This window comes from Diadema antillarum, unplaced genomic scaffold (genome assembly GCF_040938485.1).
Source record: "Diadema antillarum isolate AM-2024a unplaced genomic scaffold, OU_Dant_1.0 scf00000143, whole genome shotgun sequence".
NCBI classification, from domain to species: Eukaryota; Metazoa; Echinodermata; class Echinoidea; order Diadematoida; family Diadematidae; genus Diadema; species Diadema antillarum.
In genome coordinates, this window is record NW_027271032.1 from 1,221,718 (window position 1) to 1,293,806 (window position 72,089).

The 72,089-nt window shown below is 38.0% G+C and overlaps 1 protein-coding gene across 1 annotated transcript; it reads right to left on the reverse strand.

Annotated features, from left to right (window-relative positions):
• Positions 1-1,487: 1,487 nt before the first annotated feature.
• LOC139721478 (alanine aminotransferase 1-like) lies at positions 1,488-46,261 on the reverse strand. The gene is made up of 13 exons (XM_071632795.1): positions 45,968-46,261; positions 42,792-42,881; positions 41,872-41,980; positions 27,183-27,316; positions 25,805-25,918; positions 22,717-22,846; positions 20,734-20,813; positions 16,750-16,883; positions 11,307-11,415; positions 10,013-10,078; positions 6,891-7,046; positions 5,773-5,885; positions 1,488-3,671 (listed from the first exon to the last, which is right to left on the reverse strand). Exons 1-13 carry the CDS (start codon positions 46,226-46,228, stop codon positions 3,566-3,568), a joined length of 1,602 nt encoding a protein of 533 aa, XP_071488896.1. The 5' UTR covers positions 46,229-46,261; the 3' UTR covers positions 1,488-3,565.
• Positions 46,262-72,089: the final 25,828 nt, after the last annotated feature.

Here is a 72,089-nt window from a genome sequence, read left to right on the forward strand (position 1 = left end):
GCAAAAGAGGGATCCTCCTTCACAATGACAAGCATCAAGTACACATTCATAAAACTATATAGCTACCATGCAACATAAGCGACAGTTGGGAGTTCTCAAAATGAATAAAAGCAAAAATGAAATACAATCTTGTTCTTCAGTATTTCTTCAATGTCCAAAGCTCAAGTTGGAGTTAAAATGAAAATCTGAAAAGACTGGCCCTAAAAGACTACTCTCCCATGCTTTCAGAATGACTTACAACTTTTAGCAGGGGTCAAGGAGGAAGAATGGATCCTATACAATTCTCTGACACAGAAGAAATAATCTTTTGCAAAACCAGAAATAATACACCTCTATGTACATAACATCAGAATCAAAAGAACAAAAAAAAATAACAGGAAGACCTGTGAAAACTCGACAGAAATTCAAACTTAAAAAAAAAAAAGTATGATATTCATGACGAGGGGAAAGCAGTATCTCAGTCAAAAGACTTTGTATTCTCCAAAGCACCATTTTCCCCCTACCTTTAAACCACTTCACTCATGTGAGTGTCAAGTTCAAGCATATTAATACTCAGTAGAATCAGTAAATCTCTGTAAGCAATCTTTACATCTACACTGACCATCTGTTGCACACTGAGAAAGTTTCCATGAGTAGATTACTTTTTTCTTTCTTTTTTTTAAAACATGTATTTGCATAAAATGAATGAGTGGTATGGCAGTGGATTAACTTACCCACCAATAAACATTAGATCCATATCTTCATATCAACCCTACTTCAGTGCTTTCTTGTAAGTCTGTAACATATTTAAGTCTTTCACTGCAGTCATATCATTTAAGTACGTGGTGTACGATGAAACATCCAGTACCCATTAATTTCCAATTCATACACTCACCCTACACATGGTGAATTCATTGAGCTCTGCTCACCATGAGGGGTTACTCAATTCACAGTCTTGGGAGATACACAGCAATATTCCAATACTCCTCATGCATTTCTCTTCACCTGGATGCCATTTGCTTGCTATAGATCGCTAATTGACTAAGAATATCTTCACATAGGTGGCCATATACAGCATCACACACAATCAGTAGCCTTTAGAATATAATCTTCAGAAGACAAATGACACCTGCACACTTAGGCTAGTATATAATTTTACAGGAGAAAATTTTCACACATTTCATGTTTTTACATTTTATAGCAGTGTATATAGACCGATTCGGGTTCGTTGAGGGCAGCAGACATTTCATGGCACTGGGCGCAGCCATAGTGGGTGTCTGAGCCGACACCCCCTGCTCTCCCCCACCCCTGGGCAACATGCTTATCACGCACTTGTAACAAAGGTTCGCGCACTAAGCAAGCATTCGCGCACTCAGTACGACACGCCCATTGGCTAAAGCAGTTTTTCATTCTGCGCGCGTGCTAATGTAGGGAGAGGGGTGGGGAATGGGAAGGGGGGGTCGGCTAAGACACCCACTATGGCTGCGCCCATGCCAAAGATACACATAGCGCGTCACAGAATCGGTCTATAGGAAGTTGGCAGCCTTCCGTTTTCATACATTCCTCCGTTTGTACGTTTCTTATGACAGCATATTGGAAGCTGGCTGCATTCTGTACTCACAGTGTTCTGCTTCACATTTCACAACAATTTATCGACTGAGCACATTACATACTGGTACTCCCTTCTTGCTGGCATGTATTTCTAGGCAAGAAGATAACTTCGACCTGATGATCTACACGTACATACAACTCCTATATGCAAATTCTCTTTGGCATGTGGTTGTTCTCCAAAGATTTGCTTTACACCATGTATGGGAGGAGGAGAGATCAGGATCTAACCTCTTCTTAAAGATATTCAGTACCATCTACTTTACATATGCAGTGCATTGGCCTGAGTATATCTTTACAAAGAAATCTCGGTCGTCAACATGTTATAATTGCACATGAGAAAAAAAAATAACAAACAAAAATTATACTGACCGACAGAATACTTCAAAATCTCAATACTGTTTTCTGATTTCATATTTTTTTTCTATGGTACTGCTTCTGATTCTGTATCAATCAAAAGGCCCTGTTGCTTCCATTGCAACATTTCGTATGCAGTACCAGCATACTGTAGCTTTATACCATAACTGTTGTTGTCTACTGCCAGCAAGTGCATCGATACTCATTGAAAGTGATTACTGGTATATCGCCATACGCCACCACTAAAAGACCAATGGGGCAAAATTTGGTGCGAGAATTCATGACATTTGTACACCATTGTATGCACACCCCTAGCACAAATAGTGATATAATTGTCAGTGTTTACTTGGCAGCATGACAGCACACAATCATCTCAAACCATGTTTGTTGCAAACCGAATGTTCATAGACAATAAATTCTTATTTTCATGTGTCAATTTCCAAACAAAGATATCACAGAGAGGTTGTTCTGTCACTTCTCACCCTGTGATACCTACCATGACTAATCCTTGACTGAAATGTTTCACTTATTTTGTTTGCTTGTTTCATTTTATTTCTGTCTTAACAGCTTCACAGAAAGACTGTGGCAGGATAACAAAACACATTTCCCAGCTAAACCAAGTAATATCTATCCAAAAAACCAATCCAAAATTACCAAATCAATGCATCAAACTGAAAACAGAATCAGGTGCTGTACCAACACAGCTATACACAAGCCATGCTCTTGTTGTTCTTATTACCACGGCAGCTATTGATCGTTCCCGAAGATTAGACATAAAGATAAAATGGGCAAAATCTGATAACATCAAGAATTATTGACAAAAATATTAGGTTGCTATAAACACATGCACAACGTTTGTCACTGAGCTCTCTTAGCTGAGCTTTGACTGGTATAAAGATATTCTCAGGAAACTTGAAAGTTAGGTTGTGCAATTTTGATGCTGCCAGCGGAAACGGGAATTGTACACACTATACACCCTTCACCAGAACACTCGAAAACAAAAACTTGGAGGGCTCAGTGAAAGCATGAAAATGAGTAAAAATTTGAAAGTAAGACAATCCTAAAACAACACTTTTCTAGAATCTCTAAATGGGACTGATATGTTACCTTCCTCCGTTGTAGTGCACAAATATACCCAATATTATAAAATCACTCCATTCATTACAGAGAACAGAGGAAGAAAAGGGTTTTTTTCCCTATTCTTAGCTGAAAAGCAAAGACATAACCATGTCCAGTACTTCTCTTGATATGTCCAACCTAACAAAGCTACAGATGATTAATATTTACTGAACTGTTTGTGGAACACAAAGGCATCTCAAAGATATGAGTTAAGTGTTTCTATTTTATCTCCTGACAGTGAAATACTGTACTTAACTCTGTTTGTAGAATCAGTCATACATTTGTGTCATTCAACTCTCTGGTTTTGTTTTGTTTTGTTTTTCAAACTAAAACAAAGATACAAAGGTAAGAAATCTCCTCATGGGGGGAATAATTTCTTTTTGAAGTTGCATTCACTGATAATTGATATGGGTGCAACCATCGCATAATTTCAGTTTTGCATGGCCTCTGCAGCTCCGGTCAGGAAGTACCTGCACAGACATTCACCAGTTCCTTATGTCCTTCATGCTGTGGCGTCATCCCGATACGTCTCCATGAACTTTGTGTGGAAAGTTTTGAACCGTTCCATTACCTCCTGGATCTTCTCAACTGAGGGAAGAATCGTCATCCTGGAAAACCAAACACACACAAAAAAAAAACAGAACTCAAGAATGATACAGATCCAGAAGGGAACTTGAGAGTCATTGAAAGTGGCGGAAACTATAATGAGGTCATGTTGCTGAGTACCAGATTACGACAGCCTATAAATCATAAGTGAAAATTAGTCATACTCAATCAATGAGTTCATAATTTTTTCTTAAAAAATCATAAGTATCAGTGTACACTACAGTAAAATTAATGGATACACAAATACAAAATATTTTTGAACTTGCATGTCATCCTAAAAATTTGTCAAAACATAGCATCAGTTTGAATTCTTACACTTGGTGTTTAATTGTATTGATATTTTGCAGCATTGTGGTTACCCTATGATAAAAGAAGAAAATACGGGGAACGTCTTAAATACGATATAATTCTGTTCCAGTTTGACACTTACTTCATATATTTTGGAGTGGCGGCATCAAGCATGGGTTCAAAGGGAGACTGTTGTGACTCTATCTCTTAAACCTCCTTGGTATTACCACTTGGCTCTTGCAATCATACTACAGCACCTGAACAAACATCCTCACAAACTCAATGTAGCATGAAAACTGTGTGAGATTCCCCTCTGCTTTTATCTCCTTTCAAACACATTACTCCAATGAAACCACGTCTGAAGCTGCACTCAATCTACAAAATTGCTTTACAATACAACAGCTCGGGAAGTGACGACGACATTCCACTAATTTGATCAACAATGCATGGGCACACAAGCTTTTATCTACCTTCACGCACCCTTACTCTGATGAAACCAGGTCTGAAGTTGCATTCTGACTACAAACTTGCCTTACAATACGTACAACAGCTTTGAACAAGAAGACCACATTAATTTGATTAACAATACATGTGTATATGAGCAAATATTTTCTCATCCATCAGTTTTATGGTATTCTAATGTTAAACAGCAAACTGTATGTGATTTGAACTTCTTGGGACTGCAGAAAGTGCTTTGACTCACATGATATGTGACTTTTGCAAGAGTTTTTGTTTGGATTGACATGATTTCAAATTTTGACCATTTTTAATACTAAACTTGGATTTTGTCCATACATTGGTATAAATTTCCTACTGAATTATTATTGATAGAACATTGATGGAAATACATTGCACAAACCCACAGCAAAACAAAGAGTTTTGTGTACTGCTCCATGCAGTGTACTGCAAGTTTGTGTCAGTATATTAACAAGGAGATGTGGTAACCTCAACTACAGTGTAACTAAATCATCATGTACTTCAAGTAACTGGGAGTGATTTTTCTTTGACTTGTCCAACATTCAACTCTGCATTTTTTTTTTCCATGGGGTTTTTGAGGAAGGTGATTTATAGGTCATGCGACTTTGACTCATACGGAGTTTACTGTACTACATATATTGCATACATGTACATGTATGCATTACTTGCGTATTTCTGTACAATTTCCTTACGTATTTGTTTTACCATACCACAGTTTAGAATAAAAATACTTGATTTGCATTCAATGATTTGCACACAGTTTTAGTCAATCAAGGATGGGTTAATCTGTATTAGCTGTTTAAGAACTCACTGTTTTAACCCTCCAGGAATACATAGATATGAAAATGGCTGTGGTAAATATCTGTGTGACTGGAAGAACTGTGTAATATCACTTCTTTTTTTTTTTCTTAAGCCAAAAAGACCTGGTAGCATAAGAAGATATGGGTAGCCTGATTAAATCGATCTCCATTCACTGCCCACTGGAGTACAGTAGAAAACCACAAATAGCGGCATCAGCGAATATGTGCATCAAGGGAACACTCATCAGTAACTGTCAACTCCAGTTGAGATTGCTGGAAAGCTTCGTTGTGTGTGAGCTTCCATAGAGATCAGTGATAAAGCTTTAAGCAATTTGTTATGGGAATTCTCGAATACTAGTAATATATCCGAGCTAGGCCAGCCTACCCATTCCATGGTATCTTCACGCCCCAAGGTCTTTATGTGAGCTGTTATCTTCCCGATCATTTACCCCACCTTGTTATGTTGTCGTCTTCTTGAAATTAATTTTGCTGTACGTCCTCTGTACATGAAAGACGAATGAGTGAATGTGAAAATTACCTGAAGTGGTATGTTCCATCCCTCTGACCAAATCCACTTCCAGGAACCACACAGACTCCAGCCTCTTCCAAGAACTGCTCAGCATAGAATGCATCAGGCTTTTTGCCTACTTCCTGTATCAAAACAGATTGATATCAATCAATCAATGCCACAAATACCAAGACAATAACATGTACTTTAATAGAGTTTATTTTTCTAAGTGTCACTAATCCATCTCATGCTAAGCTAAAAACACTCTGCACTGTTTTACTTCACCTCACAAAGTATTTTTTAGCAGGAAATGTATTACATTATGGCAATTATTACTGTGTGTAGCAGGAAGTCGTACACTTTGATAATTAAAAGACATCAGTTTTTATCTCAAAGAGAGGATTTGGAACAAAGTCATGCAGATATTCATAGGAGTAGGGAACTTGCAAACAAGGAGTGACAGCCAGCACAGGCATAATAAAAACAAAACAACAACATACCGCATCACTACTACCCATGTAAATTACAGTCATGTGATCAATGAAGTCTTTTTGACAAGCCCACTATTACAATGTAAAATTAGGTTACTCATTGACATGAAGTATATGGCCTTTACCTGGTACAGTGCACTCCTGGTATAGCGAACACAGTATAATGAAGTTCTCATTACAACAGAGAGAAAATTCACATCCTAAAATTATTGGCCATACATCTGGGTATACTTTATTTTTCGGCTTTAATAAAATTTCGTTTTAACAAAAGGAAACAGCCCATCCGGAGGACACTGTTATTATGGGAGTTGCCTGTACTCACATTCAATTTGTTTCTGTGTACTGTTTGCTCTATCTCAAGCATAACCCCTTCAAACCATGCAAGTGAAGGTATGTCTGCTTGAAGATTGCATCATCAACTTTTTGACAATTTCACACAAATCTTTAATACTATGAGGCTTCCGATGGAGTAACAATGAAGCCCTGAGTATAGTTACACTGATGGAAAAGGACTTCAGACAAACAAGTGACATTAAGAGGTGGATAAAAAAAATAGTACAGCACGTCTTTGCTTCCTTTCATTATATGTTTGATGATTTTCCTACATATCATACTGTACATGCCTATTATGACTGACAAGTGCAACCCCTTCCTCACCTTTGCTGCACTGATGGCTTTTTGGGGCAGGGTGACTTGTGGGAAGGAGTACATGGCACCCATGACTGGATTACATGTCACTCCTTCCATGGAGTTAAAACCATCTGCCACTACCTTGGCCTTCTTTGCTAGAGTGTCCAGCACGTTTCTCTTCTCCTGCAGGGAAACAAGACAAATTTGTATTTCTGAGTATTCATTAAAGTCCTGTTTTAATTTCATAAGCCCTGTTTTAACAGACCTTACCACGACAATGTCAAGACAGTTCAGAGAACAACATTCTCATAAAATTCCAGTAAAACCACAGGAGATAGCAAGGGGTATCATTTTAACAGACACACACACAAAAAACCTTACCCGCACAGGTTTCTACGAAGGGGGTGTGTCCATAGATGCGACTACTATGCCCGAAGGTCAGCGCCGCGTGTTTGTAAACAAAATATGGTTACAATCCAGGCATGTGATGGACGCGCCGTATGTCAATCATTCTCTGTCTGCAATCTTGCGCATGCGCGTTGAGTGTATCAAAGGAATGTTACCGCAGTTGCGTTTTGAGTTGCCAGGACAGTGTTGCAATAATGTGAGGGGAGTGTCGCAGCAATTACCTGTCTGGCTAGGGTAGAATTTGGCAAAAGATACCGCGGCAACATCGGAGCAACATTTTGCAGGAACTGTTTTAACAGGCAGGGTGAAAAAAACAGATTACCCTGACATTACCAGGCTATTTCCGCAGTAACTCTAGTTTGAAAAGTTCTGATAAAACAGGGCTTTACATGTCAGATAACAATCTAGGTTGTTTTGGATGACGGGGCTAGACTGCAGACAGCCAGTTTGCTCTCTACCAACACTGCTTATAGGTACTATCCCATTCTGTCTGAAAACAAACATTCATTGGAATCTTTCATTCATTTTTCAGCTGGTTTCCTGACATACCATAATTCATGTATCTACATGTTGACAGATAGCACTGGGCTTTCCAAACTTTTAACATGCTTAATATTTCTGATAGTCAGCTTTGAATTGAAACTGATGGTTCTCATGTTACTCTAGCATTTTGTGTGCCTTTTGTTTTGTTGCTTATCTATTTATTTATTTTTTGGTGCCATTTTCACTTTTAAGGCTTCTGGGCTTGCCTAGCTGGGGCATTCACTTCCCTCCCTTTGCCTGCATGATGAGATGAAGCATGACACTCCAAGAGAATAGTATGCCACAACTAGAAAAGCACTCTGAGAGCGCAGACCTCCGCCAAGCATGCAAATCATTTTCACCACTGATCTTGTTCTTCCGTAGAGATATCAGTGATTTCCACCCATACGTACTGCATTGTGTAATGAAAGTTGCCAGATTTCCCTATATAGAAGCCTTTGTTACGTCATAAACACTCAGCTGCACGGCGCGCCTCACCCCAGCAGAAACTAGAGCACGCACTTTAGTGCGCGCAGGCAAACCTCAAATGCGCGCAGGCAAACCTCAAATACGCGCATCCTGAACTCCCAAGTTCATTGACCCTACCTGCCAAAATGTCAAAAATCCTTCATAAATTCCCCCGAAATTCTCGGATCACTACCAAAAGTTAATCCTTTGGTACTTTTGTCATTCTCAACCTTTCCTGCAAGTTTCATCCCAATCCGTTAACTACTTTTTGAGTTATTTTGCACACGGACAAACTAACAAACCAACGGTAACGAAAACATAACCTCCTCCCTTGGCGGAGGTAATAATAGCAGTCTAAATATGATTTCAAAATGAGTGATGTGGACCATCCAGGAAGTATGACTGTTGTGAGAAGGCGGATGGTGGAGCTTGGCAGTTTGTCGGACACAGACTGGGGTGTTGATGGACATACACTTCAGACGTTTTTCAGTGGTTTCGCTGTTTACACATACGTTTCTCAGACGTATGATGTTCCATAAGCTATGCTCAAAGGAGACAACTTAAACAGGCACTTCTAAGACATACATGGTACTCATGCTATGCTACCTTTTCAGTGGTTTCACTGTTCACACATACGTTACTCAGACATATGATGTTCCATAAGCTATGCTCAAAGGAGACAACTTAAATACGCACTTCTCAGACATACATTGTACATGGTACTCATGCTATGCTACCTACCGTCCTACCATCCCCAGTCCGGGCGAGTTTTTTTTTTTTTTCTTCTTCTTCTTTTTTTTTTTCCTTCTTTTTTTCCCCGTTTTTTCGTTTTCGGCGCCCCCAAGGAGTGTCGCCCAGGGCACGTGACCCCTTGCCCCCCCCCCCCCCCCCCCCCCCAGATACGCCACTGGGTGACAAGACCTTGTATCTCAAATTTTGGTGAAAATGACTTTTTTGCATTAATGGTCAGATAAGCAGTTAAGTGATGTCCTGTCCAAATCCTAACTATCTTACCCCAAAAAAGAAGCCACCATGGCATGCCAAAGATAGGGCTCTCCCATTTGATATAGTGCTTTGACTGCCATGTTTTTTGGCTCTCCTGAACATTTGACATTTTGTAGATCTTACGAGGTCTTGTCGCCCCAGCGACGATACATGCATGCCACATAACACATGATGATAAGAATGGCTTGAACTGGTGGTGTTTCAAATATCATTCATCCTCCTCTCATATATGCTATAACCAGCTCAATAACAGGGGAGTTCTATGTAGATATTTACATATTTCTTTTAGATTGCATTTACGTAAAAATGAAGGAAGCATACTATATGTAGAGTGTTCTGAAAAGCATACCAAATCCCTCTTCATTTTAAATGTAAAAATAACATTGAAAATGTCTAGCAGGAATGTATGCTGACAAGTGACTGTCCAATCCCCAAAGGCAATGATAAAACAAGGCTTTTATCAGTCCATTCGTGGATGAAGTGTTCAAAAGATTCCCATGACTTGTATAAACTACTATTTTCTCCTATAACTACAAAAGACAATTATGCATGCTTGTAAGTCTTAACATTTCTGTCTTTAATAATAAAGGGAAATCATTTTTTTTTTTTGTGGTGATCTTGGATGAAAAAAAAAAATGGATATGGACAATTCTCAGCAAGAGATGGAACTACATTGAAATACAAACACAATATTGTGCTCTATTCCTACAGCAACAGTACATGAATAGTTAGACCTGTAAACTGACCTTCAAGAACTGCTCATATGATGCTTCTCCATCTTGTGGCGGGTTTACGACTACGTCCATGACAGCCTGGCCATAATGAGGATTAGAAGAGTGAAGAGTGATGAGAAATGAGAGTGAGGGGAGTGAAATTTAACAAAGTGCTCTTATGCAACCTCATGAAAGCAGACCACTTGCACTGAAGGAATCCCAGAGTCAACAATTCCTACATTAAGTCTCAATTTTTGTTTTCCTTCTTGTATGAAAGATGAATAACTGTTAGATTGTACACGTGCTTACTAATGGCTGCACACTGACCCATTTTTTTTTTTTTTTACTGGTCCGATCTGTCTGTCGGACCGGTAGGTACCCAGTTTTTCCATGTTTTACTGGTCCATTCCTAAAAAAGTTACTGGTCCGACAGTAATTTTTACTGGTCAGGGACCGTTGGACCAGTGCCAGTGTGCAGCATTGGCTTACCATTATAGTCACAGTTCATGCACAATGTTGCACATTCTACTGCTCAAAGAGTCTGACCTATCATAGAATGACAGTATGTGACCTGTCACTTTCCCTTCATGAACCAGAAAACACTAATGCTGAGAAACTGCAAATAAATGTATACTTTATTTACTGAAAAAAATTACTAAATCTGAATTTTCACCCATTTCCTGTCCAAATTAAAAGTGTACAATCAAAAATTAAAAATCTGAAGTGCTTTTTTTGTGTGTGTGTGTGAGGTGTGCACTTAAATTTGATGCACTAATTATCTGTACTTGTGCACTCGACTTCATCTGAAATTCAAAGCCTTTTTTTCACAAATCTGATTCTTGGAAACTAGGTTCTACACCATCTCAGCAGCAATTTTTTGGAAATAAAGTGGGACAACTCATAGTATTATTGGAAAGCTTGGAGTCTGGAAAATTCAGAGATGGCAAAGCCAGAACACAATGTTTAGAGAATGTATCAGACTTGGGAGGTGAAGGGTCACAGAAATGAAAGCTCTAAATAGTGGTGATGTTCAAACTTTATCCAAAGCTATCATGATTCCTGATCCTGAATGTCGCATCTGTTTGACCTACACTTATCATTCATCAGAAAACAGTCATACGACATACTGCATGTTAAAGAAGAAAACAAGAAAGAAATATATATATATTCAAAAACCTTTATACAACTAATCACTAAGCATGGATACAATACATATGATACATACTCATATCATATCATTTTATTTACGCATGTATGATATAACTTTGGCTGTTTAGCAGCAGCGGACTGCAGGACTACAAAGATATTCATCAGTAAAAACTCTTACTTGGCCACTGACAGTAGGACAGAGCTTTGCTGAGCAAGCCTTGAACATTTGAGCCTGAGCCTCAGGGTCAATGTTGAGCAATTCACAGTATCCTCCTCTCAGCCCACACCTGCAGACAGACGTGAAAATATGTTAAGAAAGGTCGATGCTGACATGTCATTTTGACACTTTTGAACAACAATCACACACATCGCATACGCTTTGGGACAGGAAATGCCTAATAGAAAGATGGAGGTCTTCCATTAAACTACTTTACAAAACTTAATTTTTGTGATACTTTCATTTTCACAAACTTTGTAAAATTACTTTTGAAACAAGAAAATATAAATGCAACAATTATAAAAATGCACAAACACAACAATGCATGAAAACATCATAACAAATCCAAAAATCAAGCCATGCCAACGCAAAATTGAGTGTAACTAAACTACTGTACGTTAGCACACTGCGTGGGCAATGACATAACAATATCTGAGGCTTAACAACATGCTAGTAGAGTACTTCAAATGATCACTACTTTGAACACAGAACACACCACTTGTTAATGTCCAGGGAATCAAAGTGAAAACATTCACTGCTCGTATCCTTGCTTGTTACTCATTCTTACTTATTTCATAAAAAGTGAAGTTATGAGTTCTAGACCCTTGATATCTCAAATTAACAACAAGCAAAAATGTCTAACAAGTAGCAAATCGTGAAAAGGTAGAATCTGCAAGCAAAATTTTGGCTTGTGCAGTAATCAAATTCTGTAAAGGGAATTTCCAGGAACTTGCAACATGTACACCTCTAAAAGATCTGGCTTCATTGTGGGAAAAATATTCTCTGTAAATCAAATGACGGTTATGACATGACAATACCACTAATGATGATTAAAACGTTGATGATAATCATTATTATTGAATCACATCAATAATGATAACACATGGACCCTTATAGTTATTGTAAAATATATTTGTTTGTTGATGTTGTACATACATTTTTTGTTTAAGAAGTTGCACTGTTCCAGATGTTTAAAGTAGCTTGCCATTTTCATAACTAGTAAACTGTAACTGTAACTGGAGAAGTCTGAACATGCTAGATTATTTACCAGTAATATATAGCATAAGAAGCAACAGAACATGATCTACATGTGCATTAGTATAGGCAGCATTGCCATGAATTTAGAATACATGCCTATCCACAATTTTAACCCATTGAAGACAAGTCCTGAGAATACTCGGGCAGGTGTCTATGGGAAATGCTTGTTATAGCAAAATCAGTCCCTCCTCAATGGGTTAATGCTTGTCGGAAATGTGGTTTGCCAAGGTGCTGTAGACTGAGTATTAACAAAGAACCCAGATTTACATCTAGACTTGGGCAGTAGAGCATTGAAAAACATAAAAGATCTGGTGGGCTCTGTATTGTCTCACACAGAGAACATGTGACAAAGTAGTCATAGGATTTGACGTCACGCAGGCAGAGGTTCCAGTCATGCGCTACTGTACGTTTGTTGCATGTGAGTACTCTCACAGATATTCATAACAAGATCCCCTGGGGGCATCAAGCTTGCCTGCGCTTCAAGATAATAGATTCATCTACAATGCAACCTTATGTTGCCCCTTGATGGTATGTTATTCAATTAAAGTGCAGTCACAGTTGTGAAGAGGCAGTTAGACTTAAAGTACAAATCCACATCATGGTCAAGTTGGCTTCATGAACAGAGTTTATTCAAACAGAATAGCAAGAGCTTCATGAAAATATGACCTTACATCTAAAAAAAAAAGTTTATGAGTGAAAAATTGAGCAAAGAAAATGGGATTTAAACAAAAAGTTGAAGAATTACATAGATCCCCATGTTTTCCAATTTGCATATCTTCAGTATAAAAAATATGAACATCTGAACTTCTAAAACTTTCTTGTTTTAAATCTATCTTTTTATTTCTAAACACCTTTCACTCTATTTGTCTATTTATGAAACTTTACCTTATCATGATGTGGAATTGTACTGTAAATGTAACTACCTCTTCATGTGCCCACAAATAATCACAAAGCATCTTTTTCTACCTTTTAATAGGTTTCTACACACAGTAAAATCTACATGTACTACAGGAGAAAAATAATAAAAAAGAAATCATTCAGCCCTCACTAGCTATACCACAGGCCCCTAACATGAACCTAAGCATACTTTTTGAATAAAGCTGCACAGCCTTCTGAATATTTGAGAGTCTCAGTTTTACCAGTATCATAATTCTGAACAAGCACAAGGAACATAGAAGAAAAAATGAACGGTTCCACTCAGATTATCTCTGTTTTTTTTTTTATGGAGGACTCCTGGAAAATCAAGTCTGGTCTCATGGTTGATGTGTCAGAAATGAAATAAAATGGTATGACAAAAGACAACTAGAAATGTCGCTACAGCGACTGGTTATACCCCCGCCAAACAACATTTCATAAGCTTTGGTCAAAACAACATTTCATAAGCTTTGGTCAAAAAACTGAGGAAGTAGTTAAATCCGCAAGATCTTTCCTTGATCTTCTGCCATTAATATGCCGTTACCATGGCAACGTACTTTCGGGTACTGTCGAAAAATGCGTCTTGCACATCTACAACCAAAGGCACACATCTGTACCAAGTTTCATGGAAATTGGGCAAAAACTGAGGAAGTAGTTTGCAACACAACATTTTCCATCATTTTAGCTCATAATATGTGAGCTGTTACCATGGCAACATACTTTTTGTCACTGTCAAGAAATGTGTCATGCTGACCTATATCCTAAGACAAACATTCAATATGAATTCCATGAGAATTGGAAGAACACTGATGAAGCAGTTTTGCCATGAAGCATTTTGCCCTATATTTTACCAATAACATGCCGTTACCATGGCAACGCACTTTTTGCCACTGCGGAAATATGTGTCTTGCACATTAACATATTCAGATGAACATCTGTACCTAATTTCATAAAAATTGATCAAAAACTGTGGGAGGAGTTCGCGACGCAAGATTTGTACCCATTTTTGCCCATAATATGCCGTTACCATGGCAACGTACTTTTGGGTACTGTCAAAAAATACGTCTTGCACATCTACAACCCAAGGCACACATCTGTGCCAAGTTTTATGGGAATCGGTTGAAAACTGAGGAAGTAGTTCGCGACGCAAGATTTGCAACGGACCGACCGACCGCTCGACCGCCCGACCGACCGTCCGCTGATTCCTATATACCCCCTTCAAACTTCGTTTGGCGGGGGTATAACAACAGATCCAAGGCTAAGGAAGGGAAGAGAGAATTATTATAAAGTGCCTACTAGAGAGAAATGAGGGTGAACAGCAGCAAACAAAAGAAGAGATACACCAAGTCAATAAATGGAGGTGGAAGTTCAGTTACTGGAGCAGGGGAGTATGAAAGTACAAAGGGCTGTAATACAGATAAGCTTATCACAGCATGTGCATGTCCAAGGTTACATGCATTATTGGGAACTTCACAAATTTTACATGTTTATGTACACCCCCACCCATATTCTACTGCCACAAAACACAAATTAAGTTTCGAAAGAGATACTGACGTGGGTGAAATAAATTTCTCATTTCCTGTAATCATTTGTATATCATTTCATAATACACTCAGTGTACCAGTAATCCTTTTCATCCTAATAGAGATTCCAAGCAAATCCCCAACATTACAGCTCCCCTCACACATCACTGACTATACCTTATTTGACATGTTTTTTGTTTGTTTGTTTGTTTGTTTATTTTTTTATGGGAAAATGCACTAGGTGTTACAGAAAACATTTCCCACTTTTGATCCTCTATAGTTCAAAAACTATATATCAGATAACATTGACATTGATATGAGCAATAGCTGAAGAGTGTAAAATTTTGTTGGAGGTAATTTGAAAATGATAGCATAAATCAGTTTCATTAAATTCAAGACTTATTTTTAAAGTTAGGTTTCAGATTTTGCTCAGTTTTCAACCCTCTGTACAAAATTTTAATTTTGCACAGGGGTCAATTGGTGTGTATGGGAGTGTGTGGTTAACACCCTGACAATGGTCCTGAACAATGGCCAGGATTGGAATGCTCTATTACATATTCATGAGAAATTCCACTATCACAGCTAGTCTTTATTCATCCTGAAATGTAGTGGTAGTGTATGCAAGCGCATGAAAACATGTGGTTATGATTTTTCATGTGCATGTATTTTTCCCTTTACCATGAATTCAGACTAGCAGTGCCCAGGGCAATCCATTATGAATTATTAATAAAGCATTCATGTGCCTTGGAGCAAGAGTCCAGAAGCCTAGTCAGCAGAGCTCTGAAAAGGTGGTTAGTCTTTATTCAAGGCAGCGAAGGGAATATCCAAGGGTTATGATGTCTACAGCGCTTAGTCTAATATTCAAGACGGCGAAGGGAATATCCAAAGCTTATGATACAGTGTATATCCCTTTATCTAAAAACAACAACAACAAAAAAAGCAATTTCTCGTGAATTTTAGCGTCTTTTTCAATTATTTATCATTTTCCGGTGAAAACGCTACGTTGAAAACACTATTACCACTCCAATGTCGCTTTATTCCATCCAACAATGAAAGATTATGCAAAAACAATGTACCGGTACACTACAATACATTATAATTAATAATGTTGTAAATGAACAGAGTGATTTTTGTTTAACACTGATGTATTTGTTTAGAGGGTGGTATAAAAACAGTATAGATAATCCCTTTTATTAGGAACTTTAGATATGATAACGGTACATTGTTCTAGATAAAGACTAAGCGCACCGCGTGACAGCTGTGGACATCATAACCCTTTGGATATTCCCTTCTACTCGTGGTATCCATGTCTATTGTGCAGGGTCATTGTAAGCACACACTCACATATACACATCATTGGTTCTTGTGTAAAGTTAAATTTTGTACAGAGGGTTCAAATTCAACCAAAATCTGGAAATTGACTTCAGAATTAATCATGGATTTTAACAAAACTGATTCATGCTCTCATATTCAAATCACCTCCAACCAAATTGTACACTATTCAGCGATTACTCATATCAATGACAGTGTTATCTGATGAATACTTTTCAAACCATTTAGGATCAAAAGTGGGAATCTTTATTTTGTAACACCTAGTATTTGCAAAATTTTGTAATCAATCTTTTTAATGTAAAATGTCCAAGTGTACACAAAGACATAGAAAACACTGAATTTTATCTAACTTATGAATGGTATATACTGCAACCACTGACAAGTACCAGTATTTCATTCTGGATATGTACATGACAGAAGGGTCAGTTATCAAGTGAGTCATGGAGCAGCTCTAAACACACAAGAACTATGTGAAGGATGTAAGGCACAAAATCAATGAAGAAAATCCAAAGATTTTTTTTTTCTCTTTTTTTTTTGGGGGGGGGGGGGGGGGGGGGAGGGGGGTTGGGAGGATTAAAAAAATGTCTGACACTCACTCTCCCATGTAGCCTTTGGAGGTGGACATGAAGGATGCCAGCTCTTGGCCAGCAAAATCAGGCCCAAGATCATGAAGGACTCTTTTGAAGGAGTAGAATTTGCTGCCAGCTGCATACACATTGTCTTGGTACACCTATGGAAATAAAAACAAACAAACAATTACAACAGTTATGCACGTAAATATCAGGCATAAAGAGATAAGAATTTTGTACAATGAGAAATCTAACAAGACACACACACTTTTTTTTTTTTTTTTTGATTACCTATTTTTCAGTGGGACTGACAGTATGGCATAAGATTGCTTGCTGAAGGACAAGGCAATCAGAGAAGGGAGGATTACCCATTTTCACAAAACTGCAGACACAAAGGGAGACTTCAAACCACAGGATGAGACAATCAGTGACACTTGAAACCTTACAGCTATCGATGTTCAGAACAAAGCGGTTAAAACTTGCTCATTGGAAAGTGCACAGCATGTTAGGAGCATATGATTTTTGACAGAGAAGCTAATTGATATACCGGTACCATTTGGATTTTTTTTTTTAAATCTTATTGGAAACTCTTAGATGACATGGTGACTGATCAGGTTGTACAATAACCAACAAGAGTGACAGAGACTAGTTAGAGCACGAGTTACAATATATTGTACTAACAAACACATCAAACAACATCTGTGAGCAAAATTTTATTTCTGAGGCTACACGTGATCATACTGTGGTGTACATTGTAGATGGTTGTATGGAAGCTTTATCAGCCTAAAATGCAGCTGAAAAAGGTTAAACTTTGTTTACATGAACATGAACATAGTTGTTGTGAATCACAGCATGACAAGCAGTCAACGGAATTCATTGAAACAGACATTCTTGGACATACTTTCGAACATGCATGCTCTTGTTGTCACAATAAGAATGAAAGGGAAGGATATATGTCGGGTTAACAATGAAGATGCATCATTGTCACATAAAGCTGAATGTAGTGGCCTGTCTGCAGACATGAAATGCTATCATTCCTGTAGAAAATCATAACTTTAGGTATACATTGAAGAAAAAATGTGATGCGCTGAACATTGCAAAGAGGAGTACTGTATTTAACCCTTTACAATTTTGGAAGACTTCAAGGGCCTTTACAGGAATACAAGTAATTCATCTGCTGAAAGTTCCGGATTAAAGGAGTTTATGTTCAAGATTTTACTCAAACGGCAAATGAAGTGAACCAAATATTTGCTTCTTTTGGTGTCAAATCAATGCCTGGTTAAAATATTCAGAGGGGAGGAGATATTGGTGTGGTCACCCATATCAAAGGGACATCTTCAGCTTTGATGATATACAAATGACTTATGTCTTGGAACTCGTGGAAAAGATTGATATTAAGAAGGCTTCTGGAATTGATGGAATAAATTCAAGAGTGTTGAAAGTCACAGCATCAGTCATTTGATCAGATTCTTTAATCTCTCTCTTGTAAATTGTAATTCCAAAGAGTGGAAGGAGGCAAAAGTTACCCAAATTCATTTAAAGGGCAAAGACAAACATGAGCTGTTAACGATTACAGCTCTATCTCTGCAATATCCACAGTCATGTAGATTCTCGAAAGAGTAATCCACAATCAGCTGCAACTTTTTTTTACTAGCAACCTTCTTTTTAAAGAACAATCTGGATTCAGAGAAAGAAATCACTTGACCGACACAGTGCTTACATACTTCAGTGTTTTTTTTGTAAGAGTACATGTATATGCACCACGGTAGGCTATTAAACAGGAGTGGTATATTTGAACCTACAGCAGGCTTTTGAACTCTGTAAACCATGAGCTCCTACTCAAACAAATTTGCACAGAATGCAGTTAACCCTAACTTACCTGGGCTATCTAGCGAGCTTGAATTCCGGGGGGGGGGGGGGGGGGGGGGGGGGGGGGGGGGGGGGGGGGGGGGGGGGGGGGGGGGAAGGGTTGGGCATAATGGCCCACCCTTCAGATCTTGGCCGTTGATTGCGCGATCGCTGCAAAATTTTCTATGAACATAAAGCCGAATGTAATCTACAAGAATGTTAAGTTAAATTTTCCAAAAATTTGCATTTTCTATTTTAAATCAATTAATTATGCAAATATATGCAAAAAACCTCATTTTCATCTGTAATTGGCTTATAAAAGCTTATGGAATGCTGATTCCTAACATTTGTGCATTAAAAAAAATCAGTATCAAAATCAATTTCTTATGTTTTTTATTGTTTTATCAATTTTTTTATGTATTTCCTCGTTTTTTCGAACTTTTGTTTTTGTTGTTTTTTTTCAGCAGAATTTGTCATGCATATTTTTTGAAGCATAATTATGCTAAAATAAATTGATTTCAGCCATTAAAATTAAAAATATGAATCTTTATAAGAATTGATTGAAAAAAGACAATTTGTATTGACTTTGTACACAAAATCACGTTTTTGAGCAATTTTGGGGTTGACGAAAATTTTTTGAAGGGGCGTGGCTTCCGAACGGTATGCCCGGGCGCGACAAATTTGGTCTCAAAAGTTGCGCGAGACTTGAAAGTAAAAAGTCAGCGAGCGGCGCGGTCAAAAAAATAATTTTCCTGGTATCGCATCCCAATTTGCTATGCATTTTCACAACACTGCTACACAAACTAACTTTTGCGTAGCAGTTTTCATGGATAAAAGTGTACAGGATAACATTTCAAATATTGTTCATCAGCTGAAATTGCTAATCAAATTTGAGTTGGAAAATTATTCCCTGCAATGTATGCTCGCGTGTTCCCCAAGGTTTAATACTTGGGCCACTTTCATTCTCAGTTGTGTTCAAGACCTGCCCAAAGCAGTAAACAAGTGTAAAGTAATGTTACATGCAGATGACATGGCCCTGTTTTACAGTGGACACAGTGCATGTGAGATTGAATCAGTTTTGAATACTGAATTAAATGATGAAAACAGGTGGTTAGGATACCCTCATTTGATGCTGAATGTCAAGAAAATTCAATTCATGCTAGTTGGAACACTAAGAAGATTGCTAGGCACCGATCAGTAACTTGAAATGGACAATTAATGAACTCAACAGAGTGACTGAATACAAATACATGTATTTGTACTAATACGTGGTAGGATGGATGAAAAAAAAATGCCACACAACTGGCATTACTACAACATCTTAGGACACCTTAATCCACAGCGATACCAAAACTCTGGTAAATTCACTCATTCTACCACACTTTGACTAGAAGAGAGGTGACGTTTGAGCACTTGTAAATCAGTTATTAAGACACTTCATGGCAGCGTACCTGCACACATGCAAAAACTCATCATACTAGGTAATATACACTCATATGGTACATGAAAGGCAACTAACAATGGTCTATAATCCCACCAGCTTACACTCAAGCAAGAAAATATTTTTCTCACACTATGCAGCCTGTCTTTGGAATGACCTCCCTGCACCTCCTCCCTTCAAACATTAATATTTAATAATAGAGCATGCATATCTCTAAAAATGGGTTAACTTGGTATCCCTTAATTGTGTTAGGGTTTCACTCTTTTTTCCTTTTAATAACAATCTTTCTTTTTTTTCATAACTTACTTTGCAATATTTCAACACAATATTGCCATAGTTTGTATATTGCTGGGTACAACTAAATGTCCTTGATTTCTTACTTACTGGTACATGTAGTTCTTTTTAATTAATTTTGGCATGAATTGTTACTTTGTAAATGGGTTGGAGGGCCCCAAAGAAAAAGTGTACGCTATACAAACAACTAATGGGGTTACTCGAGGTAGAGAATACTAAGTCAATCAATCAATCAATAAATGTTCACAAATTTTACTGATGAAATTAGGCACAGTGTGCTCTGAGCAGCAGTAGACTGAATCTCTTGCCCCCTCTCTTTCTTTCGTAAAAAAAAAAAAAAAAAAAATCAATATTCTTTCTGTCATAAAATTTATTAAGTATTTACAACTGTTGTGCAATGTGTAAGACACATTATAATGATTTCTTACCTCGTCAGCTAAGATGAACAGCTTTTCCCTGTATGCAAACTTGATGATGTCTTCAATATTTTGTCGGCTCAGCACTTGTCCTATGATGGGAAGAGAACATTGAGATTAAGAGGATAGAGAGGATTCTATCAATATTAAATTGTGCTGTTTTCAACAGGTGCATTAAACAAGATTCAGACACATGCCCGTTTTTCTCCTTTTGTTAAAACCTTTTCTTTAAGGATCCCTGTAAATAAACATGAATACACAGGACAGGTGGAGGTTTTCACATCTAACTAGAGTAAGAACCTAATTCACCAAAACTGCAGAACGAAGATGGCAACAAGCTGGGGCAAACACATATCACGAAATGTCAAACAAAAGAATTAGATGTGGGGTGCAATGGATGAACACATCTGAACAGGAAAGGAAAGAAGGTGATGAGAGATATCAAGGACAGATCAACAAGAATGGGTAACAACCCAAAGACCAATACAAACTAAAAATAAAAGATAAAACAAAAAGTTGACCAAAGGAGACTCTAATGTCAATTTAGCTGTCTTACACTAATCTAAATTATGAAATGTTCATGAATTGTATTACTAAATTGTTAATGACACTGAACTGGTGACGCAAGATGATACTTCAAACAATTTATTTAACCAAGTAGTTCCTGCCCCTCTCATCTAAAATGTGCAGTTGATATAAACTGCCCACAGGTTGCAACATACTTGTTTGTTTGTTTGTCTGTTTGTTTCTGGTCAAAATGATATGGTAGCATTGCAAAGAAATACTCTGATATGAAAATATTCATAAGTACTTTGACAGCATTTGATATTTGTACATGTATATCATGATACAAACACAGATTTATAGAAGTTAAACTTTTGTGGTTAGAGCTGATGCTTTTTGATAAATCACATATAATAATCATATCTAAAGAAGAACTCAACTTCTTAATTTTCAAGGAGAAATGAGAATATGTATAGTTTTGATGAACAGATGAAATGAGACCTTGCCATCTGCATTGAGGATATGCACACTAGGGGCTTCTTTAATCAAGATCTCTCTCTCTGAAATTTGAGTACGAGTGAATGAACTCCTTGAGAGTATGAGACAACACACAGATGATGCAAGCTTACAGTCGGATTATATTTCAGCTTAGTCACAAACAACACAGGGGTGTTTGGCCGGGTCACATCTCTGCTACACAGAGGCCTAAACTTCCAATGCAAACAAATGCAGAGTTTGATGACAAGTGACTGATACTGTCTGTGCTGCCATATGTTAACATGCATGTCTGCACGTATGCATACTGCATCCTTGAACGTGTGCCCACAAATTCTCCCTGTAAGTGTGATCTAACATAGCATCACCATCAAAGGGAGCTGTCACTATAACTCTGCATAGCTTGCACCAAACAATGCAGAGTGTGCAGACTGTACGTGAAAAGGAAATACAATCAGACGACATTACCAAAAAGCCACTTATTCAAATTCACATGACTTTCCTTTTACAATAGCATTTAGAACACTAGAAAGTATGATTATGAAGACAACCTATATTTTCTATTGTTGTTTTTTTAAAGCATAGCAACAATCATATCCAAGAGATCTTATCTCAATCTTCATTGATGTGAAAAGAAAACAAAAGGTATCTGAATTCATTTGTGACAGAATACCCCCTACTCTTGTAATGGACATTCTAAGATACTGTAAAACATGATATCTTCGCAGCATGAAATTTTCGCGGATGGGAGCCGACGGCCTTTTTCGTGGCATGAAATTTTTGCAAGTTGCCTCTAACATTCAATGCATACAGTGTAGACAAGAACTTTTGCGTGCATTCTAATTTCACGAATCTTGGCTCTCGCGAAATTAAAATGCACGCAAAAATTCCTCGTTTTACAGTAACTCAAAGGAAACCAGACACCTTAACTCCTGCTCTGGGATTCTCATGGGATTAGAAACATTCAATCTACAGGTAATCAAAGTGACGTGGTACCTGTTGGATTGCCTGGGTTGATCACAACTATGGCTCTGGGTGTGCAGTGTTTTCTCGCTTCGTCAATTGACCTTTGCAGCTCAGTGATGTCTAAGCTCCATCCATTCTCTTCATCAAGGTAGTAATTGACCTGGGAAAAAAAAAAATCAAATATCATATATGTATTTAACTATAATTAGCCATATGATAAAAATGATGAAATTGACTGCTCATGTGTACTTTGGGTATAGTTTTGTTTGTGTTGTCATGTCTTCAATTTGTCATGTTTTTCATATTCCTGGAGCAAGTTCTCCTGATCAGCTAAAAACTAAACCAAAAACTCTATTCTATTTACCACATAAAGTACTATATACGCTGAATATTTTGCGAGGCTTTTATTCTCGCGAATTTCGCGAGTCAGGTGCTATTTGCAAAATTAAAGACACACGAAAATATTGACTCTGATCCCGATGTGAACTTGACGTACATAGTACATTTCTCTGTTCAGTACAGGACTCCACGATTGCGAATTTAACCACTTGCGAAATTGTAGGGTATTCCCGATTCCCAAAATTTAGACTCGCGAAATATATGGCGTATACAGTATATGATGCATTAGCAGGCCATTTCCACACATTGTACCATGCATACACATTTGTATACATTCTCAAGTGTCAATTACAGGAACAGGCTACGAACCCTTTATACTGTCAAACATGCCTCAGAGACCACCTGTCTATAGAGGCCACCTGCCATATGGCCACTTTAAAACCCCCTCCAAGAGGAAAGCCATGCTAGTGCCCACCTGTCTGAAGTGGCCACTTTCTTTACCTCCCTTGGGTGACCACTATAGACAAGTTTGACTGTACCACTTAAACATCCAATAAACGTTTAAAATAAATTTCATATTCAAACAAGGTTTGAGTAATATGAAACTGTATGACTGCTGTTTCCGATCCCAACACTTTTTGGCTGTATGATCTGCAAGACATGAAAGTGTCTGAACTGTCAAAGGTCTTTTACTCATTAGTCACTGACTAGTCATTTTCTAGAATGAAGAACACACTTGTCTTGTAATGCTGCCTCATCGCCTCTACCTCATGACTTGCCTAAACCTCATTATCCCAAGAGAGTGTGGGTGCGTGGCATCTCTCATCAACCAGACGTGGTGCAGATATCACATTCAACACCAAGGTACATGACTAGGATTGCGGAGGCACAGTTGCAGGTGGTTAATACTCACATGCTATTCTGCTGTATCAATTAGTCATAAAACTTAGAATTTCATAGCCTCGTCAGTTTTCAGCAAACAGTGTAAACTACATGCAGGTAATTGTAATGAAATGACTAACTACTACTACTGTAGTTCGTCTTTTTCTTTTCACAAAGGTGATTATGTGTTCTATGATGCTGTTCATGCTCATCAGAGACCTAAAATCACCGTTCATGGTGCATTAGACTTGCATTCTGGCTATTTTCAGTAATTCTTACTCGCTTGAAGTTTGAGAGTGGAAATTCATTTTGATCATCGCAACATGCAAATGACATTCTAAGATTTGAATATGAATTTCACAACATATTATTCAACATTATATTTCTATAACCATGTAGAAATGTTCAAGCCAAAGATGATCATGAATGATCAAGATCAAGAATGACTGACCCACTTTATGGAAAAAATCTATTTCAGAAGCACAAATCATACAAACAAACTATCAAGAATACTCATGTAGACTTTTTAAAAAGTGAACAAAACTGAACTTGAATGTAAAAATATGAAATGAAAAATCCACTTAACAACAAAGTATCCCAACAGCTAAAGCGACTTTGCAACAGTTTATATTAAAGATTTAGACAGATCGAAAACAAAACATCACTGCTAAAAATCTCAAATCATAATTTCAAGATAACTCCATCAGTAATATATTAGTATGCACACCACACATTTACAATTAGCTGGAGCAGAAACGACAGCCCTCTTTTTTTTTTCTTTCATAGACTAGAGTAGTCCCATGTGCCACAAATATCAAAGTTGACATTGTACTTGAATAGTGTGCTCTGCATAATGCAGTCAGTCATGTCGTGAAAAGTCATATGCAGTATGATTTACAGTCCATTTTCAAAATAAAATATTAGACTTTAGTAGATTTTGAGGAAAGAATTAAAATCATCCCATCAAATGTGCTGATATACAGAAATAGCCTACTACTGGAATCAAGAATACAGTGTATATACATGAGAGTTTAGGACATAGAAATACAACTAAAATTAGGTTTTTTGCGGATACAAGGCAACACACACTTGAACTTGTATATTATATACATGTACAAATTGTACCTGTACATGCTTTAATGTAAGGACATGCCATGTTTACTCTTTAATAGCAGCTTGCATTCTCACGTACGCAACCAAGCTCGAGTTGGCCATCAATGAGACCTTTGCTAATTGAGTGCGACCCTCACTTGATAGTATGCCAAACAAACAGAACTGAATAACACTGTACACCGCGTACCATGAAGGGCAATCGAATTTAGATGAGACAAGGTACTGGCTGAACCTCACACTGAATATTAATGTGAGACTTGTACATATCAGACTAAACATATGAAAAGTGTGAAAAAGATCCATAGTAGATTGAGACATTAATCTATGGGGATTTAACCCTTACAGAATTATTCTTTTCAGTCATAGATTACATTCAGGCGCCATAGAGTACTCATTTGCATAACGTTTTGTGATAAAAACTGTAGGCATGACATGAACACGCTCTAAGATACAAAGTGCACATCCACACACATACAATTGTATGTACAGCTGTACACACACAATACATGTACCATATACACAAACAGGATGTGAAAAATATCAATAGTCCTCAATTTTACCAATTATACAAATCAAAATGGCCGCATTATCAATCTTGTTCTTCATTAAAACAAATCATATGACATTCAAATGAAGGTTCCACATATTTGTATACCTGCCTGCAAAATTCACAACATGCTTCAAATAGCATCAAGGTCAGATGGTAGAAAGAAATACTTAGTTTCTTTTTTTCCCCCTGCAAACATTGAATGGATGTACCTTGAAGACAAATTTTTGTCCTTACCTGCCTTGCATCGATCTCTGCCAGTGTGGCAGAGTAGAGGGGGTATTGAGGAATGGGGATCATCACTCCTGTCCTACCCTTGCCTTCTCCAGAGACAAGCATCTTGAGCACCATCTGAACCAAGGATACAGAAAGGTACAAAGCTGATTAGAGTGCTACACTCAATGAAAACTTGCTGGTATGGTAGCCACATGTCAATTTTGTCCCTGCAGACCACACTTATCACAATACACAGCATTAATACATTTTCATGAATTGAATGTCACAACGCTATTAGTAAATAGAAGAAACATGACATACAACCATTGTATTTCAGCTGTATTTGAAGGTAAATTCTCCTCTTACTTGGTACACATTTCAAGGATTCATTACTTCTAACAGCCTGGATACATTATTGCCAGATATTGAACAGAACTTATTCCAATACCCTGCGTACAGTTCTAACATACTTGGTATCTTGTTTAAAGTGGGGAAAAATAGAAACAGTAAAATATGTGCATATTCCCCTGCATGCTACATCACCATACAATAGGAAACAATGGAATGAAGGACACCAGTGGACTGCTGAGCATACAGCATAACAATGTTAACAAAGATCAAGTTATAAAACCTTTTCTTTTGTCCAAAAGTACTGGATGCTTAGAAAACTTTTGTTACATGGAATCATGCTAATCAAACAAAAAAGACGTTATTGAATTTAGTACTTCACTTCCGCCTTTAATATGTACATCTACATAGTATACTTGCATATAGTAGTAATTTATGTACTGTAAAAGTGGTTTCTTTCGCGGTGGTTTTATTTTCGCGCTTTTCGCGCTTTGATGTTGAACCGCGAATTTAACATCACGCAAAAATGTTTTGAACTCGTCGCTTGTTACAACGCTATCATTACCGACCGTGAATTTAAACACACGCGAAAAATTCGGCACCGATGGAAACCGCGAAAGTTTCTGTACGCGAAAGAAACCACTTTTACAGTACTGTTAGTTGTCATACACACAATAATTGTTACTTTCATTTTAAGTCTTTGCATAGGCCTACCCTGTGCTGTCAAATACAGTGACATACAATCAATAACAGTGACATACCTGTAGGGAATCACAATCTTCAAGCCACTGGCTTTTTCGTGGTTTCCTCGACATTTGACTATTGTACAAATATTGATCGTATTGCTTTTATGAAATCAATAAATTGAATTGAATTGAATTTAAAATATTTTAATAGGATTATCATTACATGCACTTTTTTCAGTCTACTGTAATTGTACATATAAATGTATGTTTGTTTTTGTTTTTGTTTTAATAATTCAATTACTATTCATCCATCCTGTTAATAAACAAGAGTTTAATTTAAAAAAGAATTGATTCTATAGCTCTACCCTGATTGCTTCACTTGCTCCAGCCGATAGCATGATGTCCTTAGGGTTGCTCTGCAAGCCACCATCTCGTCGCTTTATGTATTCAGCAACGTCTTGCCGAATTATTTCCAAGCCAACGCTCTCGCTGTATGAACCTAAGGTAAACACGAATGCAGGCAACAATAAACCCAACTTGGATGACGTCAAGGCACTACCCTCTGAAGATATCCCCAAATCAATTATTCCCCCATTAGGCACAACCATGCATCTCAAGCACTGCCAAGCTGCTTTATGGAGCTTAAAGTGACAAATGGAAATCTCTGAGATGCAGCGTATCCATGAGTCATAACAACCACACAGACAGTCTCCCAAACCTTTTAAATCATGATCAAGTTTTCAAAATTGCACAACCTATTTTGAGTACACAGAGAGGCTAATTTCCAGATATGGTTTAAATACATTAATAGACATAAACAAATATAACAAACTGGGAGGTATAAAAGCACATATTGTTACATGTACAAATGTAGATACTAGCACTTCACATCTAACTAAGATTTATTAGTCATCCTGCATCTTACTTTTAAGTGTATTTAAGTGTAATGCCCATCACAGAATATCATCTTGCAGTGTTCATCTACAGTGTAAGCATGGAAAAAGACCACAGACAATACATACACGCCCACACATCAAAAACATATATACAGAGCTATGTATAGCCCAAGTCACAGGCATGTCAATGACTATCATCATCGCAATTAAACTTTTGCTGAAGAAGAAGAAGAAGAAAAAAAAAACTTTGCAAAAATTCATAAGCACCTTGCAAGGCATGAAATTAAATCCGATTTTATGATGCCAACCATACTGTAAAAATAAAGATGCAGCTTCTGGCTGATTGGGAGCAACAAGGGAGGAGAGGCATAATCAATTGACAAAGCTCATTATTACACAAACTTCAGAGATAAAAATTATCTTTTTAAAGAATATTGTGTCCTGTGAATGTGAATTCTAAAACAATTTAGTTGTTGGTGGTTAAATCGCAGGAATACAATGTAAGCATGTAGGTGTGCATATGGTAGACTAGTCATCTGTTTGGAGCAACTGCCTGCCCATGTTGCATACATATGTACTATGTGTAATGCTCTCATTTTTTGTACTCTGGCAACGAGAGGGTGACATTTTGTTTGAGTTGCTAAATTCATCACTTTTTTGGCTCACAAAATTGGTGCAAATAAAATCCAGATGAAGTATTCAGCACATACAATACTTGTAGAACCCTGTTGTTTTTTTCTGATTTTTATGCTGCTGGCAAATTCACCCCCCCCCCCCCCCCCCCAAAAAAAAAAAGAAGAAGAAAAGATGTATACAGGTAATACGTTAACAATTCATGTACATACACTTTTGCACTCATGGAGTGCATAGTTGTTCATTTGCAAACCGATACAGATTGAGAAGTCATTCACAATTTCCCCTATTTTTTTAATCTATTTATTTATTCATCTTTTTTTTTTTTGGGGGGGGGGGATTGTGTACTGATTATTGTGCCATACAGTAGTACTGGCCATCGTTAAAACTATTTTTTTTTCACTGATTACAGGCAAACAAATACAAAAACAATAAATGAATAGGGCAGCACAAACAATTTGTGAGAGAATCACCTCCAAAGGAATGCATCCAACTACAAGTGTGATATATCAGTCTCACTTGCAGACACCCTGAACCCCCTCTCACTAGAACATGTCCCGCACTGTACACAAAATGCAATCTGCCCGGCTCGTATTGATTGATCAGCATGATACTACTGTGTACATTCCTAGAAGTACGTCCTTGTGCTACGTTCAACGTATAGATTTTGGTGACAGCTACGCATGCGATTGAGAATACAGTGCACAGGGTGCTGCAGAGATCTGCCCTACTAAAGATCTGCCATACAATGTACTAGTGTAATATGACTGTCATACACGTGTGAAATGGTTAAACCACAACAATGCAATGACGAATGTCACTGTGCACGAGTAGTTAGAGTAATAAAAACAATAACAAAAAACTGCACCATACAATCATGTATCCTATTCAGATAGAGAACATTTAGTTTCTTAAGATGATGTAATTTTTTGAAAACACAATTTTTTGAAGTTATTTTTCACAAAAGGCAAAAGACAATGAAGGTGAGAGATTTTTTAAAATTAATTGTTGAAAGCTTTAATAACTGTGAAACAAGAAACATTCGCAACACAAAACTGAATTGGAGCCGACGGCTTATTTCTGTTTTGTGTATGTGTGTGTGTGTCATGAAACTTTGAGGAATTGCCACTGGCATTCAATGCATTGTTTTGACAAACACTTTTGCAAGCATTTTGCTGTCCCGAATCTACATTGTAGGCTCCTAGCAAAATGTGCAAAAGTTTCATGCATGCTAAAATTTCTTGTTTTGCAGTACTCCTTCCTTTAATTTAATTCAATACATGTAGGTGACTGTTCACTCTCACTCATCTGTAAATAATGTGCAAGGTAGTTTATCATACATCACATCCATACGAGTATTACTTGCACACAAGGGCTATTACCTTATACCCAACCCCATCAAGCTAATGTTTACTCTCAGCCCATGAACAACAGCTAAAATTACACGTGTATATAGTGCTTGACCACTGATGTTTGAATACACGTGTATGAAGTGTCAGAAAAAGCAGTAATAATACTGCATATTCACTAATTTGTGACGGAAATGGGGTGATACATGTTTGAACTGTGACCTGAATTTACAATCAAATCTCATAACAATGAAATCTCATTGAATACCTTGCTCCCCCCCCCCCCATTGGCCATAATATGAATGAGTGTACTACCTGACCACGCTTCACAAGGGTGGCAGAGCGGTTGCATTCAGGATCACAATTGCAACCACAATGAACAGCTATATGGACATTATGCATGAGAGGACAGTCTAACCCAGTGGACAGTGTGAAGAGGATTAATAGATTGAAATGCATACCGTACATGTCCCTATACATGTTTATTTAATGCACATTAAACACAAAGCAACACTTGCACAACTCCCAGCACTGTTCTGACAGACTTTTGGGATTCTTGCCTTCTCCGAGTACTGGAAAAAGGAAAATTAAAGAGTCTAATCGGTGACCCTTCACATGTAGATAAACTGTTCTGCCTTCTACAAAATCCAATTTATTTATTTATTTATTCATTCATTTTTTAAATGAAAAGTATCACATACCCTTGACTCTTTACTGATATACCAGTATGTTTTCTGCAACTCATGGATACATGTTACTCCTTTCAAGATTTGATGAAATTCTTTGCCCTTGACCACTGAACTCCAAAAAAATAAGAAAAACGACTCACAACTTGCTGAAGACTGGTTTTCCCAGAGTTTTTGAAAAGTGACTGACATACCGGAAAACAATGTGAAATCAAGACTGAAAATGCTATACTACAGCATAATTTTTAGAAGTATGAAGAAAGGTCAAGATCTATGTAGAAAAGTTCTCAAGAAACAAGCAAACAATTTATAGGTGATTCATTAATTCATATTCAAGGGACCATGTCAAGTCAGTACATATTGAGTGTGGCATTTTAATCATGAATTTCCACAATGTTCTATTTCCCACAGTTTTCTACTAATTCTTGTCGTCACTTTCAATGTTGAAAAATACTGTCATTTGTAAACATAGAAATGCCCCTGGCCCGCTTCTGGCAGAGGCATGAACACACATGTGTGCAAGTACTCTTGAACCCAGTAACAGGCAAAAAACAATGCACATATATCAGTTGAAGATGAACAGGGTGTGAAATGCCCACAAACAATGCCTAAATTCAAAGTACGTAAATGATACCAATCATACATTCCTACAGGTTTGATAATAATTTTGCAGACTGCTATCATCAACTTTTGAGCAAGCTAGATTTTATCAATTATCATGCTTCTTGTACATTGTAAATACTGTGAGCAGCACAAAACAAAGCCAAAGCAATATGCTCTCGAACAAAAGAACACTTCCAACAGTCAGATACAAGTTGTACACTGTAGGATAAATGTCCATACATACATTACATTTGTACATTCAGCAGTAAAACCTTACACATTGTACCCTGGGCTTAAATGTGAATGTACTCAACTATTGTCTTTGAGAGCAAAGTACACTGTATGCTCTACTTGCATTTTAATAAACAAACAAATCATTAAAAAAAACACTGATGAATGCAACAATCAAATCAAAACATTAAAGGGTGTGTACAGTTCTGGTCGAGGTGTAGATTTAGCTTTTAACATTTTGCGAGATATTCAGAAACCACTCTATGAGATGTCAAAGAGCATGCAATTCTAAGGGGTATCAAAAGTTTATTCGATGAAAATCGGTTTTGAAATGGCTGAGATATCCAAAAACAAGGTGAAACAAAGAGATCCTAATAAAGTTGGGGCATGTCGCCTTTTATCATTAGCACTTTTTTGGATATCTCAGCCATTTGAAAACCAATTTTCATCAAATTAACGTTGAATCCTTCTTAAAATTACATGCTTTTTCATATTTCATAAGAGGCTTTTCATTATCCCACTTAGGAATGTTCAAAACATGAATCCCTACCTCAACAAGTACTGTACAGTCCCTTTAATACTGTGTAGCTTCAAGCTGGAGATTTTCATTCCAACCCTACATCCCTCGACACACAATGTGTTTGATAATTCCATCCACTGCTGTCAAGTGTCAGTGTGTAAGAACAATTATTTCATACACCTACAATGTACACATACGTTACATCAATGATTTTATTGTTCACATTTCATTATTCATTTTGTTTGCACTGATGGGAAGACATGTCATCAAATTTTTTTCCCCTCCTTTTTCCCCGTCTAAGATTCAGTAGAAAGCCGAAACAGAACAAGGAATGATAAAAGTGGCTTGCAAAATTGATTCTTTTCCTTATTGCATTTCATTGATAACAAATAATAAAAGTAATACATGTAATGTAGCAAGGTATAGTTATACAGTACTAATTTTTCTTTTCATTTGTTTGCAGCCTCTGCCATAAAGTACACTGTGAATGTACTTCTAAACATGCAAAAGTAAGACACACACACATGCAGCTTTACACAAGAAATTAAATGCAATCTACAATGTAAAGAGCAAGAGGCATTTGGCCACAAATTGTTGCACAAATGGATTCAGTACACCTGTCTGTTGCTTTTTTCATGCAACATGGACCATCAATTTTCTGCCTGAGTATTGTACAGTTGAACCTCTCGTATCCGGACAAGTCGGGACCGGGGCTCATCCGGATAAGGGATTTGGCCGGATACGGGAGACTCAATGCTTTATACATGTACATACACTGTATACATACACATGTACTGATGTAGCCCATTGTAGTACCACATGTAGTACCGTAATGTGTATACTGCAACATTTTCATTGATTGATTTGGGGATGTTTGGGGATGTTAAAATGTCTGAATGTAAGCAATTTGGAAGGAATTTTGATGTAATGTATGTTCATCATGTTGGAAGTAATATGTATCATGTGTGTTTGTGTAGGAGTTCTCAAGGAGTTGGGAATCCCCCTTTCCTCCCATAATTATTTTTAAAAAAAATCACGGCGAGATTGCGTCCGTATAATAGAGAGATCCGGATAAAGGGAGGCCGGATAAGAGAGGTTCAACTGTACTTCACACCCCTATTCCTCTCAAATCTCCTGCCCCCTCCCCCCCCAAAAAAAACAATCATGTAAACAAACCAAAGAAAAACATGAAAATAAAGCAATGCAAATCCCAGCTGCTATACAAGTGCAATCATTTGAAAATCGCTTCATACATCCAGCTCATGAAATGTACATATTCAAATATAATGATGTTGCTTTTTAAATAGTTGCTGTCTGTTGGTAGCAAAAATATGGTTATGATAATGTACAACCCCATACACGCCCCTATATCTTGCAGATAAATATATTAAATGCTGTTTATATGACGCAATGTCATGCAAATGTACTTTAATCTTTTTCCAAACAAAATATCGCGCAATGAGAGAAGAAAACAATTGTGTCACTTTCATGGAACATGTTTGTGTGTTCGATACTTAACAAAAGTATTCCTCTTGAAGCATCCTGTCTTCGGAATATATGATGTATCTCTCTTGATACATACTGTACGTATACATTATACATGCATTTTTTCTTCTTCTGGTGTTTTTAGTTTAGTTCTTTTTTGCTTGTTTTGTTTGGGGGTTTTGTATTTATTTTGTCTTGCTTGGAAAGACTTGGTAGCGTGGGGAAACTATATAATTAATGGGATGGTTGGTCCAACTACAATGTAATTTGATCTTCATTTGCTGCCAACCAGGATACATTCATAAAAGTGTGAATAGCGTAGGTCTGCTGGAAAAGAATTGCCCATCAGCAAATATGTACACTGAAGTGTACACCCGGTTGTATGTTTATTGGTACACAATTGTAATGGAAATTTTTGAATATATCAGAGTCAAGCTAACCTTTGCAATATACAGTCTCCCCATGCTAAGAGATTTGTAATGAGAACTCAACTGACAATGACACACTCAACGGTTTATTTCACTATGCCTTCAGAAGATAATGAGGGTAAAGGTATCAAAGCCTCTAATAAGAGGTTTTTACTTATCTTTTACAGCATGTGTGCATTATCTCAGCTAGCTTTATTACACTTTAGGTTGCCTGTGACTAAATAATATATCATATCACTGAACTTTGATTCCATAAGTGGTAGGCGTTTCCAACTATGATTAGAGTACACAGTCAAAAAAAGAAGAAGAAAAAAAGCTCTTGTTTTTCAAGTGACATCTGATAGGGTTATCAGAATCGTAAACCTATCACAAAAACGTGAACTCTGGGTGAGTGTTGATAAAAGATTATCACCATAAGGTATTAAGTCTTCCATTTCTCATGTTGAAAGAAATGAAAACTTGTAAAAAGGCACAGTAACCCTGTTGTGCAGTAAAAACATTACATGTATGTAACACATCAGATCATGCACATCAATTGGTACTTTTCCATCTTGTTTGCATAATATGTGCCAATTACAAATATATTAATGCGCTAAGAACAAATCATAAAACAGATTGCAAGCAAATATTGTGGTAAAAGCTGAAAGGGTGAACAAACTATGTCTTGGTGGTTTTAAAAGCAATTAAAGGCAGAAGTACAATAGCGCACCACTGATGAGTACAATTGCTACATTTATTAGTAGGCCTTTTGACACAAGAATTAGACCAAATGCTAAAAAACAAAAATAAAGATCTACAGGCGCATGTAAGAGTAATGTGCAGTTTGGGAAGACATATCTAAGAAATTGAGAAACCATCCATACAATAGCATACAGCAGGCCATCTCAGTACAGATTGTGTAGAACTATTCCATGCATGCCTACAAACAAAGTGTATGGTGCAATTTTTGGAATAAAAAGAGCAATGTCTATAGGTATGGCCTCCCAAATATGGATTACAGAAAAGCAACAAAATTAAAGTATTGATATCCAGTCAGTCCGCAGCGTGAGCGAAAACGCACGTATTTCAGGGTTCATACGCTTCCACATTTTCAAAATTCCCTGACTTTCCATGACTTTCCAGAGCAGAAAATGTAAATTTCCATGACTATTTTACACGATGTACACATCTTATTCTAAAGTGTGTAAAAATACATCATCATAATACTAGGAAGCAAAACACAAAACAAGTGTGTATATTCGGTTATACACACTTATGCTTTGTTCTGAAGGAAGCACCTTAAAGGGGAATTTTCCCCAAACAACAACATGGATTAGGTGAGTAGAAAACAATTTTAGAAACCCAACAGTAAAATGTTGAGCAAATTTGGATAACCTGTTAACAAGAATTATGCAAAAGTGTGTATGTTGCCCTCTTTGGACAGAACTATGCCAGAATATGTGATATCACAAGAGGACAACTCTCCTTTGAATTTGTACATAGAATTTCACAATTCTAGTTTTTTTCTTGGATATCGATAATGCAGTTGATCAAGTTCAATAATAAATGTACGTGTACATCCTCAAGTATAAAGGAGAAGGAAGATGATTATTATTTACATTGAAATGATTGTGTTGTCAATATTCTGTGGTAAAATGCTTTAATTCAAATTCTATATCAAAATCAAAGCACTATCTCAATCCAAAAGTAATCATACATTCGTGTTATTAGACAGGGCGCCACACTAACTTCTATTTTTGGTGGCCCGATCCGGCCACCGAAATCACTGATTTCTATTTTTTGGTGGCCCGAAAGTAAAATCTGGTGGCCAAAAAAAAAAAACCAAGAAAAACACAAGAAAAACTAAATCGGTCCTACTAAACATAGAAAAATAAATATTAAGCATTACTGACGTGATACAGGTACCCATGTCTAAAATAAATGAATAGAGTTATCATAAAAGTTGATGCCTATTTACATGTAGGTGGTCAAAACTTACGTTTGAAATGATAAAGTGGGAGCATTTACAGACATTTGTAAACATCCGACACTTGTTTTGGCATTGTAAAGAGCCGAAAGTTACCGTTACTCATTTCTGATTGTGAAAACAATCATTCAACATTTACTAGTATTTTAACACCTTACGGAGCCGAATGTTACCGTTAATCATTTTCAAAAGTAAAAGCAAACAACTGACATTCATTTTAGCATCTTACGGAGCCGAATGTTATCCTTATTCATTTCCGAACGTGAAAGCAAGCATCCGCTATTTATTCTAGCATCTAACTGAGCCGATTGATACCGTTAATCATTTCCAAATGTAAAAGCAACAATCTGTTATTTATTTTAGCATCGTAAGGAGCAGGATATTACCGTTATTCAATTCCAAATTTAAAAGCAAACATCCGACATTTATTTTATTGTCGTACGGAGCCGAATGTTATTGCTGCCCACTTCCGAAAGTGAAATGAATCATCTGACAATTATTTCAGCATCGTACGGAGCCGAATGTTACTGTTTTTCATTTTTGAACGTCAAGGCAGACATCAGACATTTACTTTACCATCAAACGCAGATGAAAGTTACTGTTATTAATTTCGAAATATAATAGCAAATATCCGACATTTATTTTAGCATCGTATGAAGCAGAATATTACTGCTATTCACTTCCGAACGTAAAAGCAATCATCTGACAGTTATTTTAGCATCTTCCGGAGCCGAATGTTATTGCTATTTACTTTTGAAAGTAAAAGCAAACATCCGACATTTATTTAATCATCGTAGGGAGTTGAATATTATTGTTATTCATTTCCGAACGTCAAAGGGATCATTCGACATTTACTTTAGCATCTTCCGGAGCTGAATTCTATTGCTATTTACTTTCGAACGTAAAAGCAAACATCCGACATTTATTCAATCATCGTACGGAGTTGAATATTGTTGTTATTCATTTCCGAACGTCAAAGGGATCATTCGACATTTATTTTAGCATCTTCCGGAACTGAATGTTATTGCTATTTACTTTCGAACATGAAAGCGAACATCCGGCATTTATTTTACCATCGTACGGAGTTGAATATTATTTTAATTCATTTCCGAACGTCAAAGCAAATATCCGACATTTATTTCAGCATCTTCCGGAGCTGAATGTTATTGCTATTTACATTCGAACATTATAAAAGCAAACATCAGACATAATCATTGTACGGAGTTGAATATTATTGTTATTCGTTTCCGAACGTCAAAGGGATCATTCGACATTTACTTTAGCATCTTCCGGAGCTGAATTTCAGTGCAATTTACTTTCGAACGCAAAAGCAAACATCCGGCATTTATTTTATCATCGTACGGAGTTGAATATTATTAGTATTCATTTCCGAACGTCAAAGCAAACATTCGACATTCATTTCAGCATCTTCCGGAGCCGAATGTTATCCTTATCCATTTCCGAACGCAAAATCAAATATCTGACATTAATTTTAGCTCCCCATACGGAGCTGAATTTTACCGTTATTCATTTCCAAAAGTATAAGCAGACATCCGACGTTTATTTAAGTATCATACGGAGTTGAATATTACCGTTATTAATTTCCAAAATTAAAAGCAAACAACTGACATTCATTTTAGCATCTTACGGAGCTGAATGTTATCCTTATTCATTTCCGAACGTGAAAGCAAGCATCCGCTATTCATTCTAGCATCTAACTGAGCCGATTGATACCGTTAATCATTTCCAAATGTAAAAGCAACAATCTATTATTTATTTTAGCATCGTACGGAGCAGAATATTACCGTTATTCATTTCCAAATTTGAAAGCAAACATCTAACATTTATTTTATTATCGTACGGAGCCGAATGTTATTGCTGTCCACTTCCGAAAGTGAAATGAATCATCTGACAATTATTTCAGCATCGTACGGAGCCGAATGTTACTGTTTTTCATTTTTGAACGTCAAGGCAGACATCAGACAATTACTTTACCATCAAACGCAGATGAAAGTTACTGTTATTAATTTCGAAATATAATAGTAAATATCCGACATTTATTTTAGCATCGTATGAAGCAGAATATTACTGCTATTCACTTCCGAACGAAAAAGCAATCATCTGACAGTTATTTTAGCATCTTCCGGAGCCGAATGTTATTGCTATTTACTTTTGAAAGTAAAAGCAAACATCCAACATTTATTTAATCATCGTACGGAGTTGAATATTATTGTTATTCATTTCCGAACGTCACAGGGATCATTCGACATTTACTTTAGCATCTTCCGGAGCTGAATGTTATTGCTATTTACTTTCGAACGTAAAAGCAAACATCCGGCATTTATTCTATCATCGTACGGAGTTGAATATTATTAGTATTCATTTCCGAACGTCAAAGCAAACATTCGACATTTATTTCAGCATCTTCCGGAGCCGAATGTTATCCGTATTCATTTCCGAACGCAAAATCAAATATCTGACATTAATTTTAGCTCCCTACGGAGCTGAATATTTCCGTTATTCATTTCCAAAAGTATAAGCAGACATCTGACGTTTATTTAAGTATCATACCGAGTCGAATATTACCGTTATTCATTTCCAAAATTAAAAGCAAACATCTGACATTTATTTTAGCATCTTACGGAGCCGATTGTTACCGCTGTCCATTTCCAAAAGTAAAGGCAATCCTCCAACTTTTTTTTTTTGGTGGCCCGATGTGCGTTTTTTGTGGCCACGGGCTACCGGGCCACCGTTAGGGCGGGATTTCACGGAGCACGCGAACGATTTGCGAACGACGCGAATGACAAAATCCAACATTCGGAAAAGTTTTTCTCCGAATGCGTTCCGACAATGAAGCCGAAAACTATTCTTGCGCAATTTGTGCGAAGTTTCCACGACGTTTGTGCGAATGTCGTGTGTATCATTGCTTAAGTACAGCATGTTACGTTCACGAAGAACACGCGACGGAAATGCGAACAACGAAAATTTTTCAATAATCATGGGAGGAAATGTACCCAAGGAGAGGTGGAAGCTGTCTTGAGTTGATTTTTTTTCTTTCCTATTTCTCCTTTCTTTTTCTCTCATTTTTCTATCCTGTGCTTGCCTACATTTTTTTCCCCCTAGGACCTATCTCCACTACAAGTAGTAAAGCATTTGATTTTTTTTTTAGCAATTCCTCCAACACATAATCTCTATAGTTTAAAGGAAATTTTGCATACTTTAGATTAATATTAAGTGTATTCTGCGATTTTTTTTTTGTATATCAAACATTTCTTTCTCTTTGCTAGTCTTTAATTTCTTTTGTTACTGTAGTTGTTAATAATTGTTTGATGTTTAGATGTATGCTACGACTTTTATTTGTAGAAAACGTATAGGTAATATATCCCCCAAACGTGCGCTAAACGTTCGCGAGAATATCTCAAAAGGTATGCGAACAGTTTGCGATTACGTCGTAAAATGATCGGAAAAACTTCGCAGATTTCGCGTAACATACGCGAGACATTCTCCAAAGTTTCGGAGTCTGTTTGGGGTTTCACGAACATTTTGCGAACATCGCGCGTGTCTTGCGAAGATCTTGCGCATATGACGAGGCTTTAAAGACACTTTCGAGAACAATTCACGAGCAAATCACGACCAAGTGTGTGGAAAAGGTTCGCCAAAAATTTCAAACTTTTTTGAAATTCTCGCCGAAGTAAAAACGACATTCGCGAACAATTGACGACGCTTCCGAACCCTCACGTTCGTTTGGCGATCTTTTGCAGACTAAAATACGAATGCTGGATTTTGCCATTCGCGTCCTTCGCAAATCGTTCGCGTGCTCCGTGAAATCCCACCCTTAGTGTCGAGCCCTGTATTAGATGACTGACGCTTCGATCATGCACGCAATTTAAAATAATGCCAATCACATCATCAGCAGCGCTCATGTCACGTATGTACATATGTGTACACAAAGGCACCACGGCACCTTACATCACTGCCAGTCGATAGTCATACACACAAGTACACGTGCACATGCCCATGAAAGACGCAATTAGACACCAATGTGCGTGGAGTTTGTTACGAAAACGGTCTTAATAAGAGAAACCACAAATTTGACAAACTATTCTTCCTTAGTTGATAAGAGAAATCAAATATCATTTTAACAAATATCTTGAAAAAATGATTTCCCCTGACTTTCCAGAAGAAATAGATGGATTCCCTGACTTTCCCTGACTTTTTGCTTCTGGAAAAAGTATTTTGAAATTCCCTGACTTTCCAGAAATTCCATGACGCGTACGAGCCCTGGTATTTATTCAAGTCGTATGCACGGCTCAGCGGTGCTTGCATACGTAATGAGCAGATACATGGTCATGAATAAATCCGTGCAGAACGAGTATTTCTTGTCAGTTTTCGACACTTTTAATATCGACTGAAAGAGAAAACATTAGCAAATATGCTCATGATCAAAATAAAACAGAAAAGAAGAATATAGAATATCAAAATCTCTCTCGAATTCGGCATTGTATTAAAAAATATTCCTTCACGTTTGACGCAAAAAAACTAACCTGAAATCTTTCATGCCCCTCTAAAATATGGTAAAGACTATGTCCGCTAAAGTATATAGTATCACAATAAGGGCAAGTTTTCTCATCTTCATTTCAATACGGGTCAGGAACTAGCAAAATTCAGAGACATGTCTAGCGTCGAGTTTAAAAAGATTATCCTCGCGTTCGCACCGGAATTCTGGGTCTGTGATTGGTCGAAATCTGTCGCAAGACGCGGCGTGTCGCATCGCGTAGTATCCATTGGCTGCTGACTCAATGCTGTGAGTTCAAAAACTATGTATCAGATAGAAGTGCCATTGATATGAGTAATAGCTGAGTAGTGTACAATTGAGTTGGAGGTAATTTGAAAATGAAAGCCTATATTAGTTTCATGAAATCCATGATTTTTTTAAATGTTAGGTTCCAGATTGTGATCGAATTTTCACTCTCTATACAAAACTTGAACTTTACACAGAAACCAACGATGACGTATGTGAGTGTGCACTTACAATGACCCTGAACAATGGACCTGGCTACCACCTGTCCCGAGCTCTGCTGCAAGGCACATGAATGCTTTATCAATTATTCATGTGGATTGCCCTGAGCACTGCTAGTCTGAATTCTTGTCACAGGGTGAAATGCATGCACATGAAAGAAGTAGGCACATGTTTCCATGTGCTTCCACACACCACATTTCAGAATGAACAAAGACTAGCTGCGATAGTGGAATTCCTCATGAAGCATTCCAATCCTGGTCATTGTCCACGACCATTGTCTGGGTATCAACAACACACTCCACGCGTGTTCATTCACTACTCCACTTCCGGTAAGAAAACATAATTTGCCTTGTTTTCCACAGCAAAATTCACAACCTTAAAAATGGTGCCCCTCTTCGTTTTTTAATTGATCATACTCGCTCAAGTTTCACGATTGTGAAATCGAAGAAATCACAGAGATCTATTTTCAATACCAGTCAGGAACTAGCAAAACATCAAACTATGATCTAAAAGCTTCTTGAACACTGGCAAAATAATCGTTTGCTTTGATGCTAAAATGGACTACTATATTGAGATCAAAAATAGGGAAATTAGGTATCAAATTAATGAGCATAATCAGCTCTATAACCTACCCAACCATCCTGGGTCAAACAATGCACTGCGAAAGCTATGAAAGCTGTTATTGCGACCTCTGCAAAAACTCTTGCGAAGTATCGCGAAATTTCGTCAGTCTCAAGGGCACAAACTGCGCAAACGTGATTCTGAATAAAATTGTCGTTCGTGCCTCATTATCGCACGCGCTGCGGACTGACTGTATCATCTACTCATATAATGCTCTACTTAGTCGGCAGGCTTTTTTCCTTTTTTTCTAGAAGACAAAAACTTCATGTTTTACTATTACCTAATTTAAAGCTTGCAATCAACAAATTTGATTTTGGTGAGCTCTGACCCTGGTGTGACTGCTAATACAAATTGTATGCGACTTTTACAGTCGAGTTCATAGGGAGTTGTTAATGCTCTGGCCACAGTTAATATTGGAAAGTTGTTTACTCACTCCTATAATTTGCACATATTGTATTTCAACATCTATTTTGAAAGTTCTAAACTAGGACAAAATGTATTATCTCAAAATATACATGAGAAACCAAGAGGCAACAGAATAACATTTATTTTCAGTGTGCCAATGCAATTTATTTCCCTCTATCTTTTTTTCTTTTTACTGCACTATTTATCTTACCAAGACTGCCCCCTTTACAGCCATCAAGAATCCTTCTAGCTCTCTGCTTGGCATCAGGTGGGAACTGTGGATCATCTAGCAAGGCAGGATATGTACAAAGAGCTACCACCTACAGTGCATGGTCAAAATAATACCAGAGATAATCAGATGATAATTTACATATACCAAACAAAACAAAACAAAAACAAAACAAAAACAAAGCTACGATAGGCAGTTTGGTATTTATAGGTCAATGTTCTTGTACTGACTAGTAATGAACAGTCTGCATGAATTTTGGTTATCAATTAACAAAAGGAACTTCTGTACTTTGCACAAGTAGCAATACTTGCAAGCATATTATTATTACACTTTCATGAACCCAGTTTTATAAATATCATCAATGAGGCATCAACATGCAATGAAAATCAAGGTAATACTGAAATCACAAGCAAATGAGGAATAGAAGCAAAGGCAATCAACAAAGAAAGTTGTACAATGATAGAATTGCCACTGCACATTAGACTGAATAAGACTGCATGTACATCTGCACATATTGTAGATGTTTTCCTCACAGAATGATACAGATCACATTCTTGTATCATTTTCACTCCATTTTTGAGCATCTTCTATCATTCATCTAGTGATGACGAAATGTCAATATCTACATGTTAAATTGGGTCTGATGTGCAACCAGGTGGATGATTTTTATTTTTTTTTTTGCTTTAATTACAGAACTGTACAATTTCAGTTTCTTAGAATATTCTTTTGAATGGATTATCAAAGGCTACACCATGACTTTCAGAAGCTGCAAATGAACAGCCATAAATGAATGACAAAGTTAAATTTATGAATATTAGACTGTTCTCACTGCTTTTGTTTGAATTCATATTTGATATTTGCTCTGAAATGGAACTGTGGAGATCATTCCCTTTAACTTTTACCTGTCTCAGGAATGTTAGTGGCTTCTGTCCCATTGCATGAGCATCTCCAATATTGCACTTGATGACTGATGTGAAAGGCTTCGAGTCTCCCTGAAGACAAAAAGATAAAAATATGATGCATGTAAAAGTAAATATGGAAACGGGACACAGTACAAAAATGCAAGGATACAATTTTTAAAAGGTACAACACCAAACAAACTTAACTGCTTAGATCTTTTGCAATTAAAAAAATAATAATAAGTTAAAAAATCCATTATGATGATTGAATTGTTATTATTGTCCTTGATGGAATTCTATCATCTGTCTTTCATGTTCATATTTTGAGCATTGTTGCCTCAACGTCAATCTCATTCCTCATCTTGATCATTTCAAATTGTGTTGCTTGTTTGCTTTTTTTTTCATTCTTTAAATGCCTTAAGCACTATTAGTATTAGATCTACAATTGGCAGCATTATTAACTACTAGTAAATTCTGAGAAATCAGTCTGCTTTTTGCTTCTATATCCTTTACAAAATAGAACAATAGGTTAAATATCTAACTCAGTGTAATATATGCTTGACATCCAACACCGAATTGTCACTGGAAACAGATATAGAATCTTAGAAATTAGAACCTAATAATTAATATACATCCCTGAAGCCTGTGGTAAAAGGGTGTGTGAAATGTTCATTATGTGTATAATCTAACGTTAACTTTCCTCTTTGTTTAGATTAAGAACTTTTGTCTACACCTCATTCCACTCTTCCTCAATATTTTTGCAATGTAAAATTAATAAACTATACAGCATATCAATTCACTAGATCTACCGAATACTGTTACTGTCACCAAGGAGGTTTAAGAAAATGGAGTCACAACCGTCTTATTTCCTTTGCTAGATGTTTGATGCCGCCACAGAAATATTTGAAGCATGTACCAAACTGGATCTGCCGCACAGATAGGAAGACAATTGATTAATGATTTGTGTCTCACTGCATAATTGCCAGCCTCTTTCTAAGGTCCAAGGAAGATATGTCTTTGTGATGATAATTACTTTTCGCCAGCCCTAATATACTAAAAGATAGGTGATAGACATGGGGATGCGTGAATAGAAATTGCGCAAAGAAGTGATGAAATATAAAAGAAATTACTCGACCGGGCATGCCTGGGCACTAATCTGATTTAGACAAGTCTATCTATTAATGAAGAATTATATTTAATGATTATTCCATATCAGTTTTATACGGGGGAATTAAGTGGAAAAGTGATAAAACCAGCTTTCAATCAAATGATGGCACAGTTTTAAACACTTTCACATACAGCACTAATTTACACTTTTGCACATATTTTTGGACGGGATTTAGATCTACTTTTGTTTTATATGTTTTATCATTAAATGAATTTTCGTTTCATTTGACAGGTAATTTGATACTTCTTGGCAACATTATATTAACATTCAAAAAGAATCTTCAGATTGCTCAGCAAGACGGCGGCATCGAACATCAAATCAGATCGATCATCAAACTAAACAAAAGCACACATTATGCACCTGTGGAATTCTTTTGTAGGGCCTACATCAATAGAAAAGTGACAACAGTTTGAGTAATTGCAGCCAGTTAGAACTCCAACTCTTAAACCTCCTTGCTGTCACCAATGCAATGGCAATGTTAGATTAGAATTAACAGTTAATAACAAGTTAACTATTTAAAGTGAAAACTAAGTTTCGGTAAGTGCTTGAGAACCCATCTAGCACCATTTCATTTTTTCTTGCAATATATCGAAAGAGTCCACTAAGAAACTTACCTGGCTGACGCGGTTTGCCGGAATGATGAGTCGGTTTGGAGTATTTTGAGAAAAATAATAATCGTAGGAAAACCGACTTTTATTCCAGAAGGCTCCAGACTAACTCGGTCTCGGGAAAAATTCGACCCTACTTCAGACAATTCACACGCAGTTCGTGATCGCCACATTCTACTGGCCACTGCATAATACCAAATGAGGCCTAAGTGAATGGACAGGAAAGTGCGTGCTAACGCAATCCTGTACAAACAAAACAAAAATGACAGCGCGCAGTCCTCAGTTACTTAGACGCGCGGTCTTTGGAGTTTTTGTTGTTGTTTATCAAGCGCCTTTGATTGTTTTAGAGGTGCTTAATAGGCGCACACTAATTTTGCATGCGCGCAAAAGAGGTTTTTGATGCGCTCGTTGTAACAACTCGGACCATTACTGCGAGTAGCCAGAACACGAAGCGCTAGTTTATATAGGCCGCTCCCATAGAACAACACTGTACAATCAGAGGGACAACCATTACAACTCATCCCGCCGTCAAAGCGAAGCCGAGTTATCCCCGAGTCCGAGTTTAGCCTGACCCCGTTCGGGTAAGTACTGAGACTGAACCTTTTTGGTTAATATTTCGCATTTTCGTCGTTACCCATCGAATATCTCGTCATAACATCGTTATCCTGCACATTTCCGACGCATACGTTCACATTTTGGAGCGAAATTTGACAACTTTTGCAGACGTACCAGAACTTTGTTTGGGCTTTAAGATGTGGTTCTGTTGTACTGTTAGTGTTAATGTTACTTGTAAGTTAGATCCCCTAGACGTCTAACGTAGTTAACGCCCACGGTTAATACAGTTAGCATGAACCTAAATAATTACTAACATTTATTAGTGATCAACAAACACTGAATATTCACATTAGAACTCATTAGATTACTAGTAGCATGCATGCTACTAGTAATCTAATGAGTTCTAAGTAATGTGAATATTCAGTGTTTGTTGATCACTAATGTTAGTAATTACTAACATTAGTGATCAACAAACACTGAATATTCACATTAGAACTCATTAGATTACTAGTAGCATGCATGCTACTAGTAATCTAATGAGTTCTAAGTAATGTGAATATTCAGTGTTTGTTGATCACTAATGTTAGTAATTATTTAGATTCATGCTAACTGTATGCATGATTAGTCGTCTTTGTTGAAATAAAGTACCGAGTGTCAGAGACGCATACCGCTACCGGTATAATACGTAGATTCTAACCCCATGCTACTAGATAATACTAGATTTCTAACAATAACGTTAGAATTCTCTTCATCAAGACTGACAAGAGTCCAGTGACAGTGTGAAGACCGATACGATGGTCTGTACCGACCGACCCGGCCCCGGCACATGTTCTGCATCGAAAACAAACCTTTTCCAGTTCCTTTTGCAGCTGAGTTGCCCGCTGCACGATGGGCCCCCGAACAGCATATTCCATCACTCGTATGTGGGGATTCATAGTCTCCAAAGACAACACTTTCCCCCTCTTTGCATGTCCAGTTCCATTGCAATTTTCTGTCGAGAGAATTCTGCGATTTGTGTCTGCAGCCATCCTGGAAATCGCAGGTTGCCGCGCGAAGTTGGCAAGGCGTGCTGCCCAGTTCGAGAGCTCAACTCGTCTGAGGGCTGTCATTGCGGCGATCGAATGGAGGCGATCGTCGAGCGAGCGATTTTGCCGGTTGTACAACTACCACTCTCTCCCCGCGTGACTACGGTAAACATACACTGTCTACAGGATGCGAGTGGCGCCTCGAGATTATGCAATTCCTTCTTAACGAATCTAATTATAATAAATAACAATATGAACAGTGCGATTCACTTCTTTCGTCGAATACGACGCGCGTAAAGTTGTGGAAAGAAAAGATGGTGGCAGCAACAGGGAAGAACCTTGAGGTCAGTAAGGGTCATAATCGATACCACACGATGTGCACAATATTATGAATGGAACCAACAAAGCCGGCATCGATATATCGATAATCGATAGTGATAATCTTTGGGCTTTCACTTTCTCACGCAAGATTTGCTCGTACAATTAATGTAGGGACCCTACGTGAACGGGCTAGCCGTTGTAGTTGTACTCCTCAAACGCACAAAAACTACGCGGTAATCACCTGTTAGCTCGTAAACGGTACTTAGCAGTACACGGCGCGGTACGGTGGTAGTGAGCCTCTGGAGCTCCCTGTGTATACCCCTCCAGCGCCCTTCTAATCAAAGGGGCGCACTTAAAAAACTACGCTCTTTTTTTGCTTCTCCCCTTAGCCCTTCCCCTACACTCACTGCTACACTCACTGTATTGTTAGTAAACTGGATTATTGCAATGGGTTACTATAGGCACCCTATATGGACTCCCTGATTCTTAAGTTGGGCGCCTGCAGCGAGTCAAAACTCCTGCGCAAGGCTTTATCTGTAATAATGCCTCCGGCACCACTTCGTGGCGGAGGCATAACAAACCCAGGTTCTCAAGGATTACTCCTTTTCTGAAAGACCTACACTGGCTTCCGATTCGTAAACGAATAATTATTGTTTAAGATTTTGTTGATTGTATAATAAGTCACCCATCGGTCAAGCCCCCAGTTCATATTGAATTATGGGTGCTTAACTCACAAACACACTCATAATTTGCGCAGTTTTAAGGACACTAGCTCTTCTCTTACTAATTACAACACGTAAAACAAAAGTAACATTGGGAGACAGAGCACTTTGCCTGTGCCATGCAGCTCCCCAAACTCTGGAATAACTTACCAAGTCAGGAAATCCCCAATAGGGGGATAGGCAGTCTTTATTAAATCACGACTCAAAACACATCTTTTCATTTAACTGTTCATTATCATTAAGCACATCAGAAGCTTTTGCGGCGTAGAAGAATATATGTTTATAGGTTTTGCGCTTTATAAATTGATATTATAATAGTAATAATAACTATTATTATTATTAAATATAGACCCGAAATTAATATTGACGAACAATGAAAACAAATAACACAAAAATGCATACGTGTTATAACAAAGAACAATGGTTCTTTATAACCTGTTAATATCTAACCAAAGCAGAACAACATTCATTATTGTTCCATAAAGGCGTCAACTTATCAGTTGCTCATCTTTCCTCGCTGGCTTATTTTATTACCTTCACCATTAACTTCTTTTTTCTATCAGTGGCTCATCTTTCCTCGCTGGCTTATTTTCTTACCTTCACCATTAACTTTCACCATTAACCTATACCTTCACCATTAACCTATACCAAAAAAAAAAATATTTTCATTATGGGAGATTTTAATTTGAATTTGCTTCACTACAATGAAAATGTTCACTGCCAAGAATTTTTAGATCTGATGTTATCCAAATACCTTACACCGTTAATAAGAAAACCTACCCGTGTGACTGACACATCATCCACGTTGATAGACAATTTTTTTGTAATAATATTTCATCTGTATTATCTGGTGTCATAGTATCCGATTTTATGTCTTCCTTGAATGTATGTCACAATGAACATTGCAAGACCTCTAACTGACTTAAGAAATTGTATCCTCTTGTTACACTCGGCTAATCTGAACACACCGGCGTAATAGCACCTCATTATTACTTATAGAATGACGCATGAATTGCACTCACAAAAAAGACACTAGACACTCAATGGAGTTTATGAGAAATGTTTCGTCTGCTTTATTGACAAATACAAAATTGCACGTGACGACAGTTTGATACAGTATGCAGACCTTGTTACTTCAAGAGGTTTGATTCATACAACTGAAGTGTTAACTCCATGTTTTTGTCCAACCCTTGTGATTCGCTGGTCATCCCTGGAAACGGGGTGCCTCCCCCGGATTTTTTTCCCCCGGCTGATTGCCCCTCCTCGACTTGAAAGCTTACTAATTTTCGTATTAATCGATTTGTGTTATAGCATTTTTGACAGATTTCGTCTCTGCAAACCTGTTCAATAGGATATTTTTTTTATTGACAATTTTGCAAATGTATATAAAAGTGTGCACTAGATCGTTGAATTGAAAATTGTGGAGATATTTCGCCAGCGAGTGCAAAGAATTCTAAAATATGCAAAAGCTCCCTCGTGCAGGTGGGGGGGGGGGATACTCCGTTTCACACCCTCCCCTTGATTACTGAACATTTTCTCGAAGTTTGCTGTCTTTTGGTATGCTGCTTGATAACCTCTTTATAACCACTTTTTTTCCCCGTACAACTCACTTGTTTCACTGTTGCAGTCGTTTCACACAATCTACCTCTTGAGTTGCACTGTTGCGGTTTGTTGTTGCTTTGTGAAGAGCCCCACCTCGCTCTACACCGTGATGGACAACCTGGTATTCCATCTCCTTGCAACTTACCTGTAGCTTTGGTTTGACCTTTGCTGTTTTGTCAAGAACGCCACTCGCTCTACTCGGTGATTTCCATTCTCACCTCCTTATTCGTGGTTTTCTTTCGTTTTACTTCTGGACAACCAATAGATACAACGTCTTGACTGTCCATCTTTCTGCAAATACCTAGATTACCTGATGTTTGTGATGTGGTAGCATGATATTTGTGAAGAGCCCCACCTCGCTCTACACTGTGATGGACAACCTCTTAGTATTCCATCTCCCTATAACTTGCCTCGTTTTGTTGTTGTTGTTGTTACTTTGTGAAGAGCCCCACCTCGCTCTACACATTGATGGACAATTTCTTAGTATTCCATCTCCTTATGGGCAACCTCCTATAAAGTATTCAATTCCTTACAACTTGCCTGTTGTGGTTTCTTTTGTTGTTCTTGTTTTGTCAACAGCCCCTAATTCGCTGTACACATTTTGATTCAGAGCTTGCCAATATTCCATCTCTTTCCCAGTTTCTTAGGCAGTTGTCTGTTGTTTTACTTCTGGACACAAGAGACAACCTTCATCAGTCGTCTATATATCTTCGAACAAAATTAATTACCTGCTGTTCAGTTGTCATTGTTGATGCGCACAATGTACGTTTTAGCTATGTCGCTGCAGTCCGTTGCTTTTGTGAAAAGCCCCACCTCGCTCTATACACCGTGATGGACAACTTCTCAGTACTTGGTATATTCCATCTTCTTGCAACTCGCTGTCTTGTTGTTGTTCTGCTGTTGCTTTGAGGAGAGCCCCACCTCGCTCTACACCGTGATGGACAACCAAGTGTATTACATCTCCGTGCAACTTACTTGCTGTTTTGTAGTTGTTGCTGTTGTAGTTGCTTTGTGAAGAGCCCCACCTCGCTCTACAATGCGATGGACATCCTTTCAGTATTCCATCTCGTCTGCACTAAACTGCTTTGTTGTTGTTGTTTCTGTGAAGAGCCCCTATCTCCTCACAACTTACATGTTGTTTGTTGTCGTTGTTTCTACTTTTTCTTTGTGAAGAGCCCCACCTCGCTCTACAATGTGATGGACAACCTTCTCAGTATTCCATCTCCTTATTACTTGCCTCGTTTTGTTGTTGCTGTTGTTCTGTGAAGAGCCCTGCCTCGCTCCACACTGTGATGGACAACCTCCTGGTATTATATTGCCTTAATATTCACCTGCTGTTTGTTGCTGTTGTTGTTGTTGTTGCTGCTGTTGCTGCTTTGTGAAGAGCCCCACTTCGCTCCAAACTGTGATAGACAACGTCTTAGTATTCCATCTTCCTATTACTCACCTCTTGTTGTTGTTGTTATTGTTGTTGTTGTTGTTGCTGCTGCTGGTGGTCTGTGTAGAGTCCCGCACCGCTCTACTCTGGGATGGACAACCTCCTTGTATTATATCACCTTAATACTCACCTGCTATTTTGTTGCTGTTGTTGCTGGTGGTGGTGTGTACCTAGATCCCCGCCCCGCTCTACTCTGGGATGGACAACCTCCTTGTATTATATCACCTTAATACTCACCTGCTGTTTTGTTGTTGTTGTTGCTGGTGGTGGTGTGTACCTAGAGCCCCGCCCCGCTCTACTCTGGGATGGACAACCTCCTTATATTATATCACCTTAATAGTCACCTGCTGTTTTGTTGTTGTTGTTGCTGGTGGTGGTGTGTATCTATAAGAGCCCCGCCCCGCTCTACTCTGGGATGGACGACCTCCTTGTATTTTACCACCTTAATACTCACCTGTTGTTGTTGCTGTTGTTGTTTATTGTTGCTTTGTGAAGAGCCCCACCTCGCTCGACACTGTGATGGACAACCTTGGATCGGGTGCCACTTCCGTTTCCCTGATGCATTGATGTCTGAGTGCATGGCTGCTGGGTGTGCACTTGCCTAAACAGCACTTGAAATACTTGACATTTTGAGGTGACATTATCACTGGATTTGAATCCACCATTACACTCCTCGTATAGACAGTTTGATAGAGCTTGGAAATTTCAGTGTATTCCGAAACACGCATCTTTTATTGTTCCGTTAAAGTATTCCTTGTTTTAAGTATATTCTTGCTCTGTGGTATTGGTCTGTTGGCTTTTGCATCAGTGAACAAACATAATCAATATGTAGCTGTATAATTCAAACAACAAAATACCGTGATCATTCGTTTATTACCTCAACAAGAGAATCTTCATTTCAATTAGTCACATCGTTAAGCTGGTTGTCTCTTCACTGTTATGGGCTATTCAGGCCAATGAACAATTAGTTTCTCATGGTCTGTGCATTTTTTTTTTGTAAATTCGTTTGTAATTGCGCCATCATTTTTGTGACATAGCTACAATGCTTATGGAAGAAAGATAATAATAGAAATATGTACAGATATACTTACCTCTGCACCAAAGTCCGAAGAGATGTCATAAACTCCTTCGCATAAAAGACCTGGGGCCCGTTGCATAAAAGTTACAATTATGGTAACTTTGCCATCCAATGGTAACTACCGTGGCAGCAATACTCAACAGCCAATCAAAATCAAGAATTCCATGGAAGTTACCATTGGATGGCAAAGTTACCATAATTGTAACTTTAATGCAACGGGCCCCTGGTTAGTGGCGACTGATTATCTAGCAATATCTGTCGACTCTCGTGGTAATTACGCCTGTAGCGGAATGATGCAACTATGGAATTAAAATAGTTGGAATATGATTTTTAGTTGCTCCCTTGTCCCCTTGTTGTCTATGTCATGGCAACCCTTTGTATTCAAAATTTGGTTCCACGAAATAAAATCATATCAATTCCGGCATTTGCAAGCATGTTTGTTATTTTTGTTGGTATGTTTTTTTAATCAACATTGGTACTGCTAAATCAAGCTGGACTTCTCTTTGCTCGCTTCTGGTTGCTGCAATTTAATGAGCCAAAATGTATATCAAAGCAGATTTTAAGTTTCCTAGATGACTGAACGAAAAGAGATTATAAGATCTTTTCGGACTCTGGTGCATCGCATCTATATCATCCTTTCCAGCTCGTGGACGACATCTCTCACAGCGGGCCGAGAAGCTCGGCAGGCATTTCCGCAGAGCGCACCGATGAAGCGTCAATCTCCCGTCGCCTGCAGCTCGCCCCATCATGTTCATCAGGCGACCCACCTGATAGACATCGCTGAGGACGTCGGTCGCCTGGTCTTGAATGGCGACCTCAGGGGCGATATGTTGATATAACTCCCCTCGAAGGTATCGTGCCTTCTCCTCGGAGGTGAAATAGTATATAAGGGGAAGAAGACGACTGACGGGAGACCATGCCTAGATCGATGACTCTGGCCCGCCAACGACCTGGAGTCGAAGAAAAGACATGAATGAAAGGAAAATGATGGAAGATTCATTGGAGGGCCGGGAGGGAAGGGGGGGGGGGGGGCAAAGACAAGTATTGATGGGTTGCTAGAAATACAGTTGAAAGGATGGATGAATGGCGGAAGCTAATTGCATTTAGACGATAATACGATACAAGCGTAGACTACAAAAACAAATTTTCCTAATCGAATGAATGCCGTGAATATCAATATAACCTCACATTTGCATTCTAGTTCCGGGAATTATTTTCAGCAATGTAAAGACTTGGCCACCCCTTTGAGCGTTCAACCGTCCGCCACAGAGGCATCGGTTATGCCACTAGATGAATTCAAATGGTATTTCTTCATCCTCTTCTCGAAGGCTGGGGAAAGAGGTGTGTTTGGGACGTATATTTGCTCTGAAGAATTATAGAACTAACCTGAAGAGGACTTGTCTAACAAGACGTTGTCCTCTTTTAAGTCATTCATCAGATATCCTTTCTGATGAATGAGCTCAAGACCTCGGCAGATATCCAAGGCCAGACGGAGCCAGTTGGAGCGGGTGATGGCAGGGACCGCGCCCCGTATGGCCTCGTGGAGAGTCAAGGTCTCTCCCGTCATCGCGTCACCTGGTAACAGTTTGATACATGCTGCCAGTGGTTTATACTATTCACCGTTATGTTTGTCTTTCATTCAGCTTCAGTATTATAACTTCTTTATGTGTGAAAAGATATTAATCCGTAGAATATATGCTAACACTTAGCGCTTTGTATCCAGCGGAAAAGGCGACCTAAAGAGACTATTATTATCATTATTATTATTATTATTATTATTATTATTATTATTATCATTATTATCATTAACACTTTATAACACAACATATAGATCAATGTGATTTTGAAAAAAAAAAAATCGCTGTGATTTATGCTCTGGTGTTGTACCAACACGCGAAGACTGCATAATACTCATGAATGATGGTAGAAGAATACAACATGTACATTGTATGAATTTATTTAAAAGGAATATATCTTTCTGTCAGTCGAGACGCTTTTATATCTGAGGATTAATATCGTGAATAATGTGACAGTCCTTTTGAAAGTATTCATAAACATTGTAAATTTTCATCATTACTCAACTTTAGGAAAAAGTTTGCAATTCTTGCACTGTGTAACTTACCGATGAACTCCATCGCTAGGCCAACACAACCGGTGCCGATCTCAAGACATCCAAGATACGTCGGGAAGCACTCCTCCCTGCCAAACAAGTCTAGCAGGGCTGCCTCCTCTTGGATCTCAGCTACCTATTAATGTGTGAAACAAGTTATCGATAGACCATGGATAACGTAAACGATGATATTCATGTCTAACCTTGTATTATCCCCTGCCTCTGGTTCATTGTTAATCATTTGAGCAGTTTTCATTCCGAACATTATCATTGTCATAATCAAAATGACTTAATCTATTGCTTCTTGTTTACATTAGATTACATTTGAATCAAACATCCCCCCCCCAAAAAAAAAAAAATGAAAACTGTCAAAAAATGTAAGAAAAAATGTTGTTAAACAAAAACAAAAACCGCTGCAAGATGAAGATAAGAATTGGGACGAGAAAGGTTACCTTCTTAGTCATCTGCTGGACGCAGGAGGGCAGCGTGAACGTCTTGATGGCAATCGGTTGGTTGGTAACACGATGACGGCAAAGATACACAGTGCCGTATGACCCCTTACCCAGGACGATGGAGGCTCTGGAGGGGTCAAAGGCCTTCAGGTCCGAGATGGTCCACACGTAGGAGCTGGTACAGGATGACGATGCAGCAGCACCGCGGGGGCTTGGAGCTCTCACCGCGGTGCTGCGTTGGGCGACAGCCCCACCAGTCGCACCCACCGGAGATGGAGTGATGGTAGGCCTGCCAGAGAAGTATACAAACGATCCTGGAATTTTACGACATATTCAAGGCTTCTCTTTAAGAATCAATTGAACACTAACTGATCATAAAAACATAATGTTTGTAAATTAAATACAGTGTATGTGATCATTAAATTATTGGTGCCAATGGTTATCGTTCTTACCGAGGAGTGAGGCTTGCCGATGTCTTGCTGGAAGATGGTGGATTGGATGTGTGGGGCATATGTCTGCAAGGAGAGAGAGAAAAAGAAAAAAAAAGTCTTGACGTTTACTGTCATCAGCATCATCCTCATCATCATCACCATCATCAGCATGAGTTTTGTTTTCCCATCCTGCATGTTTTATGCGATCTTTCCTCTTTACCATTCGTGAGATAGATATCACTAAGTAGGCTACAATGGTCATGTTAAACAATCATAGAAGTTAATGGTAATGTACAGATGAAATGTGTTGCATTACATTATCTTTTGAGGTAGAATGAGCGCTTTATAAGAGTCTCTCTGTTATTATTATTATTATTATTATTATTATGAAGAAAATGAAGTAAGAACTCCAATAAAATCATTGATATTAAAATCCCATTCTTACACAAGGGATGGGGAGTTTGAGACAGGAGAGGTGCTCGGTGCCGGATGACCAGCGATACCGACTGAACCGTGTGAGGTTGGGCGTGGAGGGGTGTTGGGAGGTGCCGAGGCTGCGGCCTGATTTGGTGTACTGTCATTAAAAAGAGTATCAAGGAAGAAGTTGTGAGGGAGATTCTGCCAACACTATCCAGCCGTGGAATTTGCAAGGAACCGTTGAGAGCTGAAAATCATGCAATTTCTTACAATGCCTTTACGGAAGAGCATTTTGAGCTGAAAGAGACCATGAAGAATTTTTTCTTTGCACCTTCTGCATCTTTAAGAGTTGATTGCAATTTATAACACACCGTGTTGATAGCATGTGAAAAATTGAGTAAAATTGTTCACATCTGCAGACTTGGATTTTGGCACTAAAATTCTTTGTCAACGCACTAATTACGGCTTAAGACGAAAATAAAAGACTTCTCACCATCCAGGCAGACTAGGAGAGGGAGAAACACGGGAGGAGGAGGCAGTGACGACACCCTGACGATCCTGGTAGGCGAAAAAAGGAGAAAGAAATATTTCGTCTTTGCTTCACTTCTCTCTGAACAAGTTTTCCCTTGAAAATAGTGCATTTAACTCGATCTTCTTTTTTTTTTTGCTTGCTCTTTTTATTTCGGATTATCATGCGACAGCGATCAGACATTAATAACTTTCTTTATAGTAGTTTGATATTGTTTGATTGAATATATACAGGTGTTGGTTTAAAGAGGCTCATCATAGCGGCAATCAACCCAATTTATTTGTTCATCTTGTTCGTCGGTTTGTTTTCTCAATGCATACTAAACTCACCTGAAGACGGCTCCTCGTAGCATCTTTCTTACGTTTGGCCAATGCCAGCTCCATCTTCAAGACCTGAATCTCTAATGCCGCGTCAAGAAACTTGTTCTTCAACATCCTTGCCTTCTCCTCGGCCTTGTTCTCTCTCCCTTTAGCGATGATAGCCTCCTCTTCTGCTTGCCTCGCTCGCTCCTCGGCCTGCCTCTCTTTCCCTTTAGCGATGGTAACCTCCTCTTCAGCTCGTCTCGCTCGCTCCTCGGCAACTCTCAAGCCCTCCTCCATAGCTGTTGTCCGCTCCTCGGCAATTCTTGCCCTTTCCTCGGCACGACAAGCACAATCTTCTGCCTGTCGTGCCCTCTCTTCTTCTCGGCTTACTCGAAGCTCGGCTAGTCTGGTCTTCTCTTGGGCACAAGCCACCTGCTGGAGGGAGTGGCTCGCCATTCCTCCCACGAGACTTGCCGTACGCTTTGCCCGCATCGCCTTCTTTTCAGCTTGATGTAGTTTGCTGACTAAAGCCTGTCAGAATAATATTAGGGAGATAAGACAAAGTTATTGGCAGTGAATACTCGTACTAGTACTTTTATAGTTTTTTTATTAATGATATGCCCATTAGCGATATAGGCCTAAATACCTACGAGAAACAAATTGCTCTCGAGTAACTCGTTCTCTTACAAGGTTATTGGAAAAAAAAATTGAGAGAGAGAGAGGGAGAGAGAGAGAGAGAGAGAGAGAGTGTGTGTGTGTGTGTGCGTGTGTGTGTGTGTGTGTGTGTGTGTTCTGATCCCAACGGGCATTACTGTAGCATTTTTGAAATCTAATCGGTTATAATTAGGCCTACATTTTTATATCATGATTGGCCAAAGTTTGAGTCTCCTCTTAGTTTTTTCAAATGTCTTTCATGCTGTCATCGCTTCTGACCCTTTCAATTTACAATTTTACACGCTTGATGCTTGTTAATGCTAAGTGACAGCATTCATTTAAATTCACAAAGAAGGAAAATGATATGACGTCAAACGTACTCCAATCTGTTCCTCCAGCTGCTTGGTCTTGGTGGAATCCTGTAACCATTGCAGAAGGAGGTTCCCTGCCAGATACAATGGCGGCACTGGAGCTTGGCGGCGGGCTGTCTCGGCCAGCTAGATAATGACATTCGAAGATGAGATGTAACAACGCATTTTTCGTTTGGAACTGAAGTAGCAATACGTCACAATATTCACACTTATTGCAAACGTCTGATTAAAGTGAAGTGGTAAATACACCATGATGATGAGGTCTTGTTCGCCTACTTGCCACGTAATGTCAGTTTTATCTATAATAGCAATCTGCATTTATGGCCGTCTTTGTCCTTTGCGTGCGAACCACAGTTCTCAGTTAACACTTTGAGTAGGCCTATACTTTTATCAGAGTATTTATGAATCTGGCTTTGTTCTGCCAAACATCCTTAAAAAAGCGTCAAAACATTTCGATTGTTACCTGGGTAAACTTTTTCATGCATATCCAACCCGTCAATCCCATGAATATCATTTGCTTTTGACTAGGACGGTTTTTACAAAATCTTTATTCTCCTTTTCTGGATCAAAATTCTGGAATTCTCTTGATAATGATATAAAAGAAGCTTTAAGTTTTGATACATTTTCTTTAAAGTTAAAGAATTATTTAAAAACTTCGTATGCAGCATATAATAATTCATTCTTCTTTTTTTTTTACTTTTGATTCTCAAAGCTATTTTTGCTTCACTACTCTTTGTTCATCAGCGAGCTCGTGCTTCTGTGCCTCCAGTGCCCTGGTTATGACCCACCATTTCCCTCTCCTCCCCCCCCCCCCCCCTTGTCCACCTCGGACTTACTACCTTCTTCCCTACTATATCTTTCTATCCTCTCATCAATCTTTCCTTACAAGAGAGCCGCCATGTGTTTGTTAATGTGCGTCCGTAAGTGTGCATGTATGTGTGTATTATACTCTGTCTGGTTTGTTTGTTTGTTTGTTTGTTTTGCTATAAATACCGCGTAGGGAAATTTGTTGTTGTTCGTTTGTTTGTTTTTGGCAATTATATCTTTTTTCTCTATGAGGGGACTGCATTCAACAAGCTCTGCTTTTTAGCAGTCCCCTCCATTTCCAGCAATATTGTTTATGCATTTACCGCAGTGACGTAACAGTTATTTGTATCTCTGTTGATAATTTACCTGTATCTCTTTGACAATGTTATTCTGTTCATCGCGTTGTGGTACTGATTTCATGACGTCTGTGTATATGAGCGTTTCTTGTATTTCTAATTATTTGTTTGTTGGAAGTGAAATAAATCAACTTGAACAACTTGAACTTGAAACTTAAACATTTTATTTTGATGAGGTGCGATACATTAATGTTTGTTAATGTTCCTTAGGGGTAACATGATTATGTGCGGGCCCACATGCTTGCGGGCAATATATAGTAAATGCCTTTACTTTTGTGTACGTGTCTTGACCCACAATGTTGTCGCCATCTATTTCTCTTTCGTTTTGTGTTACATATACTACCGCAGTAAGGCCTACATACGGTGTCTCCTTTTGTAATGTTCAATCTGTTTTTTGTTGTTTCATGTTTGTAATGCTTCATCCTGCAATTTTCTACTTTTTTACGAATAGCAATATGTTGAAATAAATTATAATAATAATAATTATTATCATTATTATCATTATCATCATTATCATCATCATCATCATCATCATCATCATCATATCATCATCATCATCATCGTTTATCATAGGTCTATTGTCACAAGGGGTTGCTCTTGCTTACATTTGCCGGGCTGTACGCGGGAGACGCTGCGCCAGCCCTGACCCACGGTTCACATCGTGCCCTCTGCTGTAACTCCCATGGCACGGGGACGTGAATTTGGGACATGGAAAACATCTCCTCTGTCAGACTAGATCTCAGTATCTACATAAACAAGATTAAAAGAACGGGAAATATATTGTATCTTGGGTCAGTGATTTGGATGTGGGGTCACAGTTGTGTCCGTTGTGTGTAATTGAGCTTAATCTAAACTTGCAACGCATGACCTTCAGTTGACTTTGAGGCTATTTATTCTGAGCAGAAAGAATTAGACAAGTTTATAAATCATGAAACTCGTTGAACAAATTTACTTGAAGCACACTTACGAAGAAGAGTGTAAATACTAGTATAATTACTGACCTTGACAAACTACGATTGATTGTCTCTCTGAGCGCAATAAAGTTCGAAAGTATCGGGGAAATCTCCGTGATAAAACACTGAACCGATCGAACGAAATCAGCACACAGAAATGCTGAATTCTTTGTTTACCGACAACCGTTACTACCCTTGGCCTTGCACATGTTGTCAAGTCAACGCGCATACAAGCGCGCGTATTGCTGGGTAACGCGCATAAACGCAACAAAGGGGAGGGCGCCAAGTTGCGTCTGCGCCAAAGAGATTTTTCTCCTCTCGGGGAAAAGCTCTTTTTTGGTCTTCTTCTTCTTCTGATTAAGTCTGCCTCCTTCAATAGACTGAAGAATCTTGCAGACTGGTGCTATTTACATTATAATACAATTTATTTACAGATATTTACAAGCACATAGAAAATTTGACGAAAATACTAGCCACTGTGATCAACCGCTAGACGGTTTCGAAATGATCCCACAGATGGCGCTGAAACAATTTCTGACGACAGGGAATTCCAGTTCCTTACAGTTCTTGGGAAGAACGAATGGCGATGCGATTCAGTTCTCGAATATGGTACCTGATAGGAGTGTGGTTGCGAGGCTCTCGTTAACTGAGTAGCCTGTTTGATGATATAGTCCTGTGCTGAAAGAGGAGTGAGATTATTGTGTATTTTGTACATCATAATTAGCCTGCCATTTTCTCTGCGCTGTTCCAGAGTGGTCCAATTAAGTTCTTGTAGCATTTTGGTGACACTCGAGGTGTTATGGTAGCGATTTAAAGTGAATCGCGCAGCTCTTCTCTGGACCATTTCCACTTGGTGGATTAGGTTCTTGGTAGATGGGTCCCAAACTGTGGAAGCATACTCAACAATTGGTCGAACCAACGTTTTGTAAGCTGTGGCTTTAACATCAGAAGATTTTATGCGAAGATTGCGTTTTAGAAATGCAAGCACGTTATTGGCTTTATTGACAGTATTGTTGATGTGTTGGGTCCACTTTAAATCAGAAGTGATGGTTACACCCAAGTACTTCACAGTACAGAGTTGATTCCCCAGTGGGGGTGGGGGGGGGGGGGGGTGGGGGAGACATAACAGCGAAAAGGCTTTGTTGCCAATACTACACAGTAGACGCGACATTTAAATCTTAATCATCACTATTATATTGTCTTCACATGACTCTCCCGAGGAAAAAAAAAAGTGATTCCATCTTCAACTTTGGATTTTTTGAAAGTCGTGTTTTAGGGTTTATTTATGATCTTAATTATCATAGGGATTGTCAATTGGCAATATAGCTACAATTATATAGCCTACTTATAAATCGGCTAAACTTCGGATACGCTATTATCATGCCGCATGCACATTACAGACAGATGCTTGTGGTAATGTAATAATCCATATTATATCATTCAAAGTTCTGACAACCAGAAAGCTTCCCTGAAACTTGCCCCGGCTGACTTAGCTAATGTAAGTGCTGCTTTCGTGATGGATTTCATCACATTCATCACGCAATTTATTCCAGGGATGCCAAGTTCAAAAAAAATTTATGAGTGAGATTTTCATGACTCGGCATCTCGGCATGCGAATGTGCGCGCGAGCGAGGGTATGGGAGTGGTTTTCCCCCTGTAGTCTAGCGGATATAGGGCACATATAGGGTGAATCATGCACATTATGGTAAAAGCACCATATTTGGTACACATTTATATGATGCCAATACAAGTCATTTCTGATATGGAAGCCACTCTGATTCTGCCTGTGGCGGCCGTGGCGGCCATTTTTCAAAATGGCCGCCATGTGATATAGCAATGCTGTGTATTTTGAATTGAATTGAATTGAATTGAATTGAATTGAATTTATTTATTCAGCATAAAAACAACAGAGAAAGACAATGATGAGCAATCATGACAGACACAGAGAAAAAAACATAACTTTGGAATACATAAAGCTGAAGGGAAGCAGCCAACGAGGAATTAAGTTTCCTTAAAATCTGGCCGACCCAGAAAATCCATTTAAAAAAAAATGCATTGGTGGTAAATTTTTCATATTTATAAAAAAAAAAATGAGATGAACAGATATACCGTTGCAGGACAAAACATAAAGCAATACAGCATGATATACAATACACTACATTTACATTACAAAGACAATACGAATAAAGTGAGTTACGATCATTAGATAGAATACATGAATTGCCAGCCAAGCATGTCAAAAACTTAGGAATTATAATTTTGTATAAAATTCTCCTTAAGTTTACGTTTGAATACATTAAAAGAGGTAACTTTACGAATATCATCTGGTATTGAGTTCCATATAAGCGGACCTTGATAAAACACAGATTTCTGAAATAATGATGTTCTTACTTTTGGGATATGAAAATTCTTAGCGTTTCTGGTATAATATGAATGAATAGTGCAATTTAAGGTGAAATAATGCATCAGAGAATCGGGTAAAAGCTTTCTATGCCATAGAAACATGAGATTACCTAAAATATATTTATATCTGTCATACAACTTTAAAATCTTTTGGGAATTAAAAATTGGTGAAGTGTGAGCTAAATAAGTTGAATGGTTTATAACCCTTATTGAACGTTTTTGTAGTTTAAAAAGTCTGTCTATGTTTTGCAGCACTTCCCCAAACAGAAAGACCATATTCAAAAAAAGGCGCAATAATTGCATTATATATCATTTTAAGAACAACAGTGGGTAAAAAGTTAAGTCGAAAAAGTATCCCAATATTTTTTGAAATTTTGTTGCATATAATATTTATGTGATCTTTCCAAGTCAATTTATTATCAATTGTGATTCCTAAAAATCGCAAAGACACTTCATGCTTAATTTCAGATCCTGCTAAATATATGCTAATATCCTTGACATCAACATTTCTATTGGTGAATATCATAAAATGTGTTTTACTTGTATTTACTGATAATTTATTCATATATAACCATTCAGAAATTATACTTAGCTCATTATTGACTATGATTTGTAATGTTTGGGGATCATTATGAGATATAAAAATACTGGTGTCATCAGCAAACAATATATATCTAAAAACCTCAGACGTATTACATAAGTCATTCATATATAAAAGAAACAAAAGAGGTCCCAAGATTGACCCTTGGGGTACTCCACACTTCAATTCTTTAGATTTAGATTGAAAACCATCCACAACAACATATTGCACTCTGTCGGATAAATAACTGCGGAACAAATCTAAAACAACTCCTCTTATGCCATACAAATACATCTTACTAAGTAAAATATCATGATCAACACAGGATTTCTTTTTATGTTTTCCCAAAGCCCTATTAATAACTTTCCACGTTTTACTACTGTCACCATGTGCAGCCTGAAATTGAATCTTATAATACAGTTTTTTTGCCTGCTTAATTTTATTAACAACTTTGTTTCTAATTTTCTTATACACCCTTTTTCTATAATCAGTTGGATTTTTTAAATATAACTTATACAAACGGTTTTTCTTTTTTATAATCTTTCGAATTTCATCATTAAACCAAGGTGCACTTTTATTACTTTTGCTTTCCTTTAAATCAATGCGTTTTAAAGGAAAATATACATCATAATAATCTAAAAATACATTTATGAATTCATTATAACAATCATTGGCATTAGGAATTGTGATATTCCATTGGAAACTATTCAGATGCTGCGCGAATCTAATTATATTCATCTCACTTATTTCACGTTTATGAAAACATTTTTCTTTAAAAACAATGGAAATTTTATTACAAATACAATATATGGGAAAATGATCGCTTACATCACATAAAAAAAGCCCCGATGAAGATACATTCACACTATCCTCATTTGTAAATATATTGTCAATTAACGAAACCGAGTCTGGAGTAATCCTTGTAGGATATTTGATAAGAGGAAACATATTATGAACCAACAACATATCAAAAAACTCATTTACGTATTGCTCTCTATCTATCCTTAAGAGGTTAATATTGAAATCACCCAGCAAATAAAACACTTTTTTCTCATTTTGCACAATTTGTAATACTTCACTTAAAACTTTCATAAAATCTTCAACACATTGATTAGGTGGTCTATACACAACTCCAAATAAAATTCTTCGATGATTCATTTCAATTTCAGAAAATATACTTTCAATATAATTATTGTTTACATCCAAGTCAGTCCTTCGTTCAAATTTGACATCATTTTTCATATACAATCCAACTCCACCACCCCTCTTAAATCTACGACTATTTGCAAAGAAAGAATAATTATCAAGCCTATACATATCAAGAGGTGAGTTAGCATTCAGCCATGTTTCAGAAATTCCTATTATAGTTGGTGCAATATCAATTGAAGTTAAAAATGAGTTTAAGTTATCAAAGTTGCGAGACATGCTCCTACAATTAAAATGAATACAAAAAAGGGGAGATTCATTTTCTTTTGCAATCATTTTAGAATGTAAAACGCTGTTAAAATCTTTGGATGAATAGTAATACTGATCAGAGACATATTCGTTATCGCTAGCAGGAGAAATATATTCATGTAGTTTTTTAAGTTCAGGGTTCACGTGAGAAAACTGGCATTGGTTGACTATATCAGAAAAATACATTGAGCAACAAAACAAGACTCACTACACACAATTAAAATAACTTCAAGAACTAAGAACATACATGTACATAAGAGAGGGTGAGAGCAAAAAGAGAGTCTGCTCCTAAAGAGTGAATGAGGATGCATTAAGTATCAAGGAAATTTGATTAGGTTAACATATGTGTATAGTAGATGTCAGTTGGAAACTATAAGTCCGATTGTCGTGATTCTTGTAACACAGTATAGGTTTTTAGGGTCAAGGATTCCAATAAAATGATTTTTGAGAGGATAAAACCATGGCAACCTACTTATTGGCGGCCATTTTGAAAAAGTATGGCCACCATGCTAGATATAACATATCCTTAAAACGTATGGACAAAGGGTCATGACTCTGATACCAACTTATATGTTTTTGGCGTCAAGGACTCCGATAAATTCAATTGTAAGTGAATATGAATCGTTTCATCCTACGTTTTGGCGGCCATTTTAATAAATATGGCTGCCATACAACGGATAATGAATATTGTATATCTTCGAACTCAATGAATATAAAATCACGATTCAAGTGTAAAAAGTATAGATTTGGGGTGAAGGTTTTCAATATAATGATGTTTTAGCAAAGTGAATAGGTTCATCACATCCTTTGTTTTGGCGGCCATTTAATAGATATGGCCTCACTCCAGTTAAACATGGCTGCCGCTCTGCATTCTGTTCATATATCTTTAAAACCATGATTCTGGTACAAAAACATGTTTTTGAGGTTCAATTATTCAAATGGATACATCTTTTCGTGTATACAACCATCACATCCTATGTTTTGGCTGCCATTTTAAAATATGGCCACTGCAATATATACTATACTGTACGTCTTTGAAACTAATTGGGGTCAATGATTTTAAACAAACATTTGTTGATGAATAGAACTAACACATTTCGTTTTCATGTCCATTTTGATAAATATGACTGCCGCACTACATAGAGTATGCACACACACACACACACACACACATTATATACAGTGTGGCCTAGAATTAACGGAAACGCGAGTTTTCGCAAATATCTGCACATTTGCATTACTTTGATGCCAAAATGAATGACAGAGTTGTAGAGAATTTATCTAGAAGAAGAATGACACCAAAATCATCCGATTTGGTTGAGTAGTTTTCATTCTACAGATGTTTTTTTTTTTTTTTTTAAGACGGGTCGAGCGTATATTTCTTAGCTCAATTCAACAAATTTCAGCATCGAACAAAAGCCACTTGGGAGACTAACAAAGAATTGAGGCCGCACATCACAATGTGGAATGCTTGAATAGGATTATTGTCGAAAATTGACCTTCAATTGTTGGGTAGTCTCCGTTGCTGAGCTTTGATAAAATAAAGTAAGAAATTAATGATTAACAAAAACATGTCTAGAAAGAAAAGTATTCAACAAAATTGGACAAGTTCGTTTTGGTTTTGGAAAAATATGCGTTTCCATTTTCTGAGGGGCCACCCCGTATGTATCATATATACACCCTCACTTGCCATATTGTCCCATTGACAAGAATCGTTCACCTATCATTGGTAAATGAACCTCCTATGTCGTTACGGCGTTTAGTTCTTTATTGTTCATTGATTGTTGTTTGATTGACCATACCTCTATCACATTCACTATTCAAGTAGGTATTGAACATCACATAAGTACAATTGTTGCATACGTGGAATACTAAAGATAATTATGTTGAATATCAAAGGTAGAATAAAATGGTGAAAATGGAATAGAAAACTTTTCCCCAAATTTGGATGCATAGACAGGAGAGTACAATTAGTGTACTGTCATAGTTTCCAGCCACAAAGACATGATTAGTATTGCAGTCTTATAAGACCTACTGATTTCTAAAGTTTGTTTTCAGTTCTTGTTCATTATTTCATAGTATGACCTTGTCAAAACTTTTACACAAAATTATAAGGAATCATATGAAGGAATCGAATTAGCTCTGACAACCCGAAACAATTATTGTTCCTGATCATCCATTGCCAAGCGGTGATGAACATGAATGCATATATAGATGCAGGTGCGCTTAACGTCTTCAGTATTTCTACTGGTGCCGGTAAGTAAGATCGATTTACTGAATATTTTATTCTGCAGTTTTATCTTCCAATAATTATGAACCTAAAAATTTGTATTTCTTTGAGGTTTTCCTTAAATTCATAAATTAGCATAATTTTTCTTGTAGTTTATATTTTGCTAGTAGACTCATGTGGACCTGCAAATGACAATTAGATGTAAACCTATAAAGATGTATTGTATAATACCTATTATATTTGCCGGAGAGATGATGAACTACAACACCTTACCGCCTTAGGGGTTCCGTTCCGGATTCGGATAAGGTTTACTCCCTAGCCTTTGATTAACCAAAAAAATGCCCGCAAGGAAGCGGGAGACTCGTGGAGGGCGGGGACGTCTTTCTACCCGTACAGGACCAGAAGGACCTGCCCACTGCCACTATTTACTTTATCGTTTGATGTATAAGATTCAGTGTAGTTATAAGTATCAGAACAGCCTGGTCAATCATGGATTTTATAGACATACATAATATTAGTGTGTTTACATTTGATGTAAGTGACCCAAGAAGTTTTAGAAGTTTTCTCACACTTAGTGTCATTTTTCCAAAGAAAACAGATGTACTAATTGGTTGGAAAGTATGATTTTCATTCCATAGTCCAGGGACCAGAGAAAGCGAGAGTCTATATTTCTAGAAAATATATAATCTTGATTAATATGTACTTCAGACATGAAATTGTGAAGATCATGTTTTTTTCACATACACTGTACACAAAGAAATCCTATAAAGGAAGTTGAGCATATTTTCCAAAATGCTTACAAAGTTAACTATGCCCAGATGTCCCACATTAGAATACTAAAAATGAGTGAACAAGTAATTGTTGACCCCTAAAACAAATGATTTTCATTCCATAGTCAAGGGACCAGAGAAAGCGAGAGTCTATATTTCTAGAAAATATATAATCTTGATTAATATGTACTTCAGACATGAAATTGTGAAGATCATGTTTTTCACATACACTGTACACAAAGAAATCCTATAAAGGAAGTTGAGCATATTTTCCAAAATGCTTACAAAGTTAACTACGCCCAGATGTCCCACATTAGAATACTAAAAATGAGTGAACAAGTAATTGTTGACCCCTAAAACAAACGTTTACACCAGAATCAATCCACAATGGGCATCCCGCTTTCATAACACTCGTACGCTATTTATTAAATGGCCGCCAAAACAAAGGATGTGATGAACCTATTCACTTTGCTAAAACATCATTATATTGAAAACCTTCACCCAAAAGCTATACTTTTACACTTGAATCGTGATTATATATCTTTTGAGTTCGAAGATATACAATATTCATCATCTGTTGTATGGCAGCCATATGTATTAAAGTGGCCGCCAAAACGTAGGATGAAACGATTCATATTCACTTACAGTTGAATTTATCAGAATCCTTGACCCAAAAACATAAGTTGGTACCAGAGTCATGACCCTTTGTCCATACGTTTTAAGGATATGTTATATCTAGCATGGTGGCCATATTTTTTCAAAATGGCCGCCAATAAGTAGGTTGCCACGGTTTTATCCTCTCAAAAATCATTTTATTGGAATCCTTGACCCTAAAAACCTATACTTTGGTACAAGAATCACGACAATCGGACTTATAGTTTCCAAAATACACAGCATTGCTACATCACATGGCGGCCATTTTGAAAAATGGCCGTCACGGCCGCCAAAGGGAGAATCAGAGTGGCTTCCATATCAGAAATGACTTGTATTGGCATCATGTACATGTGTACCAAATATGGTGCTTTTACCATTAAGTGCATGATTTTTTCTATATCCGCTGGACTACTGTGGCCTCCCACGGTAGGGAGCTTTTTCAATTTTAAGCTCTTAATGGTGCGATCAGGTGCATACTTAAGTGACTATTTTTTACTTATTTTGAAAGACAAAAGGGAAATATACCTTCATTTGCAGCTATGACTTTAATTTTTTGAGCTATGCTCATTATTATAGGCCCAAGTTGCAGACTTCGCCCGATGCGTGAGAAAAATGGGTGCCATGCGTGAGATCGTGAGATGGCCCCTAAATGCTTGAGTCTCACGCAGAATGCGTGAGACTTGGTAGCTCTGTTTATTCACCGTATAAGCCCTATGATGCTGTGATTTTAACCAACAGCTTTGCCCTGAGAGTTTAAACTTGATGGGCAGAGGCGATTACAAAATAGTAGGCCTATACTGTTCACTGTGAAGCGCAGCCCCGAAGTGAGTGGTAGTTCATTTTGGAGGAACAGTAGAGGCCCATAGTTTAGACCACGCAGAAACTCGAAATTGGGCAGAGCATTATTTGTTTTATAGTTGGGATATATAAAAAAAAATCAACAGAGGAAGGGGAAAAAGAGGCCAGAAGTCTTAACGTGGATGCGATGTTGTGGAAGGACAGTATAGGAAGCAGGGCGCGATGTAAGAATTGCTTTTTGATTTTTGATACATTATCGACACGTGTATCGCACTATTTACTCGCAGGTTTGCTTTGTTACATTTCACAGAGAATAAGCGGATCCGTTGCCCCCCCCCCCCTTCGGAATACCTGGACCCACTGGCGTAGCCAGGGGGGGGGGGGGGCGATGGGGGCGATCGCCCCCCCCCCCCCTAAGATTTGGACCGGGGATTTGGGAGGCGGAAAAAAAATGCGTGTGTACTGTATGCATGCACATGAAGCGGGTCTCCTTTGCAACCTTTCATCAAATAAGATATTTTTTTGAATATTTCACTCAAAGTGTGCACCAGATCGTTGAATTTCAATTCAAAATATGCAAAATCTCTCGTGCTTGGGAGGGGGATACCCCCTCCCAAACCCTCCCCCTCTGTGCCTCTTTCCCTAGCTTAGTACACTTTTTAGATTTACAAAAAATTATGAATAATTCTGAGTGCACAAGACTTATCACTTAAATTCCGAAAACTCAAGGTTCCCTCAAGTATAAGGGGAATTTCCCCTTTTAATCGACCCTTTCCTCCCTCAGCCCCCCATCAGTTTTGAGTGTGTGTGTGTGTGTGTGTGATTTCCCAAATGTTGATTCCATCAAATATGCGTAGACGAGATATCTCAATTTCAACCTTAAAAAGGCAAAAGCTCCAAGGGTGGGGAAGGGTGGGGATAACACTCGCCCACGCCTTCTCCCTGCTCGCCCGCCCCTCCCCCCCCCCCTTCCGCCATGCATAGTGTGGCTATACCCAGATCGCTGTATTTCAATTCTAAAAACGCAAAAGCTCCGCGAGCGGGAGGAGGAATCCCACTTCCCCTAAGCTCTATACCTCACTAGACTTTATACATACACACAGATGGTGCACATTCGGAATAAGAGCTAAATTCCGTGATTTTATCACTTCGATGAAAAAGTATTGCACCAAAAATTTGCAACAGATCGCTGAATTTCAGGTCTGAAAACGCAAAAACAAATCACCTTCGTGTGGGAGGGGATATGCCCCCATCTACACCCTCGTGTGCATGCTTTTTCTGTTTGACTGTTGAACAGACAGTGTTCATGATATTCAGTGTAAGAATTAATACAAGAAGATTATTTAAAATATGATACCATTTTATAGGCACATTGTTCAATAATAATCTACACTAAAATATACTGCAACTTCAATCAAGTGGGACTGTTTCAACTCGTTAAAACACGCAAAAACATGCATCAAATTGCACCATTTGCAACATCAAAATGCAAACAGTTCTCACCGTGGGAGGGGCGACACCCCCTCCCACCCCCTCCCCTCCCCCTTCGCTCTCTCCGCTCTCTCGGGTTCAGTCGCGTTCATGATTTTCAGTGAAAAGAATTAATACAAGAAGCGTATTTAAATTATAGCATTTTATAGGCAATTATTGTTCAATGATAATCTACATCAAAATATACTGCTATACCTTAAATAAGTGGGACTGTTTCACGTCGATAAAACGCGCAAAAACATGCATCAAATTGCACCATTTGCAACATCAAAATGCAAAAAGTTCTCACCGTGGGAGGGGGGACACCCCCTCCCCTCCCCCCTCGCTCGCTCCGCTCGCCCGGGTTCAGTCGCGTTCATGATATTCAGTGAAAAGAATTAATACAAGAAGTGTATTTAAATTATACCATTATATAGGCAAATTGTTCAATGATAATCTACATCAAAATATACTGCAACCTTAAACAAGTGGGTATGTTTCAACTCGTTAAAACACGCAAAAACATGCATCAAATTGCACCATTTGCAACATCAAAATGCAAAAAGTTCTCACCGTGGGAGGGGGACACCCCCTCCCACACCCTCCCCTCCCCCCTCGCTCTCTCCGCTCGCTCGGGTTCAGTCGCGTTCATGATATTCAGTGAAAAGAAGTAATACAAGAAGTGTATTTAAAATGTACCATATTATAGGCAAATTGTTCAATGATAATCTACATCAAAATATATTGCAACCTTAAACAAGTGGGACTGTTTCAACTCGTTAAAACACGCAAAAACATGCATCAAATTGCACCATCTGCAACATCAAAATGCAAAAAGTTCTCACCGTGGGAGGGGGGGGGAGGACACCCCCCTCCCACACCCTCCCCTCCCCCTTCGCTCGCTCCGCTCGCTCGGGTTCAGTCGCGTTCATGATATTCAGTGAAAAGAATTAATACAAGAAGCATATTTTAATTGTAGCATTTTATTGGCAAATTGTTCAATGATAATCTACATCAAAATATACTGCTACCTTAAACAAGTGGGACTGTTTCACGTCGATAAAACGCGCAAAAACATGCATCAAATTGCACCATTTGCAACATCAAAATGCAAAAAGTTCTCACCGTGGGAGGGGGGACACCCCCTCCCACACCCTCCCCTCCCCCTTCGCTCGCTCCGCTCTCTCGGGTTCAGTCGCGTTCATGATATTCAGTGAAAAGAATTAATACAAGAAGCAAATTTTAATTGTAGCATTTTATAGGCAAATTGTTCAATGATAATCTACATCAAAATATACTGCTACCTTAAACAAGTGGGACTGTTTCACGTCGATAAAACGCGCAAAAACATGCATCAAATTGCACCATTTGCAACATCAAAATGCAAAAAGTTCTCACCGTGGGAGGGGGGACACCCCCTCCCACACCCTCCCCTCCCCCTTCGCTCGCTCCGCTCTCTCGGGTTCAGTCGCGTTCATGATATTCAGTGAAAAGAATTAATACAAGAAGCAAATTTTAATTGTAGCATTTTATAGGCAAATTGTTCAATGATAATCTACATCAAAATATACTGCTACCTTAAACAAGTGGGACTGTTTCACGTCGATAAAACGCGCAAAAACATGCATCAAATTGCACCATTTACAACATCAAAATGCAAAAAGTTCTCACCGTGGGAGGGGGTACACCCCCCTCCTACACCCTCCCCCCCTCGCTCGCTCCGCTCGCTCGGGCTCGGTCGCTTCGCTCCCTCGCAGACTAACCGCCCCCCCCCCCCCCCTAAGATGAAATCCTGGCTACGCCGTTGCCTGGACCCGCCCCTGCAGATTGACCGTAAGAAGCTGCGCGCGAGAATAGCTTTGTGATGTCACAATTGCGTTGTGCCATTATTTCACAAATAGTGCACTACTTGGAAAATGTCGTGAACAGTGACGTCATTTTCCAAGTCAGTAGGCCTACACCATTCAGTGTCAAAGAGGCCAACATTCTGAAAGTGTTGAAAACAGAGCCTACATGTAATCGCGTGAACCTCTTTCAGCCAGTAATGTTTGATCCATAATAGGCCTTTATTATACAAATATGTTTTGCCTTGAGAGCTTCTGGTTAAAGCAATGGGCAGAACTGACTCCAAAATAGCACCATTTACTGAGGGGTGAAGCCCCGAGGTGAATAGTACTTGTGGAAGCACCAAAGTCTATAATAGGCCTACATAGTTTTTACCAGAAACCCGAAATTAGACAGAGTACATTTTGGGTATATTTGAAATAACAAATCTGCTATCAAAGCTACATGTTTATGGTATAAGAGGGACTGCTCTGAAACTGATCGCAAGTTATTTAAATGATCGAAAGCAATTCACATGTTTTGATTCCTGCATAATTCGGAAACATTGTTGATCAAATGCGACGTACCACAAGGGTCAATTCTTGGGCCATTATTGTTTTTGTCATATGTCAATGATTTACCTAATGCATCAAGTTTATTACAATACGTTATTTTTGCTGATGACACCAATGTATTTCTCTCAAATTCTGATTTTCAATGTCTTATTAGATCTTTAAATAATAATAATAATAATAATAATAATAATAATAATAATAATAATAATAATAGTAAGGTCTTATTTACCCAGGGTAGCCTCTTCAGTGTTGCCACTGCTCTACCAGAGGGCCCTGCTATTATTATTAGGCTTGTGCCGAAAGGGTGGGTTGGGTGGTGGCGCGTCGCGTTAATGGGAACACCACCCTTCGTCCCGGTTTTGCCGAAAGGGTGCGTTGGGAGCGTTGGGTCGTGTCGCGTTGACTGGAACCCCACCCTTCGTCCAAAGCCCCCCCCCCCCCCCCCCACACCCCCGGTTTTGCCGAAAGGTTGCGTTGGTACTTTTTCTCATGTACTATTAAAAGACGAGTTTTGAATTTATATTTAACCTTCAAACAACCATTTCAAAAGAGGCTATCGTCCGGATCGGTTTACACTCTATTACCACTTGGTCCAGAGCCAGTTGGTCTAATAGACTGTTTAAAATCAATTGGTCTAATAACC

Excerpts from the sequence above, each read along its gene's own strand:
- LOC139721478 (XM_071632795.1), bottom strand. The coding sequence starts at position 46,228 with ATGACAGCCCTCAGACGAGTTGAGCTCTCGAACTGGGCAGCACGCCTT. Across the intron at positions 22,847-25,804 it reads CAGAGATCGATGCAAGGCAG|GTCAATTACTACCTTGATGA; the intron begins GTAAGGACAAAA and ends TTTTTTTCCCAG. Across the intron at positions 16,884-20,733 it reads TGTTCATCTTAGCTGACGAG|GTGTACCAAGACAATGTGTA; the intron begins GTAAGAAATCAT and ends TTATTTCCATAG.